Here is a 72,089-nt window from a genome sequence, read left to right as displayed (position 1 = left end):
CTATTATGAAGTTATTCCTCCCCAAATTAAAGAATGCATCAAGAATGTTTTATATCCCTTCTTCTTATATATATGGCTCCATATACTCTCCTGTATATACATATGGTGTATCTTTAACCAAGTATGAGTTCTTCTCTTGGTTCTTTTCTGGGTGTTGATTGAACTATGTGCAACATTGTGCTTGTCACCACCACTAATGCGTTCATTGTACTGCGAGATTGTGTTATACTTGCATGTAGTTTATATTTCATTCACATCCTAAGTAGACATAATGATTGAGAGAGAGAGAGAGAATGTGTGTGATAGAGAGAGAATGTGTGAGTGTGTGTAAGACATCCAATAATTTACCAAATTAGAGTTTCCTATGTATTGCAATATGGATCTGTCAAACTCTCTATATCTTTTGACATGTTGGATGATGATTTTACATTACCTCCTAATCAAGTACTGTCAACATGAAACAAGAACTTTCTCCAAGTATAAACATAAACCCTATACTCTCATTTACTTGATTTATATTAATAGAAAAATAATACAAAACATATAAGAGGTGAACGTTAAAACTTGAACAGAAAAGAAATGAACATATTTACTTCACAACACAAGACACAAGCATTGGTTGCAATTTGCTCCATATGTTTCTAGCTCCTTCCTCCACAAGCGGTATTTATCTCATATTCATATTTCTACTTCACAACACAAGACACAAGCATTGGTTGCAATTTGCTCCATATGTGTCTAGCTCCTTCCTCCACAAGCGATATTTATCTCATATTCATATTTCTATCCCTTGGAGACAATAATAACACATTTTCCTCTTTTGGGATTTTTGTTTACATATAATAACCTTGTTCAAAGTTTCTAAAGTTTACACATGAGAAAACCTTTGCCTAATGATAAATACAAATGGGCCTATACATACATAACTACTTGTATACACACGGACATCAAATAATCTTTTGCACATACACAGAAAATAATCTTGTGCACATAATTATTTGTACATGATCTTCATCTATGCACCCCCACTCAATCCAGCATCTGTACGACACCTTGAGGGGTACCTTCTTATAGTGCCACACCTCTATCCGTCTCGGAGGGTTCACCTAAAAATATGTAAGTAAAGCACGTGAGTTCAAATGAAGGGGTTTTTGAATTTAAAATTTTAAGGTAAATTTACAGAAACACATTTGTTGAAGAGGTATTTTTAATTGATTTTGAAAAAAAACCTTGTAAGTCCATAAAGAAAATCAGGTCATTTTATTCATGAAAAATTAAAAGGTAAGGAGTATTTTAAATACCCCTTGAATGCACGTGATACATACGGTTTCTTAGTAGTGCACCTCCCGATCTATCCATATCCTCGCACATCTCACTACCTATAATTATAAACATAATCCATGTTAGTTAAGTCACAAAGGATTCACTCTCAGAAAACTTATGATATCTTCCATTGGTAGGTTTTCTTAGATTTCCACTCTCAGACTATGCACCACAAATTCCATGGACATTACTGCCTCCATCCCATATACTAGTTTGAATGGTGTTTGCCCTGTTGAGACTTTGTAAAATATGTGGAATGCCCATAGGGCTACATTTAGCTTCTGGTCCCAATCATTTGTGTTGGCATTTCTAATCGTCTTAAGGATTTTGGTTAGAAACTTCTTAGTCGATTCCGTTTGGCCATTGCATTGTGGGTAATAGGTTGAGGAATTGTTGATTGATTAGGTACTTTTCCATCTAAACCCTTTCACCACCTTGTTCATGAAATGGGTGCCCTGGTACTGACTATTTCCATCGACAATCCATGCCTAGCAATAATGCCCTTGAAGATAAACTTAACCACCTCTTCTGTGGAGTTTCACATCATAGCTTTAGCTTCTCGCCATTTGGTGAAATAATGAGTTTACCACAGTGATTTATTCACACCTTCTATCTTTTTTGGGCGGCTTGATTTGTCTAACAAAATCTAATCCCCACTTCATGAATGGGAACATCAACAATATGGGCAAGATGGGAAATCTATCAAAATCATCGGGTTGACCCATCCGCTCACAGACATCACATTGCTTTGCTTCATTGTTGCTGGCATCCCTCATGATCGTTGGCCACGATAGGGTTGCTTGCAAAATTTTTTGGGCTGTAATTTCTCCACCCATGTGTCCTTTGGTAATGCCATAGTGTGCTTCCCTTAATTTTGCTTGCTTCTCATGGTCCGGGGGACACATCTGCATAGGATTTGTTCTATGCCTCTTTTGTAAATCTACCCGAAAATCATAGTGAAGTTTCTTCTCCTTAAGGTAATTCTTTTCTTTTTGTCAATAGTGTGACCTTACGGGAATATTCCATCCTCTAAAAACTACATCATATCATAATACCGATTCTCTCCCACTTTTGCAAATGCTACTAAGAATATTTGGTCATCCACTGCATCTAGAGAAGGTTCTCCAGAATCCAATCTAAACCGAAAGTTCACCACCGCATTCTCTTTTCCTGGCGTGTGTAGGATGGTGAACTCAAACGCTTGCAGTAGAAGCATACACCTTGCCACCTTCCCCACCAGAAAGGCTTTGTTCATCAGTAAATAAACGAGGGCATGATAGTCCACATGGAAAACAAACTTGTTTCCCAAGAGGTAGTGTCAAAACTTGTTCACACCATGAATTATTGAGAGAGCTTCCCTCTTTGTTGTGTTGTAGTTCCTTTGCACCCTTGTGAGGGCTTTACTAGCATAATGAATGGGTTGCATATACCCCACCTTCTTATGTTGCATTGGTGCACTTCCCATTGCTTTGTCTGAAGCATCTACATATACATGGAATATTTCATTCCTGTCTGGGGTGGTTACCAGTGGTGCAGTGGACATCATTCTCTTTAGCTAATTGGAATGCTTTTTAAAACCCTGGTTTCCATTCATACTTTTCATCTTTCTTGGTAAGTGCATACAATGGGTTTGCCACGTGCTAAATATTTTAAAAATCTAGCATGCCACTTAACCTTACCAAGGAATCTCTCTAGTTGCTTAATATTCTTAGGACAAGCCATTGTAGATATTGCCTCCGCTTTAGTAGGATCTATGGCCAATCCTTGGGCTCACACTGTGTCCTAACAATGTTACTGATCTTATTGTAAATGCACACTTGGTTGGATTTAGCGTAAGACTTGTATCTTTGTATCTTTGCAGACTTCAAATGATAGATGTGCTTTGCCTTATCACCAGACACACTAAAGTCATCTAAAAAATCTTTCATGAAGTCTGTGAGGTAATCATAGAAAATCTCTTGCACCATTCTCTGAGAAAGTATCTGGTGCATTTTTAAAGCCGAACATCATGACAACCACTTACGAAGGCACCCCATTCAATGATGAAGGTTGTTTTCTCCGCGTCTTCTAGAGACATTTTTACTTGGTTTTACCCAGTGAATCCATCAAAAAATGAGTACATTTCCTTCCCACCTACCTCATCCAGCAGAGCAAAGAGTTCATAATAGAAGTGGAAAGGGATCTAAGGTAGTTGTGGCATTTAGCTTGTGGTAATACACATAGATTCTGATCTTCATGTTCTTTTTGGGCACTACCACAATTGGGGATATCCAAGAATCTTTCTCTACTGACACAATGCAACCTACTATTAGTAGTCTATCAATTTATTCTTTCACTTTTTTGGCATAGTTAGGGTTCATTCTGACTAGTATGGCTCCTTCTCTTAAATTGATGTTGTGCTGGAAGTACTGATTTAGGGTTAATGCCCTCCATGTCCTCATATGACCAAGCAAAGACATCTTGGTATTCTTTTAGTAAGGACACCAACTCTTTCTTGAATTCTTCTTCCAGTTCCAAGCTAATCTTCACATGCTTTTCTTCTTTTTTATCTCCTAGATTGACCTCTTGTAGTTTATATGGGCTTACTTTTGCAGCATTTTCCTTCTGGTTTTTTTTTTTGCTTTAACACCCAATCACGGATCTCCTGAATTTCTTCCTCTTGTTCAAGATTTTGGGCCCATTCAATCTTTTCCAAGGCTTTCTCTTGCATGGTTTTACTCAGTTTTCTTCTCCTTGAGCCCATAGGTTTTGTAGAATTAGATTTTTTTTCTTCATTTCTTTGGTTGCTTTTTCTGTGTTTTCATCTTCTGCTTTTGCATAGTTTCCCATCACTTCATCCACATATAACATGTACAAGGGCACGAGGTCGGGATTTTTGGGGAGTGTTCTATCTTCTTCACCCCATCATCGAAACCTTCTGACATATTGAATGTCTCCACATGATTTGGCCTCTCATCAGCAGGTGTTACTAATCCCCTTACATCTAAAAGATCAACATGGACTTTCTGCTTCCCCTTTTTGATAAAGATTCTGTTTCGGCCCTTGTCCTACTTTACTTTTCCATGTCTCAACAAGGGCCTTCCTAATAATACTTGGTAAGATGTGGTGTGGTTTTCATTGGTTATTACCACCAAGTTGACCTTGAAGTCTACTTATTTGATTTTCATTTGGACATTTTTGATAATTCATTTAGGAACCACCATTCTATTATCTGTCATTCTTATGTTGAATGGAATGGGCTTCCATTTGAGACCCAATCCTAGTATAGTCTCCTCAGTAATGACATTTACATAGGCTTCTACATCCATGTATTCTTGTTGGTGTTTTCTCATTTGATCACAGAGTTGAGTTGTAGAATTTATCTTTTGAAGTCTCCCCAGAAAAGGAGTCATGACCTCTTCATAAGTCTGGAAATGGTTGTCTTGGTATCTTCATACCCACTTCATGGTGGTTATGTCTTTGAAGGTGTTCATGACAGCATCTCTGTTGATTTCATTTAGCTCTGGCTCTTCCACATCTCGAGGTCTTCCACTTTCCAATATTGCTCAAACCTCCTTACACATGAAGATTAGCATCTTCCCCTTTCTCTCTTGAGAACACTAGGAAATTTTTGGCATAATGATGTCATGGCTCCCTTGAACCTTTTCTCGGGGTTTTGTTGTTGTGGTTGTTCTTATTGATTTTGTTGCTCCATCCTTTTTGGGCTTCCTAGACCTAGATTGTGCATAGCTTCTAGCTCTTGGCACTACTTTTCTTGGTTTGAATTGTGCTTGAAATCTCACGCTCCCTCCTGCCCTTTTTGGGTCATAGAAGTTTCTGCACTATCTTCCCAATTAGAACGGTGTGAGACACTTACTGGAGGGTTTCTTGTTGGAAGGAATTACTTTTCTCCATTCTCAGGAACACAAACATGGGTAGGCATGCCTGAATCCAATTTTGCTGGTTGGGTTGTGTGAAGAAGGGTTCTCCATATACTGACCTTCCTAGAAAATCCGTATTGACCTTCCTAGAAAAACCCCTCCATGTCATGGCTTCTCCGCAAACTTGTTTTAGGGATCTATTTCTAGCATACTGACCTTCCTAGAAAATCAATTCCATGTTATGACTTCTTCATAAACTTGTTTTAGAGATCTATTTCTAGCAAGATTAGTTTGAGCAAAACCAAAACTTTCTTTTCATAGTTTCCTTTACTTGAAGGTAAATTATGCTGCTTAGCAAATTTTTTGCTTCGCCCCATAATTTCCCCAAAAGGAGAGATTTTTGGCCTGGTTAGGGTAGAGATATCTCTCGGTAGTAAGTTTGTGAGTGGAGTTGCAGTAGAGTTCCCCAGCAGGATCGAACATTTTTCTTGCTGATTTTCCTCTCAATAAATATATCGACAAATATATCAGGAAAGTACACAAACACTCTTTTTATTATTTTTCTTTGAATTCTTTTGAGATTAAGTAAATAAATCGATAAGCATGTATATGAGAGAATCTGAATTAAGGTATGGCATGCTTAACAGTTGAATTTGTTAATTTTAAATGATGACCTTAGTCTAAAGACTCATAGAATAAACACTTTTGGAGTTAAAAATTAGAAGATAGAATATTTGACTAGTTTGTGACTAGATTTTAGGTATAACCTTCAGTAGGGGTTATTTTGCAAAGCATTTATCTTTTCGTGTGTTCAGAATCAGATTTTGACATAAAGACAAAAGTTCTAGATGATAGAAAACTCTACAAGAGTGTGTGAGACGCTAGAAAGAAAAATCCCTTTTGTTTTTGAGTTATTCGAGTGCGAAAACATAACTTTGCTATTCAAAGTGGGGCACTTGGCTATTTTTGATAGTTTTATGCTAAAACATAACTTTGGCCATTTTGAATGCTCTCAAAGAGATCTTAGAACTCATTTTTAGAGAACCATGATTGAGACATGTTTTATAGAGTATTAGAAGTCCTAAAACTTTGACTTTTCTCTAATTCTAAATAGATTGAAAGATATTACTCTCCCAAAGAGATCAGTTCTTAGGCTTTGATTTGAGTATGCTTGTCTTGAAAGACTATGGATTAGAGATCAGTGTAAGATGATAAGAATGACTTGTTTTTTTTTAATGCGTATGTCTGATTGATATACATGTGTATGATGAGACTCGACATGAGGTTTTGAGATTTGGGCCAGCCGTTCTTAGAAAGGGAACGTCAGACAGAGAACGAGATTACGTCCTCTAGGAGCCATGTTGTAGAACCTAGAGAGGAAGAGATTCAGAAAGAGACATACCTGGGATAGTCGTGATGTCCAGTGTGGAGGTTGGCTGGACGGGAATCAGAGAAAGCCCTAGATTGGCTGGATTTTGGTCATTATATCTGTTGGCTATATATAGAATGTCTCTATATATAACCTTAGGATCTCCTCTATATATACTCATCTATTGTGTGTATTCCACACACTTTGGGGATTCAATCTTGTGTCTCGTGTGCTTCTCTCCCATCTCTCTCATGCTATCGCCTCCATCTTCAACATGGTATCAGAGCTATGGTTCTACGTGAACCTAAAGATCTCTACAGGTCAAAGTCTATCGGAGAGGTTTGTGTGACTCTCATCTCCATACAAACTCTGCGCTTCCGGTTTGAAGAAATAAAAAGCAAACACGCATCAACTCTGTGCTTCTGGTTTGAAGAAATAAAAAGCAAGGCAAGGACGTGTGTGTGTTGGTGTTTTTTTTTGTCTGCGCTTCTGGATGGCAGATGAGCGAGAGATTCTGCGCTTCTGTCTACATGTTTCGAGAGAGAGCTGGCAGATGAGCGAGAGACTGTCTGCGCTTCTGGATGGCAGATGAGCGAGAGATTCTGCGCTTCTGTCTACATGTTTCGAGAGAGAGCTGACAGATGAGCGAGAGAGATTCTGCGCTTCTGTCTACATGTTTTGAGAGAGAGCTGGCAGATGAGCGAGAGAGAGCTGGCCGATGAGCGAGAGAGAGCTGCAAGGCAAGGACGTGTCTGTGTTGGTGTTTTCCACCCTCGGAACCTGCAGAGTGTTGGCGTACTTGAACTCTTCTTTCAGCGCCGGAATCACCTTGCTGACGTAAATGGCCTTAAGCCTGGGCAAGTCTTCTAATTTTGTGTCCGACGGAGGTGCTGCGACGAGGGCTGCAGATGAGGATCGTACACCGACAGAGCTCTTCTAGTTGCCCTTCCGGCAGTAGAGGGAGAAACGGCGACTAAGGCCAGGTGCACGGAGGCCGGCATGAAGTCTTTCAAAGAGTACGAAGACGATGCAGCGAGCGATGAAGTCGTAGTGGCCGGAGACGACATGACTCCTATGCCTGCTGCCATGGCCATGTTGCTAGTGCTCTCTCCTCCTCTCACGCTACGCTTCTCTCAGACTAGACATGGCATTGTGCTGCCCCTATTTTTAGCAAAGCCTCACACTAGACATGTGTGTGAAGTGCGGGAAGGCAGGCAGGCAGGCAAGGACGCATGCGTGTGTGTGTGAAGTGTGCAGAGGCCAGTAGCAGTGCTCCAAATCTTCTTCTCTATTTCAAGCAGTAGCTATGTATGGTTTTAGTTTTTCTTTTGGTAGGCGCACTTTTTGCTAACGTTTTAGTTTTATGTGTAGAAGAAAATAATACTTCTTGGGCACCATAACCTTTGATACCATTGATACTTCTTGGGCACCATAACCTTTGATACCATTGATCTTTGATACCTTTTCTTTTGGCATTGTTCCCATGGATTAATAATATCTTTACCGTGCTTTCTTGATGTATTGGTTGTGTGTGGGCACAGCAACACCTGCACCTGTTCCCCTTCTCTTGCGTGTGGCATCTCAAATCTCACTTTTTAGATGAGGAGCTGATAGGTATGATTCTCATATTGATTGTGATGCTTTTAAATGCATCTTGTTTCTTTCATTGACTTGGTTACATGTTTCGTGAATGATGGTTACATGTCAGAATATCAAGTTTAGATTTTCATGTTTATATGTTCATCTCTCATTTGGATGTTGAAAAACATCATTATTCTGAAAGGCAACTCGATTATTATTACATTTTCGTGATCACATCATCAGGAAACTTCATTATCGTTACATTACCCTAATCACATCATCAGGGAGTCATCAGGCAATTCGTTTATCGTTAAGTTATAGTAACCTTGGGGTCGCACATCATCTTCAAAATTCATGCCCTCAAAAGGATCCCAAGGTCCAATGTATACTTCCATTCTTCAACCTACTAACGCAAGATCTTAAACTATGGAACCTTCATCGTCATGCAAATCTCTTAATCGTCAAACAAATCTCTTCATCAACAAAGAGCTAAGTCCTCTTTTGTGATCACTTTTGATGGTTTATGTTGTGAAAACTAATTCTTACACGCAATGCTGCTATCTTCACTTCTTATGGTTTCTTGATCATATATACATTTTTTTTTCCAACTAAATCAATCTGAAAATCTATGCTAACCATGGCCTTGATATTTTGCGAAGGCAGTAGGTGCCAACAATAGGTGCCAACAAGAGCAGGAGAGTTGGATTATGGCGAGATAAGTTCTCTATTTTATAGTTTGTTTTGCATTAACTACGAGAAATTGTATTGAAATTCATACATGAATCCACTATCAAGCATCTCTTAGAGAGAGCATAACTACTATTTTACACAAGTTCACGCTAATTTTACTTTTCTCACCCTGCATTTGGTGTCGATGGCTATCATAACCTGCTAATTTTGACATCTTTTAATGAAAGCTATTCAGGAGTAGTTTGTGACCCTTGAGACATAATCCTTATCTCCATCATACAATGGTAGGATTGGTTTTCCATCACGAAAACTGCTATATGGGTAGGTATCCATCAAGTGCGTGGTGGATACTCAAACCTCACTTTTCAGATGAGGAGCTGATAGGTATGATTCTCATATTAAATCCTCAAGAAAAGGTATGTCAATTGTTTCTAGATGAGGAGCTGATAGGTATGATTCTCATATTAAATCCTCAAGAAAAGGTATGTATGTCAATTGTTTCTAGATGAGGAGCTGATAGGTATGATTCTCATATTAAATCCTCAAGAAAAGGTATGTCAATTGTTTCCCCATATTGATTGTGATGCTTTTAAATGCATCTTGTTTCTTTCATATTGATGGAATGTGCATCCATTGACTTGGTTTACCTTTGTATTAATGCTTTGGTGTTGTCTCATGATACTATGGTTTCCTTCCATGATGATGGTTACACGTTTCCTCAAAATGTCCATGATGCCATGGTGATGGTTACACATTTCATCGATATTGGTTGACTATGTTCCCATGGAAAAGATCCATGATGCCATGGTGCTGTTTTATGATGATTTTTCAAGCATACATATAGATGCTTTTTTGTCAAAATGTCCATGATGCCATGGTGTTGTTCCATGATGATGGTTACGTGTTTCGTAGATGATGGTTGACTATGTTTCCATGGATTGTATCCATGATGCCATGGTGTTGTTCCGTGATGATGGTTACATGTTTCGTCGATGATGGTTGACTATGTTTCCATGGATTGTATCCATGATGCCATAGTGTTGTTCCATGATGATGGTTACATGTTTCATCGATGATGGTTGACTATGTTTCCATGGATCGTTGTTCCATGATGATGGTTATATGTTTCGTTGATGTTGGTCATTCCAAGCTATATGTTTTGTTGATGTTGGTCATTCCAAGCTACATGTTTCATTGATGATTGGTCATTCCAAGCTACATGTTTCGTTGATGTTGGTTCACTTGGCTAATCTATATTGGTTGATTGTGTTTCCATGGATTTTATCCATGATGCCATGGTGTTGTTCCGTGATGATGGTTACATGTTTCGTGAATGATGGTTGACTACGTTTCCATGGATTGTTACCATGATGCCATGGTCATTGGATGCACCGTGCCTTGGCTTTGGCTCATCAGATTAACTAGGTTTATTTCAGTCTATCAATGTCTTTTGTGGTCGACAATGCAACTATGCAGGTCCAAATGGCTATAATGGTGGTCAAGTCTTGGAATTCAATCTATGGCAACTAATAAGAAATTCCGTCGAGCATATTTCCCGAGAGGTTTGATTTCTCGTCCTATCAGCTTATGAGGTTTATGTTCACATCATGTCATCCTGACTACATGCTTCCTGCGGCGGATGTCAAAGGTTTGATTTCTCGTTCCGTCATCTTATGAGGTTTACTATCCTGATTGTGAATGTCACACGTTTGATTTCTCGGCCTATCATCTTATGAGGTTTACTTTCAAGTACGTCATGTCAGAGGTTTGCTTTTTCGTCCTGTCAGAGGTGTCTACATCCTAATTATTGTTTCATGTCAGAGGTTTGTTTTTCATCATGTCTGGTCATCCTACCTATGGACGTCAGAGGTTTGATTTCTCGTCCTGTCATCTTATGAGGTTTACTTTCATATCATGTCATCCTGGAGATTTGATCCAAGTTATAGTATCTCATTATCTTGACTCATAATATTGGAGGTTTGATCTTATGTCATAGATTTTTCCCATGGCAAAGATATGATTCTAGCTTTCCGTGATATCCTTACTAACTAGAATGAGTGTCATTTTCTATTTTAGTGTTTATTGACAGGTCAATCTTTCAAGTCAACTTCTCCAAGTAACCAGATTCTCTTACCAAATCTAGTTCATTTGCCATTGATTGGATGATCTTCCACAAGTTGACATTGCCATGCATGTCCTTGCGGATGGACTATATTCCTAAGCAACCATATAAGATACCTTTATGTCTATTTCTTTGTGTACATCTTTTCGTGTACATCTCATATTTCTATAACAAAATTATGGTTTTCCATTTGTTATGGAGACTTCTTCCATATTACAGGGTTTATGGATCAGGATTGTATTTGGATATTGTTGAGCTTCAATATAGAGAAGAGACTACAAAAATATTATTTGGCATCGTCACACAAAGATAGACTCGCACCCAACCTACATGAATGGATCAAGACAACATGAAGATGGATGACGATGACTCCTTCAAAGCCTTCATTGCTATTGTACACATAAGAGTGATGAAGTATATATGGGAGTGATGTAGCTCCTTCATGGCTATTGTATATATGGGAGTGATGTAGCTCCTTCGCAGCCTTCATGGCTATTGTATATATGGGAGTGATGTAGCTTCTTTGAATAATACTTTGTAACTATAAAATAATTTAATATAGCGGTAGGTGTATATAGAGCTGTGGGTTTTTCCCTTGATCCCCCAAGGGTTTTTTCATCCACAGTTAGAGACCCTTCTTTGAGCGGGGGTGTTGGCTATATATAGAATGTCTCTATATATAACCCTAGGATCTCCTCTATATATACTCATCTATTGTGTGTATTCCACACACTTTGGGGATTCAATCTTGTGTCTCGTGTGCTTCTCTCCCATCTCTCTCATGCTATCGCCTCCATCTTCAACAATATCTAGCCATGTTCTCGAGCATGGTGATGATGACAGGATCTTAAGATAGACACATACATTATGATTGATTGAGATGCTATGCTTTAATTGATAGAGATTATATATTATGTGAATGTTTGTTTGAGATTACATGATTCTTTGCTTATGTGATAAGAATCTTGGATATGGCATACATGCTTGTTTGCTATTTGAGAAGGCTGATTTGATTTTATTGCTATGTAGAAATAGCATGATTACGTGAGTTTTAACATTTTCTTGGATTAAGTTGTACGATTAAGATATGGCTAGATTCAGGATCGTCACATCCATGCTAGCTTTTTTGCATGACATGTAAGTTCAGAGGTCACCACGATCCAAGAAGAGGTCATCATTTATGGTCATGTGATGGTATGAGAATGTGTTGGCACATATTATCATGTCAAAGATCTTCCTTTAGTTGAGGGGTTTGGTAAATTTTTATAGCAAGAATATTGGCATGTTTCTTATTGAGAATATTATTATTTGTACTTATTTGCATGAATTGATTATATGATGGTTTAAGTACCAATGTGGAAACAAGCAATGCATCAACCATTCTCAATGGCAACCCCCTCAACATTGATCCAAGTACATTTCCTTGCCTCCATGTTTCATGCTACATGCATTCCACGACCCCTTCCCATCCAAAAGGTCATATCTCTATAGCCAAAATTTGAGCCCACTACTCAATGATGTTGAAAATCCATACCTTGAAAGATTTTCCCCCTTTGTGGGGCCTTGGGAGTGGACCCTTTCCATCACTTTTCTTGTAACAAATACAGCCAAGAGTTAACAAGGGGGGAGACAAGGTCTTGGACCAAATATGACCAAGAGTTAATAGGAAGAGAGAGAGAGAGAGAGAAACTTGCATGCCTAATCTTAAAAGAAACAAATGAGAGAGATAGAGAGAGAGACGAATGGAATATTGAGGGAGCGGGAGAGAGATTAATACAAACACTAAGGGAGGGCAGAGATTCAAATGTACACTAAGGAAGGAGAGAGAGAGACTAAGTGCAGAGGCAGCGGTTCTTGTTAATTTCGTTAAGAAGAAAAGAGAAATAACAATGGAAGATATATGAGAAATGACAAAAGGAGATAAAGTCTACAGAGGAAAGGGTTCTTTTTTATAATGACAAAGGGGTCCATTTTTTTGTTTTTTTTAATAAGGCCTTAAACTTAAGCTATATTTGTAAGCATATTAAGATTCAAAAATTCATTTTCTTTCACTAATATTATGTAGACAATGAAAATGTTAGGGTACATATTAACTCAAAAATATTTTTTAATAGAAAACACCAAAACCTTCTATTTGCAAAATATGAATTTTTTGATATAAAATAATAATTCAATAACTCTATTGACATAATACCAATTTTAAAAACCTTCAATTATAAAGTATGCCTTCTAGCATGCCAATTTAGACATTTAAGTCTGAGTTTAAAATATGAAAGCCTTCTTAGGGAAGGAGTTTTTTAAAAGCTTAGGTCTAGCACAAGCATTGTTTGTAAACAATAGTATCAAATCAAAATTTTGATCTTATTCATGCAAGTGGCCAAGCAAAACTCCTTGATTGATGTAGAATTTAACACACCTACATGCACATGCATTCATAATTTAGTAAATAACAGACACTACTACAAGACAATAAAATATCGATGTTTTTTCCGATGTAAAACAATTACATTATAAAATCAACGATCGTCTATATTCGCGTCAAAAAAACCGTCGCTAAAAAATCGTGGAACTCTCGTCTATAATATCTTCGATAAAATCGTCCATAACGACGTTCACTAATCGTCACTAATTACATCAGTATTACTCTTAATCTCCACGTATTTTTTGACGCATATATCGACAAAAATACTGACGGACGTAGGAATTTACCGACAAAAATACCGATGGGCACATGTAATTTCTAACACTTATACCGATGAATGTAAGAAATTTACGACGTTCATACCGACGAAAATATCGTTGGATGTAGGTTTAATTTTTGTTTGGCATAATGGTGCATACAAGTACAGTTCTGTATTGATGAATACAACATTATGCCAAATATCTAAAGATTTATTACATTCAAGTGAAATTTTACACACTTAAAGAATCAACACAAACAAAGATACATTGATGTACCAAATCAAGTTTAATTTCTTGATATCAAACTAGAGTGAGACGTTGATCCAAATTGCATGATATCAATACCTTTATGATAAATGTTTATACAAAAAGTTGCCGCATATGTGAGCAAACTATACATGCCCAAAAGGGGTGCAAAAATGATCTATACGATTCCAAAAAGATCTATAAAATTTCAAAACTATGCCAGATAAAGTGGGTGTCCAATCTGCGAGCTAGCTTGAATGGCGAGGTTTTGGTACTGCTCTCTGTAAAAACAATGCAATACCCACGAATTAGCATATACAAACTTACCAAAACCTCAAATTGGCATATGGTATGACATACTACCAAAACCACAATTGTCCAATCTATATTTTTGCCATTTTGCTCAATGCGCTGAAGCAAGGCATAAGTGCCATGCTTGAATGCATACTGCTTCTCTAACTCGGTAGCCTAGCATTCAACCACCCTCTCCTACATACATGAAAAGAAAACATACAACTATACACTACTTGACATACAAACGAGAGGCTAAAGAAAGCATGGATACTTACAAAATACTCATAAAATGAGTCCTATCCACCCCTCTCGAGGTGCAAGCTCCCCACGCTCTCTAGTTGCTTTGCCTATTGCTCCCTCTTTCTGTGAGTATCGTTGTTGAGGGTTTTCAGTGTGCTTACTCAACTCCTCATCTTATCTCTCTTGGTCAATGAAACAAGGCCTTTATTCCCTTGTTTTCACTGCTTGGGTGACATTGGGCCTCCTGTGTTTCATACAATCTCTCATGAGATCATAGATCCACTTGTTAGGTACTTTCTCGCTACTTGGAGTAGGCTTGAACTCGCTCTTGAGATGTTGATCCGCATTAGGGAGAGGGCTACTATCAAAACATTGACTAGACCTATGTGATGAGATGGGGTTGTAGATCAAACTTTGTATGGGTGGACGCTCTCGTGGAGGGGTAAATGCATCTGGGGCACTACCATCCCTGCATCACAAAAACATAAAACCCACACTAATCAGCTACATTTTAAAAGCATAAAATAAAATTAATATGGAGAGATTAGGGAGATAAAAAAGGGGCTTACCTCTCAGAGATTAGGGATAGATAGTAGAGATAAGAAACCTGCAAAAAAAAAACCCAAAAAAAAAAGATTAAAACACTATGCAAGAGTAAGAAAACATTAAATCAAGAAAGATGGTGGTGTAAGAGAGTGGAGAGTTGTAGGAGAGAGAGAGAGAGAGGACAACGAAAAGGTCACGTGGGGGGGTGTTGAAGATATGCAACCTACAAAAAAAAGCCAAAAAAAGAGAGATTAGAACACTGAATATGTAAGAAATCATGAAAGGAACGAAGATGGTAGTGCAGGAGAGTGTGGGGATGTAGGAGAGAGAGAGAGGACATGGGGGTGGGAGAAAAACTTACCGCACAAAAGGAGACAATCTAAAATGAGAAAAACAGAGTCCATGTTTTGGCTCTGTAATTTGTTCCAGTGTCGGAATAGTCGTTGGAAAAATGTCAGTATAATCGTCTGTAAAAATGTCGCTATCACACTCGACAAGTGTGTCCAAAACTTATGTTTTTAACGTTGTTTTCGATGACTATACACATAGTATTTTCGATGACGAAAGATATTATATAGCAAAAATCTATACAATCTTTGAAATTTCGCACCTCAACACCTTTCCCATTACAATTTAAACTTTGGTTGACTATAATATGGCCTAATATATAAAGGGCCATTCCTCCCCTCTCAAAAACACAAATTTACAATCATGGACAAACACGTCGGAACGCCCGAACGTAGAGAAGAAATGCTTGTGCCCTTGCAATCGGTGGAAGTACCAAATCTCTTGACGATGAAGAATTTGCAATGACCATGTAAAGTACCAAATCTCTCTATGGCTTGGGCGAGAACCCCTCACATGACAGAGTTTCTTAGTCCCGTAGACCTTGAAATGCCTAATATGTGGACAACGGAAGAGGATGATAGGGTAGTTGGAGAACAACAATAAGGATAAGGGATTGAGAGAAGAATGGATGTGGCCTTACGAGATAAGATCAATAAATTTTGCATCTTAAACTCAAAGAGTATGCAAAAGTGGATTGAGCGGTATGGAGAGGCCAAGAACGAAAGGAATCGAGATCATCAAACTTTTCAAAAGAGTCGGACTATGGCTCGCAAACCATACCCTTCATCGGTTACTATACTTCTAGACTTTCCATAAAGTAGATGGCTTCAACAAACCTTACAAGAAGCAAAGCTTCGTGAGTGATGAAGTTATTACGGATGAGGAAGAGGAGCTTGCATACGGTTGTGACTACCGTGTAGGTGATTTCATTCATTTTATGCCTTATGTAAGGCTCCCACTCACACAATAACCAATAAAGAATAATAAAATAAAATTTGATGAAGTAGAAGAGAGAATAGAGTCTTTGATTATATATGTCTTTCATACAATAGATAACAAGATGAGGACTCTTGTGTAGAGCTCGAACCTCCCGACCACCCGGCGAGCAATCAGTGTTTCATGTACATGTATCTCTATCTCTATCTCAATCTCAACAATCACAATCTTAAAGGTATCTCTCAAGGGAAAGAGAATCTATGAAGATGAAGAAGATGCAACACCACAAGGCCTCCTTTTTACAACAATACAAATTTCAAGATAGTTTTGGTAAATTGCCCATAACTCGGTTATGCATTCTCCAAATCGAAAATGTTAGAACACAAAAGTTTATTGCTGCATCCTTTCTGATAAGGCATTGTGGGCGCTTTTCCTAAAATCGTAAGATACAATGAAAACTCTTTTATTAGGTGAGCTTTTTTCTACTTTTCTATTTTTAGAAACACTTTTCCTTACTTTACTCAATCTTACACATATCCACATAGCTATAACATAAATAACTATAATGAATTTAGATATCTTCTTTTTCTATCTATTGATTTTAAAAATTAGATGGATAAAATAGAGCCTCGCATACTCCCTTATCTTAAGAATTTTTGTCCCTATCACTTTAGTGGGAAATAAAATATGGAAAATATATACTCTGTTACATTCTCCCCTTCTTCAAAAAAATCTGATACCATGAGAGTTTTCTTGGGAGAATGTAACAAAACATATATTTTCTTGTAATGCTCCCACTCACACAATACCCAATAAAGAATAATAAAAGAAAATTTGATGAATCAGAAGAGAGAATATAGTCTTTGATTATATCTCTCTTTCATACAATAGATAACAAGAGGAGGACTTTTGTGTAGAGGTGGAACCTTCCGACCACCCTCGAGCAATCAGTTTTTTATGTACATGTATCTCAATCTCAATCACAATATCAATCACAATCTTAAAGGTATTCCTGAAGGGAAAGAGAATCTATGAAGATGAAGAAGATGCAGTGCCACAGGGCCTTCTTTTTTGCAACAACACAAACTTAGGACAATTTTGGTAAATTTCCCATAACTCGGTCATGTGTTCTCCATTTGAAAACTTCAAAACATGAAAGTTGATCGCTGCATCGTTTTTGATAAGGCTACGTGGGGCGCTTTTCCTGAAATTGTTGTTAATCGCTCGCAAGATACAATGACAACTATTTTATTAGTTGAGCTTTTTTCTACTTTTCTATTTTTAAAAACACTTTTTCTTACTTTACTCAATCTTACACATATCCACATAGCTATAACATAAATAATTATAATAAATTTAGATATATTCTTTCTCTTTCTATTGATTTTAAAAATTAGATGGATAAAATACACCCTCACATACTCCCTTATCTTAAGAAGCTCTGTCCCTAGCACTTAAGTGGGAAATAAAATATGGAAAATATATGCTTTGTTACATTCTCCCCTTCTTCAAAAAACTCTATCCTCAGATTTGAAAAGAAGAGTATTTTAAATGCAATGCATCCAAATCTACTAAAGTGGAATCTTCTAATATAGAAAAATTCTATTTAGCTAAAATTGATCTATATCTCTATGTCTAGGTTTGTGAGAGAACATTAATCAAGAATGACTGCTAGTAAAACTTGCAAACCTCCTTCCTCAATCACACTAAAGTTATCCTGCAAAATACGATGAACATGAGCAACATATTTCTTCAATAAAGACAAATAAATCATTGGATGGGATTTATTATCTTGTGAAGATGAGCTTTGATTTTGTTGCCTTCTTTTCGTTAAATTGTTCCATCTTCTCAAAAATTTGTGCTTTTGCAAACAATAGCATCGAGAAAATCAATTTATCCTACTTGATATCACAGCTCATCCCGCAGTCCTTTTATAAATTTTCTCTTCAAAGCATTGCCAATAACCTCCGGTGCATACTTATGTAGGCGCAATAATTTTTCTTTATAATCACCTCCGGTGCATACTTATGTAGGTGCAATAATTTTTCTTTGTAATCATCTACAGAGATATTGTGTGTGTCGTCTTCAAACTGTTTAAAATTATAAAACTCCATCTTCTTCTCCATCAATACTTTTTTTTTTAGCTTGAAGGCAAAATTATGCCCATCCAATGGGTCCTGATAGTACTCGCATCTGCTTATAAGACTTCCACCATAACTTAGCAATGCTTTAGAGTTGCAGAATTTTTATATTGGCCTTTCCTTCCTCCGATAATTTGCGCAGAGCAAAGAAATCCTCGAGTTCTTCTAGCCAAGCCTCTAGGTCCTCTCCCATCTTCTTCTCGTCGTTTAGTTCATTGAGTTTGGTCTTCTCAAAGACTTGTTTTAACAGCGATTCCATAGGGTCATCATCCACAGGTTGTTCCCGTTGTTTGTTTGGTGGGTTGGAACCACCTGCGTTCATTCAAATCGACATAAATATCTGCATCATCAATAGGTTCCTTCTTCGCTCTCTTGACTCTTGTTAAAAGACTTATCCCTTGCCCGTTATTTGCCACATATGGACAAGGAGGTTTTAGTTATTTATCACAGTGTCTTCTTAGATAATCGAGATGTATCAATGTCAGCTCCTCTTAAAGTTCTTTCAAGGTTGATGGGATACTCCCATATCCAACTTAATGCAAACAAAGTAATGCTCTTGGATACAACTGTAGTCAAAAAATTTAAATATGGTCCTAGGTTTTGGGCCTCAAGGGCTAGTTATTTTTTGTGCTATTCATCTTGTGCTATTGCAGATAACAAGACATATGTCAACCTTCTTGGTGGATACAGTAGGAGGCAATTTCTAAGAAGGTATAGAGGAGATATGCCTGAACACAAAAATGCAAAAAAAACTCAAGAAGTAGTTTCTATTCAGAATTGCTCTTATACAAGAGCTTGTATATATAACTTATTCTGCCAGTATATTTATGTTCAAAATAGGGATTCTTTCTCCTACTAAATTCATGTTACGTTCTTTGAGATGTGAGATTTACCCATATTCTATTCTATGTTCTAACACATAATTTCTCAAATCTTACAGAAAAATCACTCATATTGCAAAAAAACGAAGAGATTTTCAATAAATCAAATTTATTTGCAAATCCAAAGTAACAATAATTTTTGTCAATTTAAAATCTCAAACAGAAATCAGAGAGATAATCACCAACAAAAAAATCTAGCCAATAGGGCCTTTCTCCTATGCCTATGCACCCAACCACCATTCTAGACGTCGCGGCTATCGCGAGTATGCCTCTAGTAAATCTCATCCACTCTGGGTTGTACCAAATGGCTTCCAGAGGGCATAAATCAAAATCTTTGTCTGGCATTCCCTATCTAAGGATGGTCGACCCGAATTTCAAAATATCTCTCTCTATCTATCCTACACAGAAAATCCTCAAGGCTCTGGTAGAGCCCAGAAAAAAACAGCCCATGAGAATTAGTGAATTATCATGCACGAAATCATCAAAGATAGAAAATATTTTCTAAAAACATGCGTTCAAACCAAATCAGAGAAGATACGTAAAAAAAAAACACTAGAAAGTGGTGTCGTATTCGTTTTGCGAATACGTGCCACCCCATGTGTGCCACCCCATGCAGAATCTCCCAATTATTTGAACACGGAGTTTATTCATCCTATGATGAACTAACTTTCTTTAATTCGCCTCTCTGACAAATAAAGTTATCTACACCCTCATGTGAGGCCGTTACTAAAAATTAAGGGTCAATTTGATGTCTGGGCCCCAATTCGGGCACTCGTTTGTTTATTTTTATAATGTTATCCCCCATACATATGAGTTTCCTTTAGGCTAAACCACTAACTATGACTCTCGTATACATTATCTAATATGGTTAAGTATAGAATAGAAATCACATACAAATAACACCACAAAACATGCATAAAAAGTCTGAAAATTGACCCAAAATCGACATATCTAAATTACTAAATTTGTGACCAAACTTAATCTTTTATGTCCTCTATGTATTTCCTACTTTTTTCAACATTAAATATAGATGCTAAAGATTGCTGAATCAAATGGACCCAAAAATACGTACATATGAGTACGTTACATTCTCCCCGGGTATAAAAAAGAGCATTGTTCTCAGTGCATGAACTGAGGATAGTGAGTCCTCATATGATCCTTGGACAACCAAGTGGCATATTCAACTGGATATGTCTTCCGTTTTATTAAGAGATCGACTATGTCCTGATGTCTAATCTTCTTAACCCTGTGATCCAAAATTGTGTCTGTTTCTATCTCAAAATTACCCACTTCTTCCTCTCTTGTATTGTCACCACCCAATATGTGATTTGGATCAGCCACGTACTTCTTCAATAAGCTAATGTGAAATAAATTATGTGCTTTAACTCCTTCTGAAGTTGTATATGATAAGCTTGTGTTCCAATCCTCTTAAGTATCTTGAAAGGTCTTGCAAATCTAGGTGCTAATTTCTTAAACTTACCAAGTCTTAAAGAACTCTTCTTTGGTTTCACCTTTAGGAATACCATTTCACCTTCATTTAATTCTCCTTGCTTTGTTCTCTTGTCTCTACATAACTCTTTTGACGACTTTGAGAAACTCTTATGCATTCCCTTATGTCTCTTGTCTGCATCTCCATTTCATCAAGCATCTATTTACTTATCTCAACCTTCCCAAAACGAGATCATACCATAATACAGGTGACATGCAATCTTGTCCATATAATGCTTTGAATGGAGACATTCCAATCATTAGACTGTGGACTACTATTGTATGCATATTCCACCATATGTAAGTATTCATCCCACTTTCCAAGTTTATCCATGCAATACATTCTTAACATATCCTCCAAGATTTGATTCACGCTTTCTGTTTGCCCATCACTTTGAGGATGATATGTAGTAGTCATATCAAGTGATGTCCCAATAGCTTTAAAGAATGCCTGCCAAAAATTTGAAGTGAATCGAGAATCTTGATCCGATACTATACTTTTCAGCATACCATGTAACTTGAAGATATTCTTCACAAATATATTTGCCAAATCCATAGCGGTATATGAACTCTTGATAGGCAAGAAATGAGCGGCTTTTGTAAGTCTATCTACCACCACAAAAATGCTATCATAACCTCCTTTAGTCCTTGGTAGCCGAGTAATAAACTCCGTTGATATACATTGCCATTTCATCTCTAGGTTCTACCAAATGGCTCCCAGAGGGCATACATCACAATCTCTATCCGACGTTCCCTGTCTAAGGAAAACGGCCGACCCGAATCTCAAAATCTCTCTCTCTCCATCCTGCACAGAAAATTCTCAAGGCTATGGTAGAATTTTTTTTTTAAAATAGCCCACGATAATTAGTAAATTATCATGCATGAAATCATCAAAGATAGAAAATCTTTTCTAAAAACATGGGCTCAAACCAAATTAGAGAAGATACGTTAAAAAAAACACTCAAAAGTGGTGTTTGATTTGTTTTGCGATGAATACCGGCCACCCCATGGGGAATCTCCTAATTATCTGAACATGGACTTTATTTGTCCTGTGATGCTAACTTTCTTTAAATCACCTCTCTGACAAATAAAGTTATCTACACCCTCATGCGAGGCCGTTACTGAAAATTAAGGGTCAATTTGATGTTCAGGCCCCGTTTTTAGGTGCTCGTTCTGTTTGTTTTTATTATGTAAACCCCCATATGAGTTTCCTTTAGACTAAACCACCAACTATGCCTTTCTTATACATTATCTAACATGGTTAAGTATAGAATAGAAATCGCATTAAAATAACACCGCAAAACATTCATGAAAAGTCCCAAAATTGACCCAAAATCGACATATCTAAATTACTAAATTTTTGACCAAACTTAATCTTTTATGTCCTCTAAATTTCTTACTTTGCAACATTAAATATAGATGCTAAAAATCACCAAATGAAATGAACCCAAAAATACGTACATATGAGTATGTTTACAAGATGCTATCATTCTTTGAAGTTGTCTTCTAAAAAACTAGTTGAATAGCTCTTTCAATGCATTGCTCCTTGTTTGTCCTCTTCCATGCCTTGTACTTCTAAAAAAAGATGTGCATGCTTGATAATGTAATTTTTCCATGCCTTGAGTAGAAAGTGGTCCTTGGTTCTCATAGAAGAATGGCCAATGAACATAAATAATATGTTTTATGGAAAAGAATATTGTATCTTAGCCAAGTTTGTTTCATACAAAGAAAATGGCTTAAAGAAATAGCAAGCAAAGGTTTTTTTGTCTTACCAAATAATATGTGATATCTTTTTCTCCCCATGCCAGCCTAATTGTCTGAATAAGATATGTGATTACTTCTTTGAAATCCTATGCATATGACCCTGTTCTTTTTTGTTTTCTTAGAATCTTGAGAAATTCATCAAGTCGTGTCCACACTTCCATTCTTTTGTTTCCTATCTATGAATTCACTATTTCAGAGGAGGCGGTTAATTTTTGATATTTTTTCTGACGGATTTGAGTATGTAGAAAATCCTTGCAAGCATTGATATGTGCATCAAAATAAGCGTCGATATCAAACCGTCAATATGCGCATCAAAATACGTGTCTATATAATCGTCAAAATACGCGGCATTAAAATCGTCAAAACTTTTCAACACTTATTTGGACACTTAGTGTGTATATCGATGCTTATTATATCGACGCTTATTTCAACGGATGTAGGTTTTATTTATTTTTTAAATAATAGTACACACAAGTGCCGTCCTACAGCTACACTACAAGGAAAAGCGATCGTAGGCGTGTTTGTAGATGCATTTTGACAACATGGTTTAAAATGTTACGGGCTCGTTTATAAGCACGACTAAAAATGCATCTATCGACACGCCTCTATAGGCACATCTATATGCATGTCTATATCATTATAGTTGCGCTTATAGACATGCCTATAGATGCGCTTATAGATGTACTCTGAAAAAAAAAATCTAGAGAGCTACCTGTGCAAATGAACAGTTGCATTATTACACATGCAGCTGCATTTTTTGCACAGGCAGCTCTCTGGTTTAAGGTTTTGCTTACTTGTACATGGACGAATCAAGATTAGCAAAGAAATCAACATAAAAACCTAAATTAAAGATAGATATGCGCAAAAAGATTTGTGAACACACTTCGAATATTGATTAAAGAAGATGAGAAATTACATTTTATATCCAAAAATTTATCCATACATGATCGTGGCCACATAAGGCTTGAATAAAAACATAGATACATAAAGAAGATGAAAAATTTAATCTTATATCCAAGAAGTTGTCCATACATGATGCCACATGAGGCTTGAAAAAGAAACATAGTTGCATAAACCAAAACTATGGTAGCAAGTCTCTGCTGGGGTAGGATCTCTATCCTCAATGTCACGCTACATCACAAGACAAACGTTATAACACAACTCAAATAGAGAGAATACAAAGAAAAGACATGAAGTTACACTATACATACAGACTCGGCCTCCCATGATGCACGACCTCCAGATACGAAGTGTGATGATCCATATCGCCATTTGTATTCGTCGTACTTCTCTTTGTTGTTGGCTCACTACTCCTTCTAAGATCTCCTTCTTGGCTTCATTTCACTCGCCCTTATAAGCAGTAGATGGCTTACCATGTCCATTTTGACCGGTATCTATTCGGGCTTTCTCCTCCTTTGCATGTCTCCTTTTACTAGATACCTCTTATTCTTAAGTATGTCTTTGATTTTGTGTCGCGCCCATCTACTGTTAAAACTTTGGTCATGAGGATTAGGATACCTCTTGTGGACAGCTTTAATGCAATCATCCACTAAGCTCTCCCTTTTCTTCTTAAAATGTATAAAGCAGTCTTTATAATGTGTAAAAACTACTTGGCGTAGTTTACCACCTCCTTCCCACGAGAGTCATCAACTTTGGCACCCACATTTGTGATATCATAATATGATATATCACCATGATGTGGTGGTGACTCTGAAGAACTATCTCCACCCCCAAAGCACTGTTCTAGGCATCCTCTATCTCCTCTACCTCCACTCTCAGTGCTAGTGCGTTGTGAGGTACGACCGCCACTATCTCCATGACTACCCTCCCTACGACAACGACTGCCACTCTCATGAGAGCCATGAAAATTGTGAGGTGTCACATCTCCTAAAGGTGGAGGTGTAGGAGATAATGTAGCACTAACTGGGGCCAACGGCGGATGAAGGGTGAATGTAAAGGCACGTGATGAAAGATCCCTGCCCCCTCCGCACAACGGATCCCTCACTTGGGGTCTCGCCCACCACCACGGATATCTGTACAAGAGACTAATCCCTCGGTTCATCCAAAACTGAACACGAAAAAACTTCCCTTGCCCAGAAAGCACGGGCAATTCCTCCAGGATATTTTTATTATAACGTAGTCAGGGTAATTACTGACCAAATTGATCCGACCGAACCTGTGAATCTCTTGGTCAGATCAAGGAAGAAACTTGCACTTGGATCATAGAAACCAATGCTTTTTTTCCCATCAAGAGGCACAACCGTTGATTCTTTTTCCATAGTACAATTACTATCCGGGATTTACTTCATCTATCGTACTATAACAGAATTGAGTCTCATTTTACGGATCCATCAGTCCAGCCTAACCCCATCCAGTCCCATGGGTTGGCCAACCGCCCAACCACTATAGTGATGGGATCCAATTAGGAATTTGGTTAGGTTTTGTCCCGGGTACCAGGGAAAAGAGTTCCCAGGCCCCCTAGCCAGATATTCATGCAAATTTAATGCCAGTCACACCACTTATACACCCAATATGAAATTGCCTTTTTCACAGATTCAGTTATCTTTAAAACAATCATTTAATCAAACCATAGTGTCACTGATCATAATCCTCCAAAATATCCGGTTGAATCCTAATTTCTAATCGTTCCTTTATCGGTGTACCTATGGCATCATTGGCAACCAGAACGCTCACCACCTATCCCTGAGGGGCCTTTTCGATAGTTCCTAGCTCGTAGTACCTGACAATATAATCACTTATAAAAATCAAGATGGAATCTCCACTGAAGATCAACAAGATCAACCAACAGATCCATATAAAAGAGCCATGGACTCATCCGTTGAGGACTAGCAAGGTCAATCAACCAAATCCATGCCCGATTTCAGAAAACAACTCTTACTCCTTGATCCAATATCTTTCACGATGCACGTGTGGGTATCTTTGGTGACCTAGAGCCCGTGCACCGTATGGTCAGCACCCTCTAGGATCCTTTGTAGGTCACCTAGCACTTCACTCATAGGCCGCTTTCTTGGTCCCTCATCCACCATACTGAAAGCTCACCATTTTAATCGAACCGAGGCTAGTCAAGACCTCGGCCGACCTTGCTACGCGAGATATCCTCCGTTGACTCTCCGCCGTCAGATGTTGCAACTTTATCAGTTAGGTCTCAAACGACCTCATTCTCAAGACAGTCAAAATGCTTCCACAACATTATTGACATAAAACAGTCATTTAAAAACAGGTCATAAATACAGTTCCTATAATGAACTCTCATCTTTCACATTGTTCCATATCCGTTCACATTACTTAATCCATATCCAATTCATATGTATACCCATTCTCATCCAATCACATCATTTTCCATCTCATCACATCTTTCCTCATTTATTCTCATCATATCTCATCCACTCACATCAACCATACTCACATCCCATCACACCTCATTCATTTCACATCTATCTCAATTTACATCTCATCTCATTCATTTCACATCTCATCTCATTCATTCTTATCTCGATTCACATCACATCACATCTCATTCATTCACTCACATCGATATCACATCCTTTCACATACACATCCACATCCATTCTTCCACATACACATCCGCATCCATTCTTCCACATACACATCCACATCCATTCTTTCACATACACATCCGCATCCATTCTTCCACATACACATCCACATCCCTTCTTCCACATACACATCCACATCCATTCTTCCTCAAACACATCCACATTCATTCTTCCTCAAACACATCCACATTCATTCTTCCACATACACATCCACATCCATTCTTCCACATACACATCCGCATTCATTCTCATTACATCACATCTTATCACATCCTATCACATCCCATACACATCTTATCACATCCATTCACATTCTATCACATTCCATACACATCTTATCACATCCATTTTCATTCTATCGCATCCCATACACCTCTTATCACATTCATTCACATTCTATCACATCCCATACACATCTTATCACATCCTATTTCCACCTTATCTCATCCATTCACATGCTAATCCCATTAGGTTGGTCCCGATAAAAATGGGACTTTTTCTAAATTTCTGCCAATTGCTTGGCCTAATTAAAGGTTCTTTTTCTCCACGACTATTTTCATAATTATTCTCAATTTCTCAAACGAATTATATTCAATATTCCTCTTTTTAATCAAAGAATTCATGGGATTTACATAAATCAATTCTACCCATATTTCCACTTTTGATAAATAATCATAAATTGAATTATACTAGAAGTTCCTCTTCTTCTCATTTAATTTCTTGGATCTCAAATACCATGGGAATTCCTCTTTTTGCATTTAACTAATTGCATTCCAATGTCATGGGGGTATTCCTCTTTTATCATCAAATATTTCTCATAGAGTAAAAAATAAAATATCCATTAATTCCAATACGCTAGAAATTTCTCTTTTCCAATCTAAATGATGGAATTCCAAATGTCATAGGAATTCCTCTTTTAACATTTAAATATTTCTCATAGATAAAATAAATTTATCTAAATTTTATCTTTGAATTCAATTAAAATACTCATTAATTCCAATATGCTAGGAATTTCTCTTTTCCCATCTCAATGATAAAATTCCTAATGTCATAGGATTTCCTCTTTCAACATTTAAATATTTCTCATAGATAAATTTTTTTTATCTAAAATTCATCTTTGAATTTAAATAAAATACCCAAGAATTTCAATATGCAAAAAATTACACTTTCCTTATTGAAATATTTGAACTCCAATATGATGGGAATTCCTCTTTCATCATTTAAATTTATCTATGCAAAAAGATAAATTTAACTAAAATTCTTATTTAATTTTTAAATAAAATATACATTATTTTAGCATCCCAATTTTTCTCTTACTTCATTGGAATACATGGATTTCCATTGTCATGGGGGGATTACTCTTTTAACATAAAAATGAATTACATAAAATCAAATTTTCCATGATTATATTGAGAATCATTCAATTAATCTAGGATGATTAATCCTAGAATATGGTAGGAAGTCCTCTTTTCATGTTATGAATGAAAATGATTTATGTGTGAATGTTTTAGAAAATTTTGCCATAGCTTCGCTGCTATTACTGATAATTCTCAATAATTTGAAAGCATAAAGTTTAGTAATATTTCTATGATTAGAATAACCATCAATTGGATCAATATCCAATTATGGCTTTGATTCTTAATTTTTTCATAAATTAAATAGCATAAAAGCATTAAAAAGCCACTTATTTGGCCTCTAATTTGACAAGCATAGAAATTACTTTTAGATTAGAGAATTGCTCCATGAGAAGCTTCATTTGAATATAGAATAGGTCATAGGAATGACCATTCTTTGGGGGAGAGAGAGAGATGCTTAAGAAAATATTTAATTTAAGCATAAATGAAAATTTATGTGTTTTATCACTACTATTTATTAAAGAACTTCAATTGTATTAAAAATCCATTCAATTGAATGCTTCTAAAATTTGAGAGGGGTTGAGAAGAGAGAAACATTTGGAGATTAAAGAAAAAAGACCATAAACCACATTTTACCTCCTAGATTGGTTGATTCTTTGATCAAAGTAGAGGCCCCCAACCAATCAATTGGTTTGGTATGTTGATGAAGATTTCAAGGAAGATGGAAGAGAGAGAGAAGCTCCAATCTTTCAATTTGTAGAGGATTTTTAGAGGATAATAGAAAATATCATTATTTCAGTATAATACTGGCATGGTATAGTTCTCATATTTTTTTACAAAGGGCTAAGGATCTATTTATAGGTGAGAGAGGCCTATAACAAAGTCCAACTAGTTTCTAAAATTTTCCAGGTTCAGTTTGTCTGAATTTGGACAAGATTTGGACGTAGTTTGGCTCCCTTTTGATTTGGTTTGATCGAAGAGAGAGGAGAGATAAAAATATCACAATATTTATAAGTTTAAAACTCCACCACACATGTGAAATAGGCGCCTCTTTGAAGATCCCCCTTCTCCTTACCAAGGTGTCAAAATTGAATCATTATACCCAAAATATCTCATTTTTTTAGTAATATTCATAGTTTTTTACACCTTGGTAATAGTTTTTTACTAATAAACCTTGTCCTTAGTCAACTCTTCATCTTATGTGAGTATTTACTCATTTTTCGGGGTTTTTCTTTTATTCTTCAATTTATCTCCTCCCTACATTTGGATTAATCTTATTGGTCCATAGGAACCTTAATTGGAGCATAATTCAAAAATTTCTGAAAATTTGGACCCTTAGGCTAAGGTTCTTTTTACCTATTTTCAACTAATTCCAATTGTACATTGGAAAGTTCTTTTTGAATTTATGTTTCGGGGGAAACCATTTTAGACACTAGGAGGATTTTTATATCCAAAAATATCTCAATTTTGGATTACCTCTCTCTAGACATTTTCTCTCTCTAGGTCAAAACAGGGTAAAACAAAATCTTTCTTTTATTTCAAAGAAGGGAATAATTACAAGATCATAAGGGGAGGTTCTTACACCTATACACCTCAAAAGCTGGAGGGAGGAATCTTACATCCTACCCCACTTAAAAAACGCGAGATGTCCTCATCTCGTAGGTGGAGTATGATCTCTTTTATCTTCTTCTTTTTCTTCAATCACTTCGAGCGTTATTGTCTTGGAAGTGGACGGACGATTTGGGAACATCTCTCTTTTACTTTCCCTATTCTGAGGCAGAGATCTTGCATTACTTTGGATTAAAACTGCGGGTTGGTTAGACGTTCTACCTTTGGGATTTCTCTGATTTTAGCAGAAAGAAACCTGATTACTCTGGAAGGAAGGAGCTGGAGTCTAGAATCTTAATCCCTAGTTTTCCTGCCCTGAAAACCTTGTTCCAAAAGGAGTTGGGCAATCCATACTGTGATGTCGAAATCTTTGAGAGTTATAGCATTCCACTCCCTTGTTCAAGGGTGGAACTTGAATTCCAAGGGATTGAGTTCTTGGAAAAGGACATTTCTTCCATTCTAGAACTTCCCATATCCTGGGCTTGACCCTTATATCTCTTAGACAGTGGAAGGTTGGAATCACCTTTTGGAGCTAAAAACCTTTTGAAAGGTGATGGTGCTGGCTTCGGTGGGACCTTGACATCAAAGGCCTTGGCCAAACCCTTCGCCATCCGCACTGCTTCGGCTATGGAAACTGGCTTGGCAATCTTCACTCGGATATTCAAAGGTTCGTTCAGTCTCCGAATGAACCTAGCCAACCATCAGTTGTTCTTCATCCAACGGTGGTGAGTATTTGAGGAGGAATAACATTTGGTGATATACTTCAATAGTTCTACTCCTCTCTGGGTTAACTCTAAGAATTCGTTCATCTTTGTTTCCAAAAAGCCGAGAGGACAGAATCTCTTCCTTAGGTGAATTTTGAGATCATTCCATATCGGAGTGTTTTGATCCACACGGTTTGTCTCGCAGTGGTTTCTCCATGCTACTCTGGCTATTTCTACTATCTTCAGCCTTACAAGAGACATTTTTCTCTTCTCATTGTACCCGGTGACATCGAAGTCTTCCATTGCTTTGATCCACTTCTCCACAGTCTCGCCCAACTTTTCCCCTTCACTCTTGAAAGGTCCAAGCTGTGATCTATGAAGAGTTTTACGAACATCCAAGTAGAGCTCTTCCTCATTGAGTTTGGTTATCATTCCTACCACGACGACCTTGATCCATGATCCTATCAATACGAAAATTAGATTCTGGGGTTCTTTAGATTGGTAAGCTCTTCACTGAATCAAGGGATAAAGATCCCTAAAATAGAACTCATTATCAAATAACAATTCATTTAGAGCATATTATTCATATTCTTAACACAATAATGGTCCATCAGACTGAAAATTCCATCTGAACATTCCTCCATGGAAGTTTCAGTTATGCAGGTTTTTAATTCGTCATCCCTTAACTCGATCCACTAGGTCAAGTGTTAGCAATAGCAATCTGTCAGCACAATCCACTAATCTCATAGTGATTTGTTGAAGTCATTATCGTCATTCCAGTTACTAACATCATCACAGGGACTCATCCCATTCATCCTCATTCTGGCTTTGTTCAACTGATCGCTTTTTAACTAAAATCCAGGAGTCATCCCAATCAGAATCTAAATCAACTCATCAATTTTCAACCAGAATTTTAAAATCATATCAACCACATTCGAATTCATCATCTAGATAGCATTTTTACTTATAATTTCAAGGTCTTAGATTTACTCGTATATACTGCTAGTAAAGAGCTGCAGTTATACCCTTAGTATATACGGGTAGTCATGGTCCTTGGAAATACCATCATGACTAGGCCTCAAGCAAGTAAGAAATTTCCATACAATTGTGGTACTTCATCTGAAGACCACTTTCAATTTTATGAATCTTCATTCAGAATATCAATTTGTATTAATTTTATCACACAATTACAACCTTTATGGGATCCAATGGGAAATTTGGTTAGGTTTTGTCCTTGGTACCAGGGAAAGAGTTCCCAGGCCCTCTAGCCATATAGTCATGCAAATCTAACACCAGTCACACCACTTACACACCCAATATGAAATTGCCTTTTTTACAGATTCAGTTATCTTTAAAACAATCATATAATGAAACCATAGTGTCACTGATCATAATCCTCCAAAATATCCGATTGAATCCTAATTTCCAATCATTCTTTTATTGGTGTGTCTATGGCATCATTGGCAACCAGAACGCTCACCACCTATCCCTCAGGGGCCTTTTCCTAGCTCATAGTACCTGACAATATAATCACTTATAAAAATCAAGATGGAATCTCCATTAAAGATCAGCAAGATCAACCAATAGATCCATATAAAGGAGCCATGGAATCATCCGTTAAGCACCAGCAAGGTCGATAAGCCAGATCCATGCCCGAATTCAGAAAACAACTCTTACTCCTTGATGCAATATCTTCCACGATACACGTGTGGGTATCTTCGGTGACCCAAAGCCCGAGCACCGTATGGTCAGCACCCTCTAGGATCCTTCGTAAGTCACCTAGAACTTCACTCATAGGCCGCTTCATTGGTCCCTCATCCACCATACCGGAAGCTCACCATTTTAATCGAACCGAGGCTGGTCAAGACCTTGGCTGACCTTGCTACGCGAGACATCCTCTGTTGACTCTCCGTCAACTGTTGCAACTTTATTAGTTAGGTCTTAACGACCTCATTCTCAAGACGGTAAAAATGCTTCCACAGCATTATTGACATAAAACATTCATTTGAAAACAGGACATAAATACAGTTCCTACAATGAACTCTCGTCTTTCACATTGTTCCACATCCGTCCACATTACTTAATCCATATCCAATTCATATGTATACCCATTTTCATCCAATCACATCATTTTCCATCTCATCACATCTTTCCTCATTGATTCTCATCACATCTCATCCACTCGCATCAACCCATATTCACATTTCATCACACCTCATTCATTTCACATCTATCTCAATTTACATCACATCTCATCTCAATTATTTCACATCTCATCTCATTCATTCTTATCCCAATTCACATCACATCACATCTTATTCAGTCACTCACATCAATATCACATCCTTTCATATACACATCCACATCCATTCTTCCACATACACATCCGCATCCATTCTTCCACATACACATCCGCATCCATTCTTCCACATACACATCCGCATCCATTCTTCCACATACACATCCACATCCATTCTTCCACATACACATCCATATTCATTCTTCCACATACACATACACATCCACATCCATTCTTCCTCATACACATCCACATTCATTCTTCCACATACACATCCGCATTCATTCTCATTACATACACATCCACATACATTCTTCCACATACACAGCCGCATTCATTCTCATTACATCACATCTTATCACATCCTATCACATCCCATGCACATCTTATCACATCCTATCACATCCCATACACATCTTATCACATCCATTCACATTCTATCACATCCCATACACCTCTTATCACATCCATTCACATTCTATCACATCCCATACACCTCTTATCACATCCATTCACATTCTATCACATCCCATAAACATCTTATCACATCCATTTTTATTCTATCGCACCCATACACCTCTTATCACATCCATTCACATTATATCACATCCCATACACATCTTTTCACATCCTTTTTTCACCTTATCTCATCCATTCACATGCTAATTCCATTTAGTAGCCTTTTCTAGGTTGATCCTAATAATAGGACTTTTTCTAAACTTCTACCAATTGCTTGGCCTAATCAAAGGTTCTTTTTCTCGACGACTATTTCCATATTTATTCTAAATTTCTCAAATGAATTATATTCAATATTCCTCTTTTGAATAAAAGAATTCATGGGATTTATAGAAATTAATTCTACCCATATTTTCACTTTTGATAAATAATCATAAATTGAATTATACTAAAAGTTTCTCTTCTTCTCATTTAATTTCTTGGATCTCAAATACCATGGGAATTCCTCTTTTTACATTTAATTAATTGCATTCCAATGTCATGGGTATTCCTCTTTTATCATCAAATATTTCTCATAGAGTTAAAAAAAATCCATTAATTCAATATGCTAGAAATTTCTCTTTTCCTATCTAAATGATGGAATTCCAAATGTCATAGGAATTTCTCTTTTAACATTTAAATATTTCTCATAGATAAAATAAATTTATCTAAATTTCATCTTTGAATTTCATTAAAATACTCATTAATTCCAATATGCTAGGAATTTCTCTTTTCCCATCTCAATGATGGAATTCCAAATGTCATAGGAATTCCTCTTTTACCATTTAAATATTTCTCATAGATAAAATAAAGTTATTTAAAATTTATCTTTGAATTTAAATAAAGTACCCATGAATTTCAATATGCTAAAAATAACACTTTTCTTATTTAAATATTTGAATTCCAATATGGTGGGAATTTCTCTTTCATCATTTAAATTTATCTATGCAAAAAGATAAATTTAACTAAAATCCTTCTTTAATTTTTAAATGGAATATATATTATTTTAGCATCTTAATTTTTCTCTTACTTCATTGAAATACATGGATTTTCATTATCATGGGGATTACTCTTTTAACATAAAAATGAATTACTAGAAATTTCTCTTTTTTCTAATTAACTATTTATGCATAAATATAAAATTAATTTTTCCATGATTATAATGAGAATCATTCAATTAATCTAGGATGATGAATCCTAGAATATGGTAGAAAGTCCTTATTTCTTGTTATGAATGAAAATGATTTATGTGTTAATTTCTCAAAAAAATTTACCATAGCTTCGTTGCTATTATTGAAAATTCTCAATAATTTGCAAGCATAAAGTTTAGTAATATCCCTATGATTAGAATAACCATTAACTCGATCAATATCCAATAATGGACTTGATTCTTAATTTTTCCATAAATTAAATAGCATAAAAGCATTAAAAAGCCACTTATTTGGCCTCTAATTTGACAAGCATAGAAATTACTTTTAGTTTAGAGAATTGCTTCATGAGAAGCTTCATTTGAATATAGAATAGGTCATAGGAATGATCATTCTTTGAGAGAGAGAGAGACATGCTTAAAAAAACATTTAATTTAAGCATAAATGGAAATTTATGTGTTTTATCACTACTATTCATTAAAGAACTTCAATTGTATTAAAAATCCATTCAATTGAATGCTTCTAAAGCTTGAGAGGGATTGAGAAGAGAGAAGCATTTGGAGATTAAAGAAAAAAGACCATAAACCATATTTCACCTCTTAGATTGGTTGATTCTTTGATCAAAGTAGAGGCCCCCAACCAATTAATTGGTTTGGTATGTTGATGAAGACTCCAAGGAAGATTGAAGAGAGAGAGAAGCTCCAATCCCTTCAATTTGTAGAGGATTTTTAGAGGATAATAGAAAATATCATTATTTCAGTATAATACTGACATGGTATAGTTCTCCTATTTTTTTACAAAGGGGTAAGGATCTTTTTATAGGTGAGGGAAGCCTCTAACCAAGTCCAACTAGTCTCTAAAATTTTCCAGGTTCAGTTTGGCTGAATTTGGACAAGATTTGGACCTAGTTTGGCTCCTTTTTGATTTGGTTTGATCCAAGAGAGAGGAGAGATAAAAATATCACAATATTTTTATCTCTCCTCTCTCTTGGTTTGATCCAAGAGAGAGGAGAGATAAAAATATCACAATATTTTTTAGTTTAAAACTCCACCACACATGTGAAATAGGCGCCTCCTTGAAGAGCCCCGTTCTCCTTACCAGGATGTCAAAATTGAATCATTATACCCAAAATATCTCATTTTTTTAGTAATATTCATGGTTTTTTTACAAAACTCTTCATCTTATGTGAGCATTTACTCATTTTTGGGGGTTTTCCTTTTATTCTTCAATTTATCTCCCCGCTACATTTGGATTAATCTTATTGGTCCATAGGAACCTTAATTGGAGCAATTCAAATTTTTTTGAAAATTTGGACCCTTAGGCTAAGGTCCTTTTTACCTATTTTCAATTAATTCCAATAGCACATTGGAAAGTTCTTTTTGAATTTATGTTTCAGGGAAAACCATATAACACTAGGAAGATTTTCATATCCAAAAATATATCAATTTTGAATTTTCTCTCTCTAGACATTTTCTCTCTCTAGGTCAAAATAGGGTAAAACAAAATCTTTCTTTTATTTCAAAGAGGAAAAAAATTACAAGATCAGAAGGGGAGGTTCTTACACCTGTACACCTCAAAATCTAGAGGGAGGAATCTTACATCCTACCCCACTTAAAAAACGCGAGATGTCCTCATGTCATAGGTGGAGTATGATCTCTTTCATCTTCTTCTTCTTCTTCGATCACTTCCAGCGTTACTGCCTGCTTCCCCTATTCTGAGGTGGAGGTCTTGCATTACTTTAGATTAAAACTGCGGGTTGGTTAGATAGTCTACCTCTCGGATTTCTCTGATTTTGGCGGAAAGAAACTTGATTACTCTGGAAGGAAGGAGCTGGAGTCTAGATCTTGATCCCTAATTTTTCCGCCCTGAAAACCTTGTTCCAAAAGGAGTTGGGCAATCCATACTGCGATGTGCAAATCCTTGAGAGTTATAGCATTTCACTCCCTTGTTCACGGGTGGAACTTTTGAAGTTGAATTCCAAGGGATTGAGTTCTGGGAAAAGGACATTTCTTCCATTCTGGAACTTCCCATATGCTGGGCTTGACCCTTATATCTCTTAGATAGTGGAAGGTCGGAATCACCCTGTGGAGCTAAAAACCTTTTGAAAGGTGATGGTGTTGGCTTCGGTGGGACCTTGACATCAAAGGCCTTGGCGAAATCGTTCGCCATCCGCACTGCTTCGGCCATGGAAACTGGCTTGGCATTCTTCACTAGGATATTCAAAGGTTCATTCAGTCCCCGAATGAACCTGGCCATCACCTGTTCTTCATCTAGCGGTGGCGAGTATTTGAGGAAGAGGAAGAACGCTTGGTGATATACTTCAATAGTTCTGCTCCCCTAGGTTAACTCTAAGAATTGTTCATCTTTGTTTTTTCAACAAGCCGGGAGGACAGAATCTCTTCCTTAGGTAAATTTTGAGATCATTCCATGTCTAAGTGTTTTGATCCACACGGTTTCTCTTGTAGTGGTTTCTCCATGCTACTCTGCCTGTTTCTACTATCTTCAGCCTTGCAAGAGCCATTTTGCTCTTCTCATTATACCTAGTGACATCGAAGTATTCTTCCATTGCTTTGATCCGCTTCTCCACAGTCTCGCCCAAGTTTTCCTCTTCACCCTTGAAAGGTCCAAGTTGCGATCTATGAAGAGTTTTACGAACATCCAAGTCAAGCTCTTCCTCATCGAGTTTGGGGTTATCATTCCTACCACGATGACCTCGATCCATGATCCTATCAATACGAAAATTCTTGTTAAGTCCTTTTATTTACAATTCAAATGTGACTTTAGATCCAACTGATTCTGGGGTTCTTTAGATTGGTCATCTCTCCACTGATGAATCAAGGGATAAAGATCCCTTAAATAGAACTCATTATCAGATAACAATTCATTCAGAACATATTATTCATATTCTTAACACAATAATGGTCCATCATACCAAAAATTCTATCTGAACAATCCTCCATGGAAGTTTTAGTTATGTAGGTTTTTAATTTGTCATCCCTTAACTAGATCCACTAGGTCAAATGTTAACAGTAGCAATCTATCACAACACAATCCACTAATCTCGTAGTGATTTGATGAAGTCATTATCGTCATTCCAGATACGAACACCATCACAGGGACTCGTCCCATTCATCCTCATTGTGGCTTTGTTCAACTGATCGCTTTTCAACCAAAATTCAGGAATCATCCCAATTAGAATCCAAATCAACTCATCAATTCTCAACCAAAATTTTAAAATCATATCAACCACATTCGAATTCATCATCTGGATGGTATTTTTACTCATAAATACAAGCTCTTAGATTTACTCGTATATACTGCCAATAAAAAGTTGCAGTTATACCCTCGGTATATACGGGTAGTCACGGTCCTTGGAATTATAAGGTAAATACCATCATGACTAGGCCTCAAGCAAGTAAGGAATTTCCATACAATTGCGGTACTTCATTTGAAGACCCACTTTCAATTTTATGAATCTTCATTTTGAATATCAATTTGTATGAATTTTATCACACAATTACAACCTTTTACTATTACTCCACAAATTTTTGATATTTTTGGCTTTTCAATCGATCCACTTTAGTCAATTCACTCTGATACCAGCTAAAAGATCCTTGCCCCCTCCGTGCAACGGATTCAAGGGTGCTAGCAGCGGAAGGAGCACTTCTTGCACGGGGCAGGGTCTCTCACTCGGGGCCTCGCCCACCACGGATATCCAGACAAGAGACTAATCCCTCCAAAACCGAACCCAGAAAAACTTCCCTTGCTCAGAAAGCACGGACGATTCCTCCAGGATATTTTTACTCTAACGTAGTAAGGGTCATTACTAACCAAACTGATCCGACCGAACCTTTGAGTCTCTTAGTCAGATCAAGGAAGAAACTTGCACTTGGATCATAGAAATCAATGCTTTTTTCCCCATCCAGAGACACAGTCATTGATTCTTTTTCCATAGAACAATTACTATCTGGGATTTATTTCATCTATTGTACTGTAACAGAATTGAGCTTCATTTTAGGGATTTATCAGTCCAGTCTCAGTCCCATGGGTTAGCCAACTGCCCAACCACTGTAGTGATGGGATCCAATTAGGAATTTGGCTAGGTTTTGTCTCAGGTACCACGGAAAAGAGTTCCAAGGTCCACTAGCCGGATATTCATGCAAATTTAATGCCAGTCACACCACTTACACACCCAATGTGAAATTGCCTTTTTCACAGATTCAGTTATCTTTAAAACAATCATTTAATGAAACCATAGAGTCACTAATCACATAATCCTCCAAAATATCCGCTTGAATCCTAATTTCCAATCATTCCTTTATTGGTGTACCTATGGCATCATTGGCAACCAGAACGCTCACCACCTGTCCCTCAGGGGCCTTGTAGATAGTTCCTAGCTCATAGTATCTGACAATATAATCACTTATAAAAATCAAGATGGAATCTCCGTTGAAGATCAGCAAGATCAACCAACAGATCCATATAAAGGAGCCATGGACTCATCCGTTGAAGACGAGCAAGGTCAATCAACCAGATCCATGCCCGAATTCAAAAAAAAACTCTTACTCCTTGATCCAATATCTTCCACGACGCACGTGTGGGTATCTTCAGCGACCCAAAGCCCGAGCACCGTATGGTGAGCACCCTCTAGGATCCTTCGCACGTCACCTAGCACTCACTCATAGGCCGCTTTCTTGGTCCCTCATCCGCCGTACTGGAAGCTCACCATTTTAATCGAACCGAGGCTGGTCAAGACCTTGGCCGACCTTGCTATGTGAGACATTCTCTGTTGACTCTCCGTCAGCTGTTGGCAACTTTATTAGTTAGGTCCCAAGACGGTCAAAATGCTTCCCCAACATTATTGACATAAAACAGTCATTTAGAAACACGTCATAAATACAGTTCCTATAATGAACTCTCATCTTTCACATTGTTCCACATCCGTCCACATTACTTAATCCATATCCAATTCATATGTATACCCATTCTCATCCAATCACATCTTTCACATTGTTCCACATCCGTCCACATTACTTAATCCATATCTGGTTCATATGTATACCCATTCTCATCCAATCACATCATTTTCCATGTCATCACATCTTTCCTCGTTTATTCTCATCACATCTCATGCACTCGCATCAACCCATATTCATCATGTGACCTCATTCATTTCACATCTATCTCAGTTTACATCACATCTCATCTCATTCATTTCACATCTCATCTAATTCATTCTTATCCCGATTCACATCACATCACATCTCATTCGTTCACTCACATCGATATGACATCCTTTCACATACACATTCACATCCATTCTTCCACATACACATCCACATCCATTCTTCCACATACACATCCGCATCCATTCTTCCACATACACATCCACATTCATTCTTCCACATACACATCCACATTTATTCTTCCACATACACATCCACATTCATTCTTTCACATACACATCCACATCCAATCTTCCTCATACACATCCACATTCATTCTTCCACATACACATCCACATACACATCCACATCCATTCTTTCACATACACATCCTCATTCATTCTCATTACATCACATCTTATCACATCTTATTTTTATCTTATCACATCCTATCACATCCCATACACATCTTATCACATCCATTCACATTCTATCACATCCCATACACCTCTTATCACATCCTTTCACATTTTATCACATCCCATACACATCTTATCACATCCATTTTCATTCTATCACATCTCATACACCTCTTATCACATCCATTCACATTCTATCACACCCCATACACATCTTATCACATCCTATTTCCACCGTTTCTCATCCATTCACATGCTAATCCCATTTAGTAGCTTTTTCTAGGTTGATCCCAATAATGGGGTTTTTTCTAAATTTTTACCAATTGCTTGGCCTAATTAAAGGTTCTTTTTCTCGATGACTATTTCCATGTTCATTCTCAATTTCTCAAATGAATTATATTCAATATTCCTCTTTTCAATAAAAGAATTCATGGGATTTATAGAAATCAGTTCTACCCATATTTGCACTTTCGATAAATAATCATAAATTAAATTATACTAAAAATTCCTCTTCTTCTCATTTAATTTATTGGATCTCAAATACCATGGGAATTCATCTTTTTGAATTTAATTAATTGCATTCCAATGTCATGGGTATTCCTCTCTTATTATCAAATATTTCTCATAGAGTAAAAAATAAAATATCCATTAATTCAATATGCTAGGAATTTCTCTTTTTCCATCTAAATGATGGAATTCCAAATGTCATAGCAAATTCTCTTTTAACATTTAAATATTTCTCATAGATAAAATAAATTTATCTAAATTTTATCTTTGAATTTAATTAAAATACTCATTAATTCCAATATGCTAGGAGTTTCTCTTTTTCCATCTCAATGATGGAATTCCAAATGTCATAGAAATTCCTCTTTTAATATTTAAATATTTCTCATAGATAAAATAAATTTATCTAAAATTCATCTTTGAATTTAAATAAAATACGCATGAATTTCAATATGCTAAAAATTACACTTTCCTTATTTAAATATTTGAATTTCAATATGGTGGAAATTTCTCTTTTATCATTTAAATTTATCTATGCAAAAAGATAAATTTAACTAAAATTCTTCTTTAATTTTTAAATAAAATATACTTTATTTTGGCATCTCAAATTTTCTCTTATTTCATTGGAATACATGGATTTCCATTGTCATGGGTATTACTCTTTTAACATAAAAATGAATTACTAGAAATTTCTCTTTTTTCTAATTAACTATTTATGCATAAACCTAAAATCAAATTTTTTCATGATTATAATGAGAATCATTCAATTAATCTAGGATGATGAATCCTAGAATATGGTAGGAAGTCCTCTTTTCATGCTATGAATGAAAATGATTTATGTGTTAATTTTTCAAAAAAATTTACCATAGCTTCGCTGTGCTATTACTGATAATTCTCTATAATTTGAAAGCATAAAGTTTAGTAATATCCCTATGATTAGAATAACCATTAATTGGATCAATATCCAATTATGGACTTGATTCTTAATTTTTCCATAAATTAAATAGCATAAAAGCATTAAAAAGCCACTTATTTGGCCTCTAATTTGACAAGCATAGAAATTACTTTTAGATTAGAGAATTGCTTCATGAGAAGCTTCATTTGAATATAGAATAGGTCATAGGAATGATCGTTCTTTGGGGGAGAGAGAGACATGCTTAAAAAAATATTTAATTTAAGCATAAATGAAAATTTATGTGTTTGATCACTACTATTCATTAAAGAACTTTAAATTGTATTAAAAAGACATACAATTGAATGCTTTTAAAGCTTGAGAGAGGTTGAGAAGAGAGAAATATTTGGAGATTAAAGAAAAAAGACCATAAGCGACATTTTACCTCTCCTAGATTGGTTGATTCTTTGATCAAAGTAGAGGGCCCCAACCAATCAATTGGTTTGGTATGTTGATGAAGACTCCTAGGATGATTGAAGAGAGAGAGAAGCTCCAATCTTTTCAATTTGTAGAGGATTTTTAGAGGATAATAGAAAATATCATTATTTCAGTATAATACTGGCATGGTATAGTTCTCATATTTTTTTACAAAGGACTAAGGATTTATTTATATGTGAGGGAGGCCTCTAACCAAGTCCAACTAGTTTCTAGAATTTGTGAGGTTCAGTTTGGCTAAATTTGGACAAGATTTGGACCTAGTTTGGCTCCCTTTTGATTTGGTTTGATCCAAGAGAGAGAAGAGATAAAAATATCACAATATTTTTTAGTTTAAAATTCCACCACATATATGAAATAGGCACCTCCTTCAAGAGCCCCGTTCTCCTTACCAAGGTGTCAAAATTGAATCATTATACCCAAAATATCTCATTTTTTTAAGTAATATTCATAGTTTTTTACTAATAAATCTTGTCCTTAGTCAACTCTTTATCTTATGTGAGCCTTTACTCATTTTTGGGGATTTTTCTTTTATTCTTCAATTTATCTCCTCCCTACATTTGGATTAATCTGATTGGTCCATAGGAACCTTAATTGGAGCATAGTTCAAAAAATTTTAAAAATCTGAACCCTTAGGCTAAGGTCCTTTTTACCTATTTTCAATTAATTCCAATAGCACATTGGAAAGTTCTTTTTGAATTTCTGTTTTAGGGGAAACCATTTTAGACACTAGGAGGATTTTTATATCAAAAAATATCTCAATTTTAGATTATCTCTCTCTAGACATTTTCTCTCTCTAGATTAAAACAGGGTAAAATAGAATCTTTCTTTTATTTTAAAGAGAGGAATAATTACAAGATCAGAAGGGGAGGTTCTTACACCTGTACACCTCAAAAGCTGGAGGGAGGAATCTTACACGTGAAGTGACTGGCAAGTGCCTTTGTTGGGTTGTGGGTGGACCTGATGGTAAAGGGGTGCTTGGTGCATAGGCCGCCAATTGCTCGGGGTTGGGAGTATAGCCAAAGATGCCCTCTACCTCCTTAGCAAACCGTCGTTGAGACTCGATGAGAGCCGCAACCTGTGGGTCTGTGGGACAAGAGGACGAGGACTCATGCCACATCTATACAAACAAAGAGAATATTAAAAAAATATCATGCAAGCCTTATGGAAGCTAGAGAAGCCTTATGCAAGCATTATGTTTAAATTACTAGTCATAAGCTTAAAACACTATGCATTATGTTTAAAGCACTATGCGTTATACAAGCGTTGCATAAAGCATTATGCATTCAGCCTTATGCATAAAGCATGCATGAGGCCTTATGCATAAACCTATGCATGAGGCCTTAAGCATGAGGCTGATGCATAAAGCACTATACATAAGACCTTAAGCATGAGGCCTTAAGCATAAAACTATGCATGAGACCTTATGCATAAAGCACTATACACAAGGCCTTAAGCATAAGGCTATGCACGAGCCCTTATGTATGCATAAGGCCTTAAGCATAAAACTATGCATGAGGCCTTATGCATGAAGCTATGCATGAGGCCTTACGCATAAAACTATGCATGAGGCCTTATGCATAAAGCATGCATGAGCATTATTCATAAAGCTTATGCGCAAGCCTACAAAACAAATCCCCAGCACACAAGGGTGCAATAATGCATAGAGGAAAGAGAGGAAAGATATGAAAGCACTTAACTCTTTTCCGTGATATTGAAAGAGAGGATTAGAGGACCTACAAAACCAATAAAAGGGTGAAAAAAATATTAGTAATGCATACATACAAAACCTTATACAAGCTATGCCGCTATGCAAGCCTTATGCAAACTACGCCGCTATGCAAGCCTTATGCAAGCTATGCTAAAGCTTATGCATAAAGCATGCATGAGGCCTTATGCTGCATAAAGCTTTAAGCATAATGCTTTATGCATGAGGCCTTATGCATAATAAAGCTTTAAGCATAATGCTTTATGCATAAGGCCTTATGCATAAAGCATTATGCATAAGGCTTATGCATAAAGCACTATGCATGTAAGATGATGAACAATTGATTTCTCTAACTTAAGGCTTGATGGTACTCCAACCTGAAGAAATCCTTGACGTTTGGGAGAAAATTCTCAGGAGAGCAGAGTCCTCATAGATTTTTTAGTAAAGTGGAAGTTCTTCCCTCTAGAAGACACCACCTGGGAGAAAGAAGAAGAGCTGGGAAAAGATTACCCCCACTTTGCGAGATGAGGACATCTCATGTTTTTCAATTGGGAGAGGATGTAAAATTCCTCCTCAGCCTGAATAATGAATAAGCTTTACTTCAATCCCATGTAATCATTCCCTATTTCTGAATACAAGAAAATATTATTTTTCCTTGTTTATGTCTAGAGAGAAGAAAAATTCTAGAGAGTGGTAATTCAATATTGAGATATTTTTGGATAAACAAATTCTTCTAATAGAAAAAATATGTTTCCCTAAAATAGAAATTCAAAATAAATTCTCCAAGGTGCATTAGGAATCAGTTAAAAACCTTAGCCTAAGGGTCAAGATTTTTTTAAAAATTTGGATTATGGTCCAATTAAGGTTCCTATGGGCCAATAAGATTAATCCAAGTGTTGAGATGAGATAAATCCAATGAATAGAAGAAAATACCCAAAAATGAGTAACTGCCCACATAAGATGAAGAGTTGACTGAGTACAAGGTTATTAGTTAAAAACTATGAGATATTACTAAAAAAATGAGATATTTTGGTATAATGATACATTTTTGACACCTTGATATAAGGAGAGGGGGAGACTTCAAGAAGGCGCCTATTTCACACATGTGAATGAGTTTTAAAATAAAAAATATTAAGATATTTTTATCTCTCCTCTCTCGTGGATCAAACTGGGAGCTAAACTGGTCCAAATGGGAGCTAAATTGGATCAAAATGGGAGCTAGACTGGATCAAAATGGGAGCTAAACTGGTCCAAATCTTGTCCAAATTCAACCAAACAGAACCTCGAAAATTCTAGAACTTAGTTGGACTCTCAGTTTTAGTGGCCTCCCTCACCTATAAATAGACCCTCATTCTTTTGTATTCTCATTTGTGAACTAGACCATGCCAGTATTATATTAGAATAAGCATATTTTCTATTATCCCCTAAAAATCCTCTACAATTTGGAGAGATTGGAGTTTCTCTCTCTCTTCAACCTTCCTTGGAGCTTTCCTCTCAACATACTTACTAATTGATTGGTTGGAGGCTTCTTCTAAGAATGGAGAAGCAAGCAAATCAAGAGGTAAGATGTGATTTAATGGTGTTTTCTCTAATATTCCAAATGTTTTCACTTCTCAACCCCTCTCAAGCTTGAGAAGTATTAAAATGAATGGTTTTTGAATGCAAATGAAGCTCTCTAATGAATTCTAATGATTAATCATAAAAAGATTATCTTTATGCTTAATTTAGGATGTTTTTTAAGTATATCTCTCTCTCCCCTAAAGAATGGTCATTCCTATAACCAATTCTCTATTCAAATGATGCTTCTCATGGAGCAATTCTCAATTCTAAAATTAAACTCTATGCTAGTTAAGCTAGAGGCTAAAGAAATGGCTTTTTAATGCTTTTATGTTACTTAAATTATGAATTTATGATCTAGATCCACAAATTGGATTTAGATCTATTGATAGTTAATCTATCATAATTGTATTACTAAGTTCTTTTCTTTTCAAAATTATTAAAAATTATCAGTAATAGCAGCGGAGCTATGGCAAAATTATTAAAAATTAATACATAAATCATTTTTATGCATAATGTGAAAAGAGGACTTCCTACCATATTCTAGGATTACTCATCCTATGCTAAAAGAATAATTATCATCATATCCATGGAAAATTAATTTTTAATGTTTATGCATAAATAGTTAATTAGAGAAAAAGAGAAATTTTTAGTAATTTCATTTTTATGATAAAAGAGGAATTCCCATGATAGTGGAAATCAATGTATTTTCAATGGAGAAAGAGAAAAATAGGAATATTAAAATAATGAATATTTTATTTAAAATTAAAGAGAAATTTTAGATAAATTATTTTATGCATGAATAAATTTAAATGATGAAAGAGGAGTTCCCATCATATTTGGAATTCAATCATTTAAATGGAAAAAGAGGAATTCTTGGTATATTTGGAATATTGAATATTTTTATTTAATTTAAAGAGAAATTTTAGATAGATTTATTTTATGATAAAAGAGAAATTCTCATGACATTTGGATTGCACTCATTAAATGAGAAAAAGAGTAATTTTAAGGTTATTCAAAAAAAAAAGATATTACTATTTAGTTAAAAGAAAATTTCTATGATATTTAAGTAAAGAAAGATTTGAATTAATTTTTGGTGTCCAAAGATGAATTTTCACCATAATTCTACCTAGGGGATTAAGGTTGAGAAATTAAGTAGTAGAAAGAATATCTTTAGATATTTTATGTGGTTAAATCACTAAATTGGTATTTACCCAAAAATAGATGTTTATCTGGAGAAAATCGTTGTTAGAACTAAATTAAATGATTTTGGTTAGACTATGAGAGGGATGGACAGTAAACCTACTTGTCCATCTCTCGATCTGAATCAAGCAAAAAGGTCATAACCGATTCCGGTTCCTAAATATAAAGAATAGACTACTATTGAATTAAACTAGTTTTCCTTTGATCGAAATCACCAAGAATCTAGTTGGATAATTAGTCAAATGATGGGTAGATTACCATGATGAGAGATCAAGGATTCTCATTATGAAATTGGGAATTAAGGAAAAAGGGGTTTTGTGGAACCAATCTTAAACTAGAAATTTTACTTGCATAGATTCTCTGTTTTCATTTAAAGGACTGTTTTATGCCAGAATGCTTCAGGAAGCATTTGGCATGTGTCTTACTACTAAGAGGAGGTTTGTTGTAATAGCTGGCGGGGAGTGGTCGAAGGACGTCACTCGTGTCAAACCCTGTCAAGGTTTTGACCAGCCTCGGTATAGTTAAAATGGTGCACTTCCGGTACGATGGACGAAGACCAACTAAGCAGTCCCTAAGTGAAGTGCTAGGACACCTAAATAGGATCCTAGAGGGTTCGGACCAGGTGTGATGCACAGGCTCGCGGTTGCTACCCATGCATGTGTCGAGGAAGATTTGGATGGAGGACTAAAAAGAATGACTTTTGTGAATCAAATTATGATATTGGATCTCATTGGTTGGCCAGTTGCTCTTCTTCAACGGAGAGTCCAGATGACATAATTTGTAATATAATGGACTCAAAATTTTGGAGGATGATGATCAGTAATATTATGATTTTCATTGAAGGATTGTTTTAAAGATAGTCGAATCTGTTTATAAATGGCAATTTCATATCGGGTGTGTACGTGGTATGCCTACTTTAAATTTTGCTTGTTGAAAGCCGGCTAGGGGGCGTGGGAACTCTTTTCCTCAGTACTCAGGCAAAACATAACCAAATCTTTATAAAAGGAATCCCACCAATACAGTGGTTGGATGGTTATCAAACCCATGGGCCGGTTAGGCTGGATCAGGGGATTCCTATGAAACAATTAAGATACGATTAGTTACGTTAGTTAGATTAAGTCCTAAGAGAAGACCCTTGTTCTGTGGGAGGAGGGAATCAGTGGGGCTGTGCCTCGTTAAAGGAGGAAAAAAGCGATGATTCTATGGACTAAGTGTGCAAGTCTCTTCTTTGATATGACCATGTGACTTTAGGTTCAGTCGGGTCAGTTTAACTAGTTAAGACTTTTACTCTTCCCCGTTAGAAGATTTTTCATGGAGGAATCGTCCGTGCCTTTCGGGCAAGGGAAGTTTTTCCGGGCTCGATTTCGGAGGAACCACGTGGCTAGTCTCTTGTCCGGACATCTGTGGGCGAGGCCCCGAGTGTGGATCCCTGCCCCGCACGAGAGGCTGAGCTACAACTCGAATGAGCTGAGCTAGACTCGCAGGCCATTTGTAGGATCTATATTTCTCTTATCCAGCAGAGAGACGGCAGCACAAGTGGTTTGTAGGGCAGTATGTTGACCAGCATGCGATGCTGAGGTAGAATCTCTCATTAACCATGATTTTGATGAGGCTGAAAGTGACACATGGTGTTATTTTATATCACTCAATGCCTCAAAATTTCAGACTTTCCTGCCAAATCTACAGACTTCTTAGTCGCTTTATTCGTAAGGAGAAGATAGTAGCTCCCTTGGCAGTAAGTGAATATTTGTATCAGGGCATGTCTATAGCCTAGTATCGCCGTCTTATGCGTCTCCCGAGGAGATTTTGACTTCTTGAGCCAAGCTGCTCTATGTACATATTGCAAGTTTTATATGAATAAAGAAATGTTTTGTGGAGGGAATATTCCCTGTTGTATAAGTGATTCTTTATATATTTGACGAATTGATAAAGCTAAATCTGTTATCGGACATATGTCATAGATCTCCAATAAGATCATTTATCTTGTTTAAGAAAATATTTTTTGAACCTCTTAAGTCTTAGGATCTTGTGGACGATATCAAAATAAAAATTTAATAATATATCATTTTTGGCAGAATCATGAGGCGAGGGAACCGCGGCCATTAACCAGACCCTCTCACTAATGAAGAAGAGCCCGACGTTCGCAAGGCTCTTCACAGAACTTAGCCATGACCCTTCAAAGGTGAAGAGGAGAACTTGGGTGAAGCTGTAGAGAAATGGGTTGAAGCAATGGAGGAGTATTTTGATGTCACAGGTTACAATGAGAGGAGCGAAATGGTTCTTTCTAGGCTAAAAATTGTGGAAACCGTGAGGGTGGCATGGAGAAACCATTGTGACACCAACCATTTGGACCCAGTTCTAGAATGATCATAAAGCCTATCTAAGGAAGAGATTTTGTTCCCTCGGGTTCTTAGAAACCAAAATGAATGAATTTTTAGAACTAAGCCAAGGGAGCAAAACCATCGAAGAATATCACCAGGCATTTGCTCTTATACTCAAGTATTTACCACCCCTAGATGAAGAGAAACTTATGGCCGGGTTCATTTGAGGAATGAACGAACCCTTAGACACACTGTTCAAGAATGCTGTGAGGTGAAAAAAAGAAAAGAACCAATGCCTCTATAGCCCTTCCACCTCGCAAACTTGGAAACACACACACAAATGGGGGCACCACCAGCCACACCGGCTGGAACGCTTCTCACACTTCACCACCCAACCCACGCCAGACAGACAACAAAAATAGGGGCACCATAGACCAGTAAACACCCATAAATTTATATTCCCAGAAAAAACATTATACAAGCTTCTCCTCACACAGAAGCCTTACACAGCTCACAAACAAAACACTGACTCAGACCTGCCGAGGATACACCACATCCCCAATCACCACGAACCACTCGCCTGCCTGCTGTACTAATACACACCAGAAAGAACCCGTCCACTCTCACTTCAGAAGGCGCCCACACCAGCTAACCTTCAACTCTCTGTAGCCCATCTACTCTGCATGTGTCGTCAGCAGTAGCTCGACCATCATCTCTTTCTCTCTCTCTGTGCTGATCCTCTGCCAGCTCGCAACAAACCCACTTCCTCTTGCAGCTTATCTGCAGTGCTACCGGCTTACCACCAAGCAGCAACACCTGTCCCTGTCTCTGCTTCACTCGGCACCCTGCTCTGTCCACTGTCGGCTTCACCTACGTGGCCCACACCAGCCCTCTGTCACCTGCAAAACCTTTCGCTGTCAGCCCGTCAACCAGGCTCCATGTCTCTCTTGTGGCGAACCTACCACCACTGGTCATCAGCAGCTGCACGCTGGTCCTCTCTGTTGCCTTGTGTTTCTGCGCTCCACCTCAAAAGCAGCCTCCCAGCAAGGTCACCTCACCATGCTTCTACTAGGCAGCTTGCACCAGCTACGTATCCACACTCTGCGCCCCATCGCCTTCCCTTCGCTTCATCTTGTAGCTGCGCTAGAGAGCCAGACCAACAAGGCGGCCTCTTTACACTCCTTTTGCCCGCCTCTGCAAGGCGGCGATTTAAAACCAGTCGCCAACGTCACAGCCGCCTCTGCAGCCACCTTATTGCTCTCCACTTGCAGACGACCATCTGTAACGCCACGCCCAAGCAAAGTAGCCCCTCTACTCTCTCAACTGCGAATCACCTCAAGGCCGGCCTTTACTCTCCGCTGTCGTCAGCCTCACAGTCGCCATCCCTTGTCTTTGCTCGCTAGCTCTCCACACTGTCAGCCTTGTCTTCAAAGTGGCTGCACACAACTCGCCTCACACGGTTGCCACAAGGGGCTCCAACCACTTGCACGTCCTTCTCACAGTTTCCAGCCAAACGGTGGCCTTCACCAAGGCGGCTTTTCTCAGCAGCCGTCGCCTTCCAGCACCATAGACCAGCAAACCTTCTGCCGCCAGCCTATCGGTCTCCTCAGCATCTGTGTGCGACTGTGCCTCTGAACCCCCGAAAACAACACGGCCCTTTCTCTTTTTTCTTCACCAGCAGCTCCTTCGCCAACCTTCCCGAACTCGCACGCTGGCTGCAATTCTAGCCTCCAAGTGGCTTTCAATTTTATGGCCACGTTTTTTTATATCATCATTTATTATTTTATTTTTTTTTAAAGCCTATAAGATGGCCGCCCTTTCTTCCCATTTCATACCAATCTAAAGACCACCTTGGCCCATAATCTTTTATTGCCCATGCTTCATACCTTCAACACAACCCACTTATCCGTGGGGATGCGTACACATTCAAACGACCGAGTGCTGATATCAACTCAAGCTGCAGACCGGCCTCAAAACAAAACCATCCACAAAATCACTCTGCCAATGCATTCACAGGCAAAACCTTCACATACACCATGCATCCATATGTACACTAACCAAAAAGACCTCTCAAAAAAACGCCTGACATACTTTGCCAACCCCCCCATCTGCTAGAGCATTCATGCTCAGCAGCAAAAAGCAAATCCAGTAGCTATCCACCAGGATCAAAAGGAAACAGCAACTCACCATCCCATTCCCCAATATCCTTGAAACACCATGGCTGCATCACTGCATACCAAACATCAACCATATCCAGAAAATCTTTTCTGTCCGCAGTCACAGACTCTGACCACACAGCACCATCTTCAAGCCTTTTCTCTTCACCCACAACAAACCTCCTCATCTTCAAAACCTGTGGCATTTCAGCATCTAGCATCCCATTCACCAACACCAGTGAAGACCAGGTTCCAGCATTTTGACCTTTCTGCACACAAGAATTCAGATCCCTTCCAACAGTAGTATCCACAAGCACTTCCAGCTCTTGCACTACAGGCATCTCTTCACAACCATATAGCTCAACTGGTTCAGAACCGTTATCATCCATGCACTTAGCCTTCATCATTTCAGCAACCCGCAAAGAAGCCTTAGCTACACTCTCAACCATATTAGCATCCATCTCCACCTCTGGCTCCTGTTCATCAAGGCTAGCAACTTCCCATATATCATCCTCAGGCACAATACTCATCTCACAACACTCTTCATCAGCCAAATCCACATGTATACCTTCTTGAGTGTTGCCAACCCCCCTGCTATCATTGTCCAAAGACTCCCCAGCACCTAACGCATCAAATGGAACAACATCCACATCATTCATCGCGGGTACCAGACCACCATCAAGCTATCCAAGAAAATCCATGATGATAGGATCTTCCTCCATGCTCTCCACATCCGCATCACAGGCCATCTTCACTTCATCAGAAGTCTCTACCCCATCCTCCTCCCTTTCTGTATCGAGCTCCTCTTCCTTCTTATCATCAGCTAATCCCAAGGCATCATCCTCTTTACTTCCATGTGCATGCATATCATCCTCTTTACTTCCATGTGCATGCATATCATCCAGATCCAAATGATCTTCAATAGGGCCTTCCAATTCACTGTCATGAATAGCCATGACGTCCAAATCCAAAGAAGAATCCACTGACAACTCCTCATCCTGCTTTTCAACCTGCACATCCTTAGCTTCAATCGCATCATCAATCTTCTCATCCACCTTCACCTGCGTTAAAGACTTTGGAAAAAAATCAGAAGGCACATAGAACATCCCCCTTTGCATCTGTATCAGCCTTTGAAGCTCCTGTCTAATCAAACCTTGCATGGAACTCTTATCCACCTCAACCAAATTTACTGCATATCCCTTGTTGCAGACACAACACCTTCATACGGATAAATACCCATCTCCATCTGCTTCAAAACCTTGCCTTCCTTTTCCCTAGCAACCCTAACAACATCATCAAATGACTTGGGACTCTTCAACTCAACCCTGACCCTCAAATGGGGTAACAAAGCATCAATAAACAAACTCTTCTTCAGAAACATAGGAGGAACTTCCTGTTTCAATGTCATACACCACTTACTCCACAAACATGTAAATACCTGCACAAAATCATCCAGTGATTGCCCATGTACCTGCTTCAAGATGCTCAACTCCTGCCAAAGCATACTAGAATCCTCCACTTGCTGAAAATGCTCCAAAAGGCCTTCTTGCAACCTGTCCAAGGTCAAAACACCAGCATCCTGTGCTTCAAAATCCTTAAGCCAGCTTCGGGCATCTCCCTTCAAGAAAATCTTTATCAGCTTCAAAACCTGCTCTTCATCTGTCACATGGTTGCTAATGCATGCCAACTCCATCTGCTCCAAGAAGTCACACACATCTTCACCCTTTCTTCCATGAAACTCAGGATAAGACCACATCCTGAAAACCTGTAACAATCCCTGAGCTCTCCTCACTGAAACATACGTCCTTCTAGGCAAAGAACAACGTCAGAGCTATCCTCAGTCAAACAATGCGAGAGCAACTCCTCAGTGGGGGCACCAGAAGGATGTGAGGTGAAAAAAAGAAAAGAACCAATGCCTCTATAGCCCTTCTACCTCGCAAACTTGGAAACACACACACGAATGGGGGCACACCAGCCACCGGCTGGAACGCTTCTCACACTTCACCACCCAACCCACGCCAGACAGACAGCAAAAATAGGGGCACCATAGACAAGTAAACACCCAGCAATTTATATTCCCAGAAAAAACATTATACAAGCTTCTCCTGACACAGAAGCCTTACTCACATAGCTCACAAACAAAACACTTACTCAGACCTGCCGAGGATACACCACATCCCCAATCACCACGAACCACTCGCCTGCCTGCTGTACCAATACACACCAGAAAGAACCCGGCCACTCTCACTTCAGAAGGCGCCCACACCAGCTAACCTTCAACTCTCTGCAGCCCATCTGCTCTGCATGTGTCGTCAGCAGCAGCTCGACCATCATCTCTTTCTCTCTCTGTGTGCTGATCCTCTGCCAGCTCGCAACAAACCCACTTCCTCTTGCAGCTTATCTGCAGTGCTACCGGCCCACCACCAAGCAGCAACACCTGTCCCTGTCTCTGCTTCACTCGGCACCCTGCTCTGTCCACTGTCGGCTTCACCTACGCAGCCCACACCAGCCCTCTGTCACCTACAAAACCTTTCGCTTTGTCACCCGTCAACCAGGCTTCATGTCCCTCTTGTGGCGAACCTGCCACCACTGGTCATCAGCAGCTGCACGCTGGTCCTCTCTGTCGCCTTGTGTGTCTGCGCTCCACCTCAAAAGCGGCCTCCCAATAAGGTCACCTCACCATGCTTCTACTAGGCAGCTTGCACCAGCTACGTAGCCACACTCTGCGCCCCATCGCCTTCCCTTCGCCTCTTTACACTCCTTTTGCTCGCCTCTACAAGGCGGCGATTTAAAACCAGTCGCCAACGTCACAGCCGCCTCTGCAGCCACCTTATTGCTCTCCGCTTGCAGACGACCATTTCATACCAATCTAAAGACCACCTTGGCCCATAATCTTTTATTGCCCATGCTTCATACCTTCAACACAACCCACTTATCCGTGGGGACGCGTACACATTCAAACGACCGAGTGCTGATATCAACTCAAGCTGACCATGTTCCAGACTGGCCTCAAAACAAAACCATCCACAAAATCACTCTGCCAATGCATTCACAGGTAAAACCTTCACATACGCCACGCATCCATATGTACACTGACCAAAAAGACCTCTCAAAAAAACGCCTGACAAATGCGAAGCCCCAGTGTCCATGGCAGAAGCTGTCAGAATGGCGAAGGACTTTGCCAAAGCCTTCATTGTGAAAGTTCTGCCAAAGCCAGCTCCCTCATCCTTCAAGAGATTTTAGACACCTAGAAGTTCTTCCAACCTCCCACTTCCAAAGAGACACCAAGGTCCCAGCCAAAATCTGGATACGGGAAGCTTCAGAAATGAAGGAAGACCTTTCCCTTGAGGTACTTTCTCGAGAACTCCGGCTCTCTCAAGAATGCAAAGGGAAGAGCTTCAAAGTGAGAACAAGTGCTTCGGATGTCAAGGGTTTGGGCACCAGCTCAAGGATTGCCCATCTCCTTCTGTGGGCCAAGGAAGCCAGGGTCCCAGAATTCAGAGACAGACTCCTTTGTATCAGTCCAGTCAGGGTCCCCTGCGCCAAAATCAAGTAACCCGAGAAGAGTGCCAGCTCAGCCTGCAGTCTCCATGCAAAGTGGTCTCCAAACTCCCTCTCAGAATTGGAACAACCAAAGAGAGAGAGTTCCACCTCATACTGCAGCAGCTAGAGCAATCACTATAGCTGAAGAAGTGGAGGAAGAAAAAGGACAGATCTATGCAGCAATAGAGCATCAGGGGAATAACCGTCAATTTTGAGTCCTCCAAACTCTAGCAGAGTACCAGGGTAAGCAATTCAAGCTTTTGATTGATTCAGATAGTACTCAATATTTTATTTCCCCAGGATGTCTGTGTAAATTAGTCCTAAATCAAAAATCAGGGAAACCTATGCAAGTGGAATTGGCGAGTGGAAAGATTATTTTCATATACCTTGAGATAGACCTTATTCAGTTTAGCCTATATGGGAACGTAACAGAGTGCTAGTGCAGAGTCCTATCCTTGCGAGTCTATGATGGAATCCTTGGAATGGATTGGCTCCATAAGAATCAAGCAGATATTAATTGTCACAAAGGAACCATCTCTTTCCTTGACCTTCACAGGAATAAAGTTCAAGGAACTGGAATTTCCGAATCCCCAGTGCTACAATTAGTCAAAAGAGGCAATCTGTTAATGTCGTTAGATGAATCCAGTAGACATTAAATGCAAGGCTAAAGAACTAGAGTGGTTAAGTGAGTATGCAGATGTGTTTCCTGAAGAGCTGACTGAGATGTCTCCGTCTCGCGAAGTAGATCATGAGATTGGGTTAACTCCTGGAGCTCAACCAGTGGCCCAACGTGCATACAAAATGCCAGTCCTTGAAGCCATAGAACTTAAGGAGCAGTTAAGACAACTGTTAGAGCAGGAATTCGTCAGACCCAGTGTCTCACCTTGGGGTGCGCCCGTTCTCTTTCAAAAGAAGAAAGATGGAACATTAAGACTCTGTATTGACTACAAAGGATTGAATCAATTACCAATTAAAAATAATTATCCTATCCCTAGGATTGATGAACTTCTAAATCGGTTAAGTGGGACCCAAATGTTCACAAAGATAGATCTCAAATCTGGGTCCTACCAGATTAGAATCAAGGAACAGGACATCCCGAAGACAGCATTCGATACTCGTTATGGGCATTATGAGTTCACAATCATGTCGTTTGGATAAACTAATGCCCCGGTGACATTTAATCATCTTATGCAAGATATTCTCAGAGAATACTTGGCTGATTTTGCTCTTGTCTTCTTTGATGATATCTTATTATACTCAAAGAATGCTACAGGATCATGAAGATCATGTGCGCAAGGTCCTAGAAATCCTAAGGAAACACCAACTCTTTGCAAAAAAGACCAAGTGTTCTTTCTTTGTTGACCAGGTGAAATACTTGGGATTCATAGTATCAAAAGATGGTATTTCTCTTGACCCCGCAAAGATCCAAGTAGTCGTAGAATGGCCGAAACCCAAGATGGTAAAGGAAGTCAGAGGATTCCTAGGATTAACCGGATGGTATAGGATCTTTATACCCAAGTATGCTTAGCTAGTATCCTCTTTAACTAACCTTCTCACAAGAAGAGTACACTTTTTCAGTGGAGTACAATGTGTCAGAGTGCCTTTCATAAACTGAAGACATACTTAGTAACCAATCCTATCCTTAAATTGCCAGATTTTACCAAGCCCTTTGAGGTAGTTACTGATGCCAGTGGGTTTTCCTTAGGCGGTGCTCATATGCAAGAAGGTCATGCAGTGGCCTATGAATCCATGAAACTTAGAACACATGAGAGAAATTATGCCGTCCATGACTTGAAGTTACTCTCAGTAGTTTATGCTCTAAAGTTGTGGAGACATTATCTTTTGGGACAAAGCTTCACCTTGATGACAGATCATCAAAGTCTAAAGTGGATCTTCACCCAAAGAGATATCAACATGCGTCAAAGGAGATGGATGTAGACCCTACAGAAATTTGATTTTGAAATTAAGTATCAATCGGGGAAAGACAATGTGGTGGTAGATGCGCCCAGCAGAGAAAAGCCTCCTTGCTTGCAATTTCAGTGGTGTCAAATCCATTCATCAGTGAAGCAAAGGAGAAAATCATGCAGGACAAATTCTTTGCCCCTATTGCTACCCTTCTGATGCAGGAAAGCAAGACTTCTCAAGAAATGAGTCAAGTTCTTGGGTACAAATTGGATGAAGGATGCATGTATTATAATAATTGGCTATGTATTCCCAATGATGAGGGAATAAAGGGAAGAATTCTGAGAGAAGCCCATGATAGCCTGATAGCTGGACATCCAGGGTTTATAAAAACCTATATGTCTGTGAAGAAAAGCTTCTTCTCGCCAGGACTAAAAAGGATGTACTTGATCATGTGCAAAAAAGCTTAATGTGTCAGAGAGTCAAGGCAGATATAGAGTCAAGATGCCAGGGAAATCGCAGCCTCTAGACATTCCTCAGATGAAGTGGGAATGTATCAGTATGGACTTTGTCACTGGATTACCTTCAGTGAAATCAGGTTGCAACTCCATTTTTGTGGTAGTTGATAGGCTAACCAAAGTTGCCCATCTAATTCCAGTGAAAGAAACATACACTGCAATGGATGTTGCCAGGGTTTTCCTTAAAGAGATCTTCAAATTGCATGGCTTACCCGAGGAGGTTAGTAAGTGATAGAGATCCCAAATTCACATCAAAATTCTGGACTGCATACTTCGAAGAAGTAGGAACTTCTTGGATCGCAACACAGCCTATCACCCCGAAACATATGGCCAGACTAAGAGAGTGAACATGTAATAGAAGATATCCTTTGGTCATGCTGCGGTGGCATGGAACCCAAGAAGTGGTTAAGCCATTTGTATTTGGTTGAATTTGCCTATAATGCTTCTTATCATCGAAGCATTGGGATGATTCCTTTCAAAGATTTATATGGGAAAGATTTCCTTACACCGTTGACTTGGTCTGACCCATTGATCAGAGTCGAAATGTCCAGACAAATGCTTGATGACATGGACCAGCAAATTCAATCAATCCGTAAAGATATAAAGGGAGCCCAAGATAGGCAAAAGTAGTATGCATATAAAAAGAGATTAGAGAGAGAGAGAGAGAGTTCGAAGAATTAGATATGGTCTTCATTCAAGTACGACCAAAGAGAAGTTCCTTATCTTTAGGGAAGTACAAGAAGCTCTCTCCCAGATACTGTGGGCCGTATGCTATTATAAAGAAAGTGGGCGATCTAGCCTACAAACTTCTTCTACCTCCCCATCTCAAGATCTATTCCATGTCAGTTTACTTAAGAAGTATGTACCCAGCACGAGTCAAGTGATGAATGATGAACAATTGATTTCTCCGACTCAAGGCTAGATGGTACTCCAACCTGAAGAAATCCTCAACGTTCAGGAGAAGATTCTCAGGAGAAGAGTCCTCATACAATTTTTAGTAAAGTGGAAGTTCTTCCCTCTAGAAGACCCCACCTGGGAGAAAGAAGAAGAGCTGGCAAAAGATTACCCCCACTTTGCGAGATGGGGATATCTCGCGGTTTTCAAGTGGGAGAGGATGTTAAATTCCTCCTCAGCGTGAGCAATGAATAAGCTTTACTTCAATCCCCTGTAATCATTCCCTATTTCTCAATACAAGAAAATATTATTTTTCCTTGTTTGTGTCTAGAGAGGAAAAATTCTAGAGAGTGGTAATTAAATATTAAGATATTTTTGGATAAACAAATTCTCCTAATATCAAAAATATGTTCCCTTGAAACAGAAATTCAAAAAAAACTCTCCAATGTGCATAGAATCAATCAAAAATGATTTAAAAGACCTTAGCCTAAGGGTCAAGATTTTCTGAAAATTTTGGATTATGATCCAATTAAGGTTCTTATGAGCCAATAAGATTAATCCAAGTATTGAGATGAGATAAATCCAATGAATAAAAGAAAATACCCAAAAATGAGTAAATGCCCACATAAGATGAAGAGTTGACTGAGTACAAGGTTATTAGTTAAAAACTATGAGATATTACCAAAAAAGTGAGATATTTTGGTATAATGATACATTTTTGACACTTTGGTAAGCAGAGGGGGAGACACGTTCTCTATTGAGAAAGGTCACCAAATTTAAATTTTTATTAACTAACAGAAGTTACATAACTTATAATGGAGCTGACAAAAAGTACACAAAATAGGCATAGAGCCGACAAAAAATAGTACACAAAAGAGGCTTGACTGTTGTACATAGAACCTAGTCAAATTTGTTGTGCTCAATGTTTGGCATTGGTCCTTACAAAAGGGTATTCAAGGGGAAAAAACCTCAAAAAAGAGCATTCAACGCATGGTGGATTATTGGGGCTATATGTGGGTGTCTCGCATGGTGTACAATCCATGGTCTACTACACACACAAACAAAACAAATCATATTAGCTACTTTTGAATGCTTAAAGCTTAAACAAAATGAGGCATGTTGTGATATTAAAACATTGTTGAGACTTACAAAACAAACACAAACAAAACAAATCATATTGGCTATTTTTGAATGCTTAAAGCTTAAACAAAATGAGGCCTGTTGTGATATTAAAACATTGTTGTGACCTTTTACAATACTGCTTAGACAAGTAGGGTGGATGCCCTTTTTGGTTAATAGCTTCTCAGGACTTTCCACACGCTCTCCACAATTAAAACCAAAGGCAACTTCTCTTTTACAACAAGAGAAGGATATTTAAAAGATCGAGGGCTCCCCCTCCACTATAACTACCTTCTCGCCGCCGTAGATAAACACTCCTAACTTGACTTAACCAACATTCTAGACAGCCTACAATAATGTCTCATATCTTTATGCATAAGGCTTATGTATAAGCTTCCTTAAGGATTAAGCTGAATGCAATATGGTTAACCCTAAACAATTACATGAATAAGAGATCTTACCTCTATGCATAGATTAAGCTCTATGCATTAAGATCTATGTATAGAGATTAATTTATGCATGCATTAAGCTCTATACGTAGAGCTTAATATATGCATTAGGCATATGCATAGAGGTAAACCTAAGCAAAATCTAAGAAAAGAGCTTACCGCTCTTATGTGAAGCTGAAAGAGAGGATTACTACAAGAGCTTACCGCTCTTATGTGAAGCTAAAAGAGAGGATTACTACAAGAGCTGCAAAACAAAAGAGGTAACAACAAAAGAATGCTCTAACAGAAGAATGCTTAAAGATTAAACAAAAGAGACATATTGTGATATTAAAACATTGTTGAGACCTTCTAGATTACTGCTTAAACAAACCAGATGCAACAAAGGTGTGTACCTTAAGGAAGCATAAACATAGCCCTACACATAGAGCTTTATGCATAAAGCTCATGTATAAGCTTCCTTAAGGCTTAAGATGAATGCAATATGGTTAACCCTAAACAATTACATGAATAAGAGGGCTTACCTCGACAATGTCAAGCCAAAGGAGAGAAAAACAATGCAAGACTACATTTATGAGAAAAGCTCTATGCATGATCTATATGCATGCATGCATGGTGCTTATGCATGCAAGACTCCATTTATGAGAAAAGCTCTATGCATGATCTATATGCATGCATGCATGGTGCTTATGCATGGTGCTTATGCATGCTCTAATATTAGAGAGGATCCCACTTCACAATGTTTGTTTGATCTCCTTACATTAGCATGCAAAGCCACTCACTGAATTCTAACATAAGGAGGTCTAGTAAACATTATGAAATGACTATGTCTATACACATGTAAATTCTATGAATAGAGAGAATACCTTATGCATAGAAAAGGGGGCATAAAAAATATATGCTATACACATAAGAGAGTATAAACATTGAAAAAACTTATACTCTCCATCCATGCATAGCATAGAAACTTAGCACATTGAAACTCCATGCATAAGACATAAGCATAGGCTTATGCATAGAGCTTGAGCACAAAGCTTAAGCTTATGCATAGAGCTTAATGCATTCATAAAACTCAATGCATAGATTAAGTTCTATGCATAGAGCTTAATCGATAGATTATGCCCTATGCATAGAGCTTAATGCGTAGGGCTATGCTTAATCTATGCATAGAGCTCTATGCATGCATTAAGCTTAAGTTAGATGCATGTATGCTTAAGCCTAAGCTAATCCTAAACCCCAGCACCCAAGGGTGCAATAATCAAAATCAAGGAAAATAATAAGATTACATGAATAAGAGAGCTTACCTCGACAATGTCAAGGCAAAGGAGAGGACAACAACGAAAGACCTACAAAACATAACATGAGAAAAATTGATTAACACATTTATGAGAAAAGCTCTATGCATGATCTATATGCATGCATGCATGGTGCTTATGTATTCTCTAATATGCATAAGCTTATGTATAGAGCATGGGTATAATGCTTAAGCTTATGCATAAGCTCTCTTTGCATAAGATTAAGAGCTCTATGCATTAATCTCTATGCATATAGATTTAATCTATGCAATAAGCTATATGCATACACTACAATAGAATAAGGGTCTTGTAGTGCTTTTATAACTAGAAGGGTATGGAGATGTCGGGCCTATGTCATTAAACACGTTTTTATTTTTGCCTATGAGTGATGAGTTTACTGCTCAGTGTCGGAAATTCCGAACACGGAATCACCTGCCTCTATAGCTGTCCATCCAACAGCCTTGGAAAACACCACGAGCATCGGGCACCACCAGCACACTTTCTGGAACACTTCTCACACAGACCACCCACACCAGAAAAACAGCCAAAACAGGGGCACCATAATCAAAGTAAACAGCAACACATACACTTCCACTGTGTGCATGACGAGGTAATCGAAGGCTGGCACAAAGTGTGCTGTGAGAGTGTAAACCCGTGGACTACACCACCAAACACGTCAATCATGCCTTCTCCTACAAATCAACACATAGAGGATACCAACACTCAACCATAGCCAGATACATCACCAGTATCATTCCTCCTCAAATTCCCAACCAACACTTCATACAAGTTTCTTCCGACACAGAAGCTTTTCCTCACACAACCATCTCACATACACGACACTTTCACATCAGCACACAAAATGCCCCATTCATCTTGGCTAATCCCTCTCACACCTTTTCTTAGAACAACATCACCTCAACCCTCTAGCAGCCCTCAGACACCAGCCGTAGCATCCCAACAACACACACACACACTCATATTCTACACTCAGAGGCAATAATATAGACAAGAACAACCACCTCTCTCCTTTGCAGTAGCAACAGATTATAAATAGTACACCTCTCTCTGTTCACACACTCAACAGCACAGCAAGCCCTGTGCTCAAAGACAACCATATTAACAAGAGACACGCCTATCTCCTCTGTAGCTATGGTAGTTATACAAAGACAACACTCGAAGAAACTCTCCCTTGCTTCTCAGCAATTGACGTCATCACCTTCTCCTCTCTTTCTTCGCTTTTGTTGCAGTGGACGCCACCACCTTTTTGGCTTCGCTTACAGGCAACACCTACCTCTCCCCTTCTCTACTGTTTCAGCCTGTAGTAGTCGACGCTTAGCTTCTTCTTCACTGTGCTCTCTCCCTTCGCTACCAGCCGCCACCTCTTCTCTACTGCCTCTCTGCAGTCTTCGCCACCACCTGGGTGGTTGCAAGATCAGGGTGCCCAGTTTTGTCCACTCAGGCACCCTGTAAACAGTAAAAAAACAGGCATTTGTTTACCTTTAGTGGCTAATCTCTCCTAGTAAATGAAGGAATTTTATTTCAAGTTCTTTTGTTGGAACATCATATTCAAAGTTGGAAATATAGTTGCATAATTTGATTAAGCATTATATAGTCAAAAGTCCTCATTTTCTTAGGTACAAAGTTAATGTATACACCCTGTCCCAAATTTGAACTGATTCCATAAAATGCTAATATCTTTTACATATAAACTCATATGAGATTCCCACTTTGTACCTTAGATCTTTACATAATATGGAGCTTAACTTGATTTTTGGAGAAAATATTAAGATATTTGTCTATTTTCTTTAAATATTTCAAGGTCTTTAAAGTGTTATAATATACGTTACTTTTTGTACCCACAATAGCTACCACTTAAAACCCTCAATCTTGTAGATCAAAAGAGTGGGTAGATACTGAGACATTAGTAGAATGTGGTGGTTAGTAAAAATTCCAAATCCAATGGTTGGATTTTTAATGATCTCTTTTTCAAAATTCTTCCAGACTATCAGAAGGCCTGCAAATATTAATAATCTAATTAGTAAAATTACATTTTTGATGTGAATCATCTAAAACCTATAGGGACTAGTGTACTTGTAATGGTGCATCTATGGAAAAATAAATTGGATCACTCTAAGTATAGAAAGATCATTTGTTTATCATTTCATCATATTTTTGATTAATTTTGATTAATTAGACTAATTCATATTAATTTAAGTTATATTGGGTTGATTTAAGGGCAAGCGTATTTTCTATTATTTGCTTGATCTCATTTTAAGTACCTTGCCCCCCAAAATTTGCTCTCCAAGCATTGTCCCAGTCCAGCATAAACTGGATAAAACTGGATACCCTGATCTTGCAACAACCCACCTAATGATGGCTCTTCCCTCTGCTACGTTGCAGTCGGCGCACCTCTTCACTTTTACTACCCACGCTACAGTTGACGACCTCGCCCTCTTCTCTGCTGCAGCTACAGTAGCATACCAGGCGGCCCTCTCCAAAAGCCACCGCTACCAGAGGCAGCTCTCTCTACACGTCGGCCCATCTCTCTCCCTGCAAAAATACTCTGTCTCCCATCAGCCACCGCCTGCAATTGACGTGTTCTGGAAGAACCCGCCAACGTGGCCTGAATCGGGCATCTTTCCTTCCGTTAAATATTCTTGCGCCACCTCCTTCACCGCCACGCACACGTCCATTACCTTCCATTTATGCTTTTTTTAAATCTTGGATATTCCTCACTCCTCATACATATATCATATTGCCCCCCCAACAATTAGTTGCCCCTATGCTTCCATGCACACCTTCGAATACAACCTACAAGTGCCATTTTATTTTTTTGGGACACGCACACATACGGAGCAACAAAATGACTGAGACCATTTCCAGCAGACCACGCTCCGGACAAGCCTGTACTAGCCTATTACCAAGCCATCCACTCTATACACCTGCCAGGGCATTCAGGGCGCAAAGCTTTTTTACATGCCATGCATCCCCCCATATGTACACAAGCCCAAAACACTTTTCAAAATTTTGCCTGACACTCAGCAACAAAACTAGCATTGCTATTTCGCTTCTTAGATGAGAGTAGTGAAAGTATTGCATAGTTAAAGCTGGGGTAGTCTGTCCCAGCTCTTTTTTTTCTAATGTAGACACATTAAAACTAACACAACTTTACATCATCATGGACAAGTGTAATGTAAAACTTGACAAATACCAAAAAGAAAAGACAATTGCAATTCATGGTTTTAGGAGTGTCAAAATTCAGTTACAAGAAGTGTATGATTCCAAAAAACTCATGTACAAGATAAAGCATAATGAAAACCAATGGAGCTAGGGGCTATCTAGATCTCATGCTATGCAATTATTGTAACTGCACCCTCTTTGCTTCTCACATTTCCATTGCTACTAGCATGGACATTTGCACCACTGTTTCTAGTTACATGATCCTAAAACACAATAAAACTAACACAAGTGAGAATCACTTTTGCAAAAACAAAGAGGTTTAGGGTTTAGGAATGTACTTACTTGCCATTATTGCCAAGCATCTCCTCCAGTAATAACAATATATCCTTCGTCTTACACCCTATCTGTAATAGACCCTTGTAGGCCATAATAAACTTTTTTGTATCATGCATGTAGATAAAGTTTAAAAGTGATTTTTAGGTGATTTTGGATGTTTGTGCAAAGTCTCTTATGGACATGTTCTGACAGTGACTCATCCCACCTTCACAAGTGCATACATAGGGGGATTGATTTTTGAGCATGTTATGGATTGAATTAGAAAAAGTTTTGTATGTATGAAATGTAGTCCTTATCACATAGAACAACTTTGCCGGAGTGAAGGTTTCATACTTTAGTCATTTTCAATCTCGTTTGATGCCTTAGATTAGAGAAAAAGTAAGAAAATGCCTGTTTTTCATTCTCTCTCTAGAAAATTAACATAAAGGAAATATTCATATGGATCATGCATAAATTTGTAGACTATGGGGAGTGCTCAAGTAAATTTAAACATACAAATATATATAGAAAATCTTGAAAATGTGATACCTTACCTACTAATTGTACTATAACTACATTGAACATGTAAATTTTTGAAAGAAGGACTTGTTATTATAAGTGGGTATCATGCATAATTATTAACCCAAGGTTAACAACAAGGACTACCTACATGCATCAAGGTCATTCTCACCATAATGGATGTATGCATTGGCTATTAGTGAAGACGACTCATCTATAACAAGGTAACAACATACATAAACACTTGAGAGTCACCAAAAAATATATACAGCCAATGGGCATTACCTAAAAGGTCTTTGTCTACCCTTAATCATGTGTTGTCCATGCAAGTGAGAATTAATAACTATTTTCAATAATTGTAATTCCCAAATGATTGCACTTAATGATGTACTCAAGGGATGACCAAACCAAGTTAAGTGTGAGATTCCTGTTCCCACTGAGCAACAGATTCGGGGTACTAGCAGCGGAAGTAGCACTTCTCGCGCGGGACAGGGTTCCCACACTCGGGGCCTCACCCACGAATATCCGGATAAGAGACTAATCCGTCGGTTGTTCCAAAACCGAACCCGGAAAAACTTTCTTTACCGGAAAGCACGGGCGATTCCACCAGGATAACTTTTTTACTCTAACGTAGTCAAGATCATTTCTGATCAAACAGATCCAATTGCATCTATAAGATATTTGGTCGGATCAAGGAAGAAACTTGCACTTGGATCATTGGGATCAACGCTTTCTTCCCCATTCAAGAGGCACAGCCGTTGATTCCTATCTATAGAACAATTACTGTCCGAGATTTACTTTATCTATCATAATAACAAAAGTTGAGTCTCGATTTATGGATCCATCAGTCCAGTCTAACCCCATCCAATCCCATGGGTTAGCCAACCGCCCAACCACTGTAGTGATGGGATCCAATTTGGAATTTGGTTAGGTTTTGTCCCGGGTACCAAGGAAAAGAGTTCCAAGGCCCCCTAGCCGGAAGTTCATGCAAACATAAAACTAGCCACACCACTTACACACCCAATATGAAATTGCCTTTTTCTTAGCATCAGCTAACTTTAAAACAATCCTTTAATGAAACCATAGTACCACTGATCACAATCTTCCAATTTATCCGGTTGATTCATAATTTCCCATCATTCCTTCATCAGAGTATCTATGGCATCATTGGCAACTAGAACGCTCACCACCTGTCCACTCAGGGGCCTTTTCAATAGTTCCTAGCCCATAATACTCGGCAATATAATCACTTATAAAAATCAAGATGGACTCTCATTGAAGATCAGCAAGATCAACCAACAGATCCATAAAAAGAGTCATGGACTCATCCATTGAAGACCAGCAAGGTCAATCAACCAGATCCATGCCCGGTTTCAGAAAACAACTCTTACTCCTTGTTCCAATATCTTCCTCGACGCACGCATGGGTATCCTAGGCGACCCAGAGCCCGACCCAGAGCCTGAGCACCGTATGGTCAGCACCCTCTAGGATCCTTTGCAGGTGACCTAGCGCTTCACTCATAGGCCGCTTCCTTGGTCCCTCATCCACCGTACCGGAAGCTCACCATTTTTAATCGAACCGAGGCTGGTCAAGACCTCGGTCGACCTTGCTACGCGAGACGTCCTCCATTGACTCTCCGTTAGCAGTTGCAACTTTATCAGTTAGGTCTCCACGACCTTAATCACAAGACGGTCAAAATGCTTCCCCAGCATTCTTGACATAAAACAGCCATTTACAAACAGCATTTACAAATAGTTTACAAATACAATTTCTATATTAACTCTCATTTTTCCACATTATCCCTCATTAATCCACATTACTTATTCCACATTCCATTCATATGTGTACTCATCCAATCACATCATTTTCCATCTCTTCACTTCAGATTCCTTCACATCACATATCATAAAATCACATCCATATCCACATCCACATCCACATCCACATTCACATCCATACATCCACATCCACATCCACATCCACATCCACATTCAAATTTCACATCCATACATCCATATCCACATCCATACATCCACATTCACATCCATACATCCACATCCACATCCACATTCACATCCATACATCCACATCTACATGCTTACCTCCATTTTCACGTCCTCATTTAAACATCCACATACCATATCCACATTCATACATACACATCCACATCCACATTTACATCCATACATCCACATCAACATGCTTACCTCCATTTTCACATCCTCATTCATACATCCACATTCATACATACACATCCATATCCACATCCATACATCCACATCCACATACATACATCTACTATCACGTCCTCATTCATACATCCACATCCACATACATACATACATCCACATCCACATTCCCATTCACATCTATACATCCACATCTACATCCACATACATACATACATCCACATCCACATTCCACATTCACATCTATATAGCCACATCTACATCCACATTCACATCTATACATCCACATCTACATCCACATTCACATACATCCACATCCACCTTCCCATTCACATCTATACATCCACATCTACATCCACATCCACATTCCACATTCACATCTATACAGCCACATCTACATCCACATTCACATCTATGCATAAACATCTTCATGCATACATCCCTTTCCACATTCATACATCCACACTCCCATCTCCACATCCACACATCCACACTCCCATCTCCACATCCACACATCCACATACATACATCCATTTCCACATTCCCATTCATATAACCCCATATGCCTTCACATCTAATCTTTTACATTACATCCATTCTCGCCCTATCACAACCCATATACATCTTATCCTATCACATACACTTCTTACCTCATCCCATACACATCTTATCAAATCTTAATTCATCTTATCACCTCATGAGTTATTTCATAAGCATCTTATCACCTCTTGTCACATCTTATACACCTCTTATCACATCCTATCACATCTCATATCTATTTATAGAATACAAGAGAATTCTTATATTTGATATAAGATTTCTTTACACATTTATTTATGCATAAATTCTATTTAAGGAGATTAATACTTTCGAAGTAAAAATCAATCTTTTATGCATCTTCTTATGCATAAATTCAATTTGGTAGGAATTACACTTTTAGAATAAAAGAATTTCTCTTATGCATCTAAGTTATGCATAAAATCCATTTATGATGAAAATCACACTTTTAGTATAAAAGAATATCTTTTATGCATACCTCTATGCATGAAATCCAAATATAATAAAAGTCACACTTTTAAAATAAAATAATCAACTTTTATGCATACCTTTATGCATGAAATTCAAATATAATAAAAGTCACACTTTTATAATAAAATAATCAACTTTTATGCATACCTCTATGCATGAAATCCAATTATGATAAAAGTAACACTTTTACAATAAAATAATCATCTTTTATGTATACATCTATGCATGAAATCCAAATATGATAAAAGTAACACTTTTATAATAAAATAATCAACTTTTATGCATACTTTTATGCATGAAATTCAAATATGATAAAAGTAACACTTTTATAATAAAATAATCAACTCTTATGCACACTTCTATACATGAAATTCAATTGTGATAAAAGTAACACTTTTATAATAAAATAATCAACTCTTATGCATACTTCTATGCATGAAATTCAATTGTGCTAAAAGTAACACTTTTACATTAAAATAATAATCTTTTATGCATACCTCTATGCATGAAATCTAATTATGATAAAAGTAACACTTTTATAATAAAATAATCATCTTTTATGCATACATCTATGCATGAAATCCAAATATGATAAAAGTAACACTTTTATAATAAAATAATCAACTTTTATGCATACTTTTATGCATGAAATTCAAATATGATAAAAGTAACACTTTTATAATAAAATAATCAACTCTTATGCACACTTCTATGCATGAAATTCAATTGTGATAAAAGTAAGACTTTTATAATAAAATAATCAACTCTTATGCATACTTCTATGCATGAAATTCAATTGTGATAAAAGTAACACTTTTATAATAAAATAATCAACTCTTATGCATACTTCTATGCATGAAATTCAATTGTGCTAAAAGTAACACTTTTACATTAAAATAATAATCTTTTATGCATACCTCTATGCATGAAATCTAATTATGATAAAAGTAACACTTTTATGTTAAAATAATAATCTATTATGCATACCTCTATGCATGAAAATCAATTATGCATAATATAAAAATCAATTTCTCTATGAATATCTTCAATTAATCTAGGATGATAATTCCTAGAATATGGTAGGAAGTCCTCTTTTCATGCTTTGAATGAAATTATTTTATGCGTAATTTTTATAAAAATTTTGCCATAGCTCCGTTGCTATGACTGATAAATCTCAATTTTTTCTAAGGGGTAAAGCTTATCATTAAGAATTAATTAGAATGATCCCTAATTGGATCAATAATCCATAATGGATTGAATCATTAATATTCATGAAATACATAAACTAAAAGCATAGAAAAAAGCCATTAATTTGACCTCAAGTATAGATTAATCTTGGATTAAGGAAAAGCTTTATGAAAAGCTTCATTTGGATTGAGAATGGGTCATGAGTATGACCATTTCTTGAGTGAGAGAGAGAAATTTCATAAGAACCATTTGAATTAAGCATAAATAGAAATTTATGTAATTCTTAACTATCAACTTCAATAACATTCATCAAATTATGTAACTCTTCACTACCATTCATCAATTAACTTCAATAACATTCAAAAACCATTCTAATTAAGCTTCTTAAGCTTGAGAGGGGTTGAGAAGAGAGAAACATTGAGAAATTATAGAAAATGATCAAAATTCACTAATTACCTTACAAATTGCTTGATTCTTTGTTCACGGTAGAGGCCCCCAACCAATCAATTGGTTAAGTATGTTGATGGAGCCACCAATGGGGATTGAAGAAAGAGGGAAGCTCCAAAAACTAGTGAATTATTAATGAATTCACAGTTCTTGGCTTAGGTGGAGTAGAGTAACGATGCATAAACACTATATATTTTTTAGCAAGGGGTAGGCTTCTATTTATAGGAAAAATTGAGCTCCTAACCAAACAAACTGATTCTAGAATTTTCCAAATCAGTTTGGTCAATTTTTGACCATTTTTAGGTCAGTTAAGCTAACTTTTTGGAACTAGACTTGAATAAGGAGAGAGGAGAGATGAAATATCTCAATTTTTATGAGTTTAAAACTCATTCAAGCATGTGAAATATACACCTCCTTTAAAGAACTCCCCTTCCTTACATATGTGTCATAGTTTTTTTACTAATAAACCTTGTACATTTTCAACTCTTCATCTTATGTGAAATATGCACCTCCTTTAAAGAACTCCCCTTCCTTACATATGTGTCAAAATGGAATCATTATACCCAAAATATCTCATATTTTTAATATTGCTCATAGTTTTTTACTAATAAACCTTGTACATTTTCAACTCTTCATCTTATGTGAGCATTTACTCATTTTTGGATACCCAAAATATCTCATATTTTTAATATTGCTCATATTTTTTTACTAATAAACCTTGTACATTTTCAACTCTTCATCTTATGTGAGCATTTACTCATTTTTGGGTATCTTCTTTTACAAATTGGATTTATCTCCTCTCTACACATGGATTGATGCTATTGGCCCATAGGAACCTTAATTGGACCATAATCCAAAATTTTTTGAAAATCTAGACCCTTAGGCTAAGGTCCTTTATACACATTTCCAATTAATTCCAATTGCACATTGGAAAATTCTTTTTGAATTTCTGTTTCAGGGAAATTCATCTTAATTATAAGAGATATTTTTCTATCCAAAAATATTCAAAATCTGAATATTCTCTCTCTAGAATATTTTCTCTCTCTAGGTTAAAATAGTTAGAAACAAGGTCTTTATATTTCTGAAGAGGGATTGATTACAGGGAAAGATACTAGACATCAAAAAGGGGGTGGGGGAGGAATCTTACATTAAGGATTCCACATCCACTCAATGTGTTCTTAGACTAGCCTAGATATTTTTAGGAAATACATTCGGTGCCTGTGTTGTCCATGCAAGTGAGAATTAATAACTATTTTCAATAATTATAATTTCCAAATGATTGCACTTAATGATGTACTCAAGGGATGACCAAACCAAGTTAAGGATCCCACATCCACTGAATGTGTTCTTAGACTAGCCTAGATATTTTTAGGAAATACATTGGGTTCCTAATTTTAGTGACAAGGTGTGGATGAAGCCCTAATATTATAACGATTTGGTATTTAATTGAATTTCTAAAATGATAAAGGGAGAATCCCTTCAGTATTTAATGGGAGTGTTCTCTTGCTTCCTTGTGCCCAAGTTCTCTTCTTCCCCTCTTACCGTTTGTGTGCATGCTATTACTTGTGTGTGAGAGTAAGTGTGTGTGTTGTGAGATATCCACTTTCCTTCTTCCCCTTTTGTGCCTTGCATATGAGTGGATGTGTGCAAAAGTGTGAGAGAGGATTGGTGTTTTTAGAGGCTAGCATGGCCTTCTCTCTGTCAACGCTCCCAAGCTTTAAATAGAAAACTGTTGTTGTGGTGACAAAGGGAGGTGGGTTTTCTCAAGTGCTAGCTAGCATCAAAATGTGGTTGCCTCCTCTCCAAGATGGTAGGTGATCATCCAAGTTTCCCACGACAAGAGAAAGGTAAGTTCACTTACTCTACTTTGTTAGTCTTATGCTAGTGAGTATGGTGTATTTGGGCTTTCCATTCGCATATTCCTCATGATCGTTTCTACTAGGGAACACAGTTTCTTTGCCTTAGTGTTTGTCTATACTCTTATGTAGGGTTGTTTTTCTTGTTGCCATTCAATGAAAGACTCGATGTTGGTTGCATGTGTTGTTACATTCGATGAAAGACCTGTTGGTTGCATGTGTTGTTACATTTAGTGAAAGATCCAGTCTATGGATGGATTTGGTTGAAAGGAGGATAAGAAAGGATTCTATGTTAAATTTGTTATGGTTGTGTTATGGGCTACTGCACCTCCAAGAAGGAACTCTATGCATTCACCTAATGGAAGAGCAATAGAGCACAACCGTCATGGGGTACTTACCAATGCTTTGATATCGCGTCCCTTGAGGCCTCCAAGCTTGCTTTTGAAGCTCCAAACTCCAAGCTCCACCTCCACACTGTCATCGTGGAGTCACTCACACCATCACATAGAGCAATCACACGCTCTCTCACTCTCTCATACAAGCATAAACGCACAAGCATGAAAGAGGCACAATTCTAGAATACTCTCACTCCTCACTCTCTCACAAAGCATAAGGGAAGAGCTCTCAATAGCACAAAGGGGATTGTGTCCTTTTCATTATGAGAAAATACCTTATATACAATTGGCCCTTATTCACACTTGGGCACCCAAAACTCACTAACTAGGCCTTGGGTGGCCAATATCTCATAATGTACAACCTTTATAGTGCCTTTGTATGACACTTAATAATGTCCTTAATTGAGGATCATGTTGTTAATCCGAATGGGATTAACATTCCCCCCTTCCTGATATAAGTTCTATCCTCAAAACCTGTTACCGAGGTTGGAAGACCTGGTCACCGAATTCATGTCCGTAGAAGTTACGTCTGGACTGGAGTTTTCGAAGTGTTCAAAGGAATGTTGAGTGGGACTTCTAGAATCCTGTGTTGATCATGTCTTCAAATGTAAGATGCATATAATCTGGAAGACATCTTAAGCGGTGGTAATACAGCATCATCCCTATGTCTGAAGGCCCTTGGTTCATATCGAACTGTAGATGATGTGCTTCAAATCCATCATAAGGTTCTTTAGGTTGATCTATGAGGACCACCAATAATTTCATGAACCAAAAACTAGTTAGCCACAACTGCAGGATCAGGTATTCTGCACACCAAGCCCTAATCCAGGCTAGCAGTTATTGTCGTTGTTCTTGAATATTGCCAAATGTTGCTGGATTGAATATAGAAAAGTAATAGCAAACATGAGAGTCTCTGTTTTTGGTGTTTTGGAACTCTAGCGGCATCCACCTTCTTTTGAAAGGCATGTACAATGGATCCACTCGCAGTCTTGGTGGGGCACACATGTAAACTATGTTGTATTCAGGAACTGTTAGAAAATCTTGTCTCCATGTAGGTTGGACTCCAAAATCTGGCAGTTGTGGTGCTTCTTCATTTGTGAGGATGGTGGTGTATCCACCTCTTGTATGCACAC

This window comes from Cibotium barometz, chromosome 23, assembly GCF_041138505.1.
Source record: "Cibotium barometz isolate CiBa-2024 chromosome 23, ASM4113850v1, whole genome shotgun sequence".
NCBI classification, from domain to species: Eukaryota; Viridiplantae; Streptophyta; class Polypodiopsida; order Cyatheales; family Cibotiaceae; genus Cibotium; species Cibotium barometz.
The sequence above is the reverse complement of the archived record's forward strand: the minus strand, read 5'-3'. Positions refer to the sequence as shown.